Here is a 63,519-nt window from a genome sequence, read left to right as displayed (position 1 = left end):
AGTGACGCTACTTACCAGGAGGCAGGGTCGTAGCTAAGAATTTTTTACAAAGAGGAAGGGGGTGGGGTGTATTTTTTTAAAAAGTGAATTTTAAAAGCATTAAAAATTTAAAACTAAACACTTTAAAAATTTCAAGCAAATAATAAAATATAAAATAATAATAAGAACGAGTATTATAATTTATGCATATATGTTTAAAAAAATATTATATTTATATATTAATTGGTAAGTAAACCACAACAAAATATCAAAGAATTAAACATTATATAATGATTTTTAAAAAATCAAAATATCATTTTATCTACTTTGCGATTGAACCAATTTTTCAATAAATTTCTATATACTGTGAATCATATATCTAAATTTTAGGTTCCCGTTCTAAATCGCTAAAAATTGGGAACATGGCTTATATCTCCTAGAAAATTTTTAAAGTAAATTTAAAATTAATATTAATAGATACTAGGGGATTAAATACTTGTATTTAAATTGAAAATTTTAAAAAATCGCTAAAATGGAAGAAATATCATCCAAATTCCCAATTTGATTCCCAAAACTGGGATTTTGGATGATATTTCTTCCATTTTAGCGATTTTTTTTAAATTTCCAATTTAAATACAAGTGTTTAGTCCCCTAGTATCTATTAATATTGATTTCAAATTTACTTTAAAAATTTTCTAGGAGATATAAGCCATGTTCCCAATTTTTAGCGATTTTTGTTTTAGCGATTTAGAACCTATCCATCTGTATCTAGATACTATTTTATAGGTGTCTTACTTTTTTGGATACATTTTCATTAATTTTATTTTACGTTTTTTATATTAAAAAATAATAATATTTGAATTAAACTCATTAAATATTTTGTCCAAGTTTATTTCATTACAAAAACAAACTAGAAAATTTTTACTTTAAGCAATAGATGATGGCAAAATTTTTAAAATATTTTTATATTTAAAATCTAACAATTATTATTATACATATTTTGTATATGCATTGGTAAATGTAAGAATTATATTATTTAATATTTTGTATATGTTTATTAAAATTCAACAATTATTATTTATCATTTAATTATATATTCTGTATATAGATGAGATATCAATTCAATAAAAAAAATTTTTGCTCATTTTAATTTGAATATTTTAACAATAGAATTAGAAAATTAGAATAAAATTATATATTGCTGGAAATTCTATCTATACTTATATAACATTTGTAAAAAAAATGTATTTGTATGACGATCCAGCTTTAAGAATGTATATAAATAGAGTAACAATTGGACGATCATTAAAATAGATAATTTAAAACAAAAAAAGCAAGCACAGTAAATAAATAAGTTATATATAGTAATTATTATCAATCCAAAGTTTTTTGGTATATGGATATTCTCGGGCTCGTATTTACGAGGGAGAGGGATGTTGTATTTCTGAACTTTTTATTCAGTTTAATATTATTTTTGAATTTTAATTATCCTAATGGTTAATAGTTATAGAATTTTATTACAATACCACGCAAATGAGAGTCTTAATTCGTTCAACGCTCGTAAATACCCCCATCTTTGGATATGTAAAAGCAAACTGGTGTAGAAAAATATTTATTTTTATATTAATTACATGAATATATAAAGATTATATGTGGTAGAACTCGAGTGGAATTTAGGGTAATCAAAGATTGTCCGAGGACTTTAACAGGGCTGCGAAAGGACGTTTAAGCTAATATAAAAAAACGTATTTGTTGAAAGCTCTCGGTTTGCATCAGTACACTGTATATTACATTTATATTAAATAAAAATCATATTGGAGTCAGAGAGTAGTTTTACTCAACGTTATTAACGTTCCCTTTTAAAGGGAGCGCGTTCCTGTTCCAAATTTTAAAAAAAATGAGAGTCGCTTCTTTGCTTTTAATTTTTATAATATAAATTAAAATTACACAAAACTGTTATATGTTGAACTTTTGTTATATCAAGAACTTTATTATCATCAATATATATCAAATCAGCAATACATATTGTAAAAATTACATCATTTTCTTCCGATAATCATCCACTAACAAAAGAAACTTCAAAAGATCGCTTTTGATTGACATTTCATATATATCATTATGTATATATATAAATATAAATAAAAACACAAAACTATATACAACAAAAACGAAAACGAAATTATATTTCTTTGCAGTTTTTATCATGAGATTTTTTTTTAATTGTAGGAGATATAATTGTCTTTTATTTTATATTTGCCAGCTTTAGAGCACCTCTTTAGGAAGAGGAAAAATATTTCTTATAAGATGGTAATGTAAATTTTATTTCATCCATTTAAATATCTTCTGTACCTGTTAATAGATTGATATTGTCTTCAATAGTTTTTATGAAAAGTTGTATAATTTGAATTTAAAAAAATGGTGGGAAAAAAAAGTATAACTTACAACTTGGCTCAAGTATGAATATATTTAAAAAAATAGTTTAATAATTATTTTAAAAAAAATATTTATATTATATTCAACAAATACATTAATTACTTAAGATTTTATTTTATACAATTTTTGTAATAAAATCAAAGGAGCGGAGTAACGTAAAGGAGCTTGCTATAGCTCTCAAGTTTTGACAAATAGCGGTTCTCCGGCGTTTTTGTAAAAATGTAGTAACGCCTTCTAAAAACACTAGTTTTATACTTGTATAGGCCAAAATTATCTATACGCTTAAGACTAATTAGACTTGTGAGCCTCCCCGCTAAATCTTCCTTGCTTTGAACCACAGCACCACCAAAAAAATGCTCCGCGTTTCGCGCAACCAATTAATTTTCGTCGCGTCTTTCAGCAAAGGAGATTTTACTTTTCTGGACCTGTATCATTTTCCCGGAACCCAAAATAGAATGATCAATTCGGACCGGCTCAATTTATTCCCTACTGGTCAGGAATTTATTTTTCATTTATGAATGATTTTTCAAAAAATAATATTAAATAAAATATAAAAGTAAAACTAAAGCCAATCAATTATTTTGATTTTCCTAGAGAGCGCATAAAATATTTTTCTGACATTTAATATCAAAAATTTTGCTTACAAATTATTTGGAAAAAAAAATCAAAGGTTATAATATATATTACTTTTATTTTGTACAAATGATTAGAAGTCAATCCATTCTGACCCGAACAAAACTATTTTTGGACTTGTCAAAAATTTTGAATATTTTTAAGAGCCGGAATTTATTTTTTTTAAACCTGATAATTAGACATAAAAGATTATTACAAACCGGGCAACTTGTACTAAGTATATTTTAAGGGCCATGCAAAAATAATTAATGATCGTGATGGAAAATTTATACTGAACGGGTATAAGGGAAAATCAAAATTGGTATATATTGCAAGATAAATTTAGTTTAATTAGCTCCGGTTTTCTTATTTCTGACACCCCGAGGCGTCACCGGATAATGTATTCCGCGATAACTAAGTTTGATATCGTCCTTTATGGAAAATATTATTGTAAATGAACTTTAAACTAAAGATAATATTATTTGTTTTGAATATCAATAATGTATATTTTAGATAGAGTGTAATAAATTAATTATAGAAAGGAAGAGTTCCGATTAATTGTACGGTGATTCTATCAAGTGAAAGGTAATAAAAGTTAATTAGTAAAATTAAGTTAATTAAATTATATTTATGTCATGTTATTATAGGTTCTTTTTATAGTAAGCATTTATTAATTAATTTAGTCATAATAGTAATCTTCTGTTTAATTTATATAGATTTAATATATCTTTGATACTTGCTCTCCCACCAAGCAGTTGTTAGCTTCTGAGTATATACGGAATTGTAACAGTTAGTGCCGTATAATTAGGGCTTTTTAGATATTCACATTGGGAATCAAAGGTAAAAAATTATTTTATATATATGTTATACAGATTATTAATATTATTATTAATTGTAGTAGTTTTATATGTATGCAATTTTTTAAAATTATTTAAGATTTTGTTAATTAAGTGGTTATTAAGTATATTATAATGTACATTACGCAAATCAATTTATTAAGTTTAGTTCTTGAAAATATAGGTATAATTATAATTTTGTTACTAATTTTAAGTTTCTCATTAGGTTATAAGATTAGAAAATAAAGAATTAGAAAGAATTAAGAATATAAGAAATGAAAACAAGATAGGTCAACGTGTTACAGTTGTGGAAGATACGGACACATTTCGAGGCAATGTGAATTAACCGAACATTTGTGCGCGAGATGTATGTTTAAAATGCGGACAAAAAGGACATGCGCAGGAAGCATGTCACAAATGACTATATAAAGGTGAGAATGAACAGATAAATTATAATATTATTAGTATATCTGATTTTTATAATTTTAGTTGTAATTAATAGTATAAATGATTTAAATGAGAGGAATAAATATAAGGGAGATGATAAAAAATTTTTAAAAGAGAAAGTTGAAACAGAGAAATAAATTGATTTGGAAAAAATTATAAGGAAAAATAAATTGAAATTAGCTTTTTATTAGATACGGGAGCCGAGATTAGTTTAATGAGTGTAAAAGAATTTAATGAATATTTTTCAAAAGATAGATTCATTACAAAGAGAATAAAAGTGAGGCCATGATTAAAATTCTAGGTTTTTATATAATAAAATTGGTAGATATAAATAAGGAAATAAAGTTATGGATTATGACGCTAAAAATGGAACCGATTTTAGGTTGGAATGACATTAAGAAGATAGGTCCTGATTATAATTGGTGGTCTTTGTTTGAAAATATACATAAGAACAACAAAATTGTTAAAGAGATAACAAGAAGTGAGGATAAGGAGAAGACTGAGTTACCTTGTTAGAGTCAAACAGGATTCTCGATGAACTCAAAAATCGAACAGCGTCATAAGCCATAACTTTATTTCCTTATTTATATCTACCAATTTTATTATATAAAAACCTAGAATTTTAATCATGCTCCCATCTAACTGCCTCACTTTTATTCCCTTTGTAATGGAATCTATCTTTTGAAAAATATTCATTAAATTCTTTTACACTCATTAAACTAATATCGGCTCCCGTATCTAATAAAAAGCTAATTTCAATTTCACCTATCTTTATTTTAATCCTAGGGCATTTATTTTTCCTTATAATTTTTTCCAAATCAATTTTACATACGTTTTCTGTTTCAACTTTAAAAAATTTTTATCATCTCCCTTATATTTATTCCTAACATTTAAATCATTTATACTATTATCATTTATTCCTAAATTACAACTAAAATTATAAAAATCAGATAATTATAATTTATCTGCTCATTCTCACCTTTATATAGTCATTTGTTACATGCTTCCTGCGCATGTCCTTTTTGTCCGCATTTTAAACATATTAAATTATTGCCTATCAAACTTCTACAATTGGTTACTATAGTCCGCAATTCAAATGTTCGGTTAATTCACATTGCCTCGAAATGTGTCCGTATCTTCCACAACTGTAACACTTGCCTCCCGTTATCTAGTTGACCTATCTTGTTTTCATTTCTTATAGCGTTCTTAATTCTTTCTAATTCTTTATTTTCTAATCTTATAACCGATGTATTTGTACCTACAATTAATCCTAATGAGAAACTTAAAATTAGTAACAAAATTATAATTATACCTATATTTTCAAGAACTAAACTTAATAAATTGATTTGCGTAATGTACATTATAATGTACTTAATAACCACTTAATTAACAAAATCTTAAATAATTTTAAAAAATTGCATACATATAAAACTACTACAATTACTATTATGACTAAATTAATTAATAAATGCTTACTATAAAAAGAACCTATAATAACATGACATAATTATAATTTAATTAACTTAATTTTATTAATTAACTTTTATTACCTTTCACTTGAAAGAATCACCGTACAATTAATCGGAACTCTTCCTTTCTATAATTAATTTATTACACTCTATCTAAATCAAAACAAATATCCATTCTAATATTATTGAGCACGCTAGATTTAAATCAAACAATTCTCTGTTTTTATTTTAATTTTGGCCAACTATATATATACATTTTTGATATTCAAAACAAATAATATTATCTTTAGTTTAAAGTTCATTTACAATAATATTTTCCATAAAATAACATTCAAATTTATAAAATAAAATAAATATTTCATTTGAATACAACAAGTAATCATTGTTGTAAATCCTTTTAAAAATCAATAATTTAATATAATAATAAATAAATATTGGTAAATTGCATAAATTATAAAAGAAAGGAAACCATTAAAAAATAAGTTATTTATTTTATTAATATGTATTTAATTTAACAATTACAACTTAATTTAATTAAAACTTGCTTTCATTGTGGTATTTTTATGTATAATTTTAATGTAACTTAACAAAAAAAATAAATAAATATTAAAAAAACAAAACAGCAAACATTCAATTTTTTATTCTTCAAAAGCGAGCGCATCATCATAATAATTAATTATATTTTAAATAAAATTTATGAATTTTATTGTGTAAAAAAGTATTTTACTCATTCAAAAGTTCCTTTTGTTAATTATCAAACTTGTAAAGAGATAAAAATCCTGACTTAATATGACCTGAAGGATCTAATTTATGTTTTGTAATGTATAAACAAAATTAGATTTCGACCAGCAAATGTCTGGCAGGGCCGGGCAAAAAATTTAACGCACGAGGCAAATTCGTGTATAATAATATATAAATGCGTCGGGTTTTCTTTAAATTTTGATGAACCCGGATATTAAATTTTTGATATATTTTTTTAAATCTCAAAGCTAATATTTTGATAAATACCATTTGAAAAACAATTTCAGGCTTGCGTAATGTTTTTCTGGATAAAATATTGAGTATAAGCTGTTTTAAGAAACGGCTCAAATCAAGCCGTTTAACAACATAAGATATTTCATGGTAGTTATAAGCTAACCACCTCTGTGATAATCCATAAAGTATACATTTTTGATTATAAATAGTTGCTTAGTACTTTGGTTTAGTCCTTATATCAAAAAAAAAATTTGGCCGGGAATCAATTAAGTTACCACCTGGTCGGGCCTAAAAATTTTGCCATGCAGACCCCTGGTTAACATTATTACTTCTAAAAAGTTTAACAAAAACTAAAAATACCTCCAATATTTATATAATTGGCGATTTAAATCCACTCTGCATACCAACTGAATTCATTTACAAAATATGCTCCTATTTTCAGAGATGCCCCAATACCTTTACTTTTATTCAGGGACCAGAACCGTTATTTATAACGTTTCAGTTTGGTTACGGTTCAGTATGTAAAAAATTATAATGGTTGCGTTTTGGTTACGGTTCTTAAGAAGAAATTTATAAAGGTTCAGTTCGGTTCAGTTAATTATAAAGGTTTATAAAGGTTCATTACGGTTAGAAATTTTTTTTTATTGAAGCAACACCATCTTCTAATTTATTTTTATTATAAGCATCTGTGAATTATATATAAAAAAAATATATAAGATTCAAAATAACTCATTTTTATATATTATTTGAACGTATAAGTAATATATTTTCTAATATAAATGGATTCCTTTTTGTTAGTTGTGATGATAACACAAATTTTAGCACCGAAAAAGCCCTTTCTATAGAAATTTGTGTTTTGGGAACCGCCAGTATTATAAGAGCAAGTTTATATAATTCTGGATATTTGATTTATTTCCATTTTTAAAATAAAAAAACTAAACCGGTTTAAACCGGTTCAACCGTTTTTTATAAAGGTTCTTTTTACTCCTTCAAAAAATAATTATATCGGTTCGGTTACGTTTGTGGTTCAGACATTTATAACGGTTTATAATGGTTTAACGGTTCACTTTTATTCGATACTCATAAATAACAATTATTTTTATTTAAAAAATAAGGCATAGCCATGTGTAAGAAAAAAAAATAAAATAGATTTCATCATGATTTATTGATCTGTATTATTACGCATTTGTAATTGGATCCATGTCATAAATAAATTGTAAAAATGATGGCACAAAGGTTTTGGACATCTATTAGCAAAAGCTCGAGGCTTAGGAAATATTTTTCTGTCTAAAATATTGAGTTAGTCGTTCGTTTAACAATGCTATCAGGATACATTAAATATATATATACAAAAAAAAATTTTCACGGTCCGGCCCTGGGATTGAAGATCTTTAATGGTACCTCTAAGAGGTTATACAAAATAAAAATAATTATCTCTTTTCTTTTTTTTGCAAACTTTTCCCACTAAAATAAAATACAAATAATGTTGTAATTTTTTTAAATAAAATAATTACAAAAAAACATAACACGATAATAATATTTATTTTTGGTAAAATAAAAAAAGGAAGATTTAATAATGTTTTTGTTTGCACTGTTGGCGTTTTTAATAGATTAATATCATCTTTTACCTACATAAGTAAAACCTCCCTAACTTGATAAGCCCTCAAGCAATTGGCTGTTCATCTTGATGTACCATTTTTTCTAGTTTCTAAAATAAATTATATATAAAATGCGTTCTTTATAATGAATGACCAGTGCGCTTTTGATATAGCCCGATGCAGAATCTCCCTTGACTGCTGCTCATAATATGAAGGTTTTTCTCTCTCTCATTTTTCACATCAAGATAAAAGATGAGAGATAATAAATATGAGCGATTGATATAATTATTAAAATAAAATATAAAAGAAATTATAGTAAATTTGATAATTTTCTGTTTCGCGGAGATTGTTTATATCTTTTTAATATTTCAAGCTGTTTAAATTTAATTATTTGATGCTCTTTAAAAAAAATAAATTGATTTTCGAAAGATTATTTTTTTTTAAAAAATGATGAATTAAATTACAAATATTTTGAACATTATTTTTCTAAGTATAATATCGATTACATTAGAAAGTGGTCCAACTTTTAATAATGACACTAAAGTAATAGTATATTATTAAATTTTCATCTTCTATTTATCTCTGCTTGTTTATTATGTAAACTGTTGTAGGAAATCGGAATGCATAGAAATGACCTACATCAAGCCTAATTTTTCAAGCCCGGCCTGGCCCGAAATTTTTTGTAAACAGTTTTACCCTGTCCGGACCGAACCCGAATTTTTTTTAAAATGTTTTGCCGGCCCGGCCCGAATTTATTCAAATATAGAAATTAATTTTATAATTACTCAAAATAATCGATATATGTTATATGGGGTCTAGTTTCTATAAATAAAATCAAATATTTTTATTTCAAATAAAAAATTCAACATAAAATTGATAAATTTAGATATATTTAAAAAAAAAATTCTAAGGCCCGACTCGGCCCGAATTTTCTTAAAAAATTAGGCCCTACCTGCAGATCTCTAATAGAAATATTAGACCCAAGTGGACTGTGGTGGAAATAAAAAATAAAATGGTAGTCAGTGCTATGTTTACTTGATGTATTAGTAATCTTAAATCGAAAATTTAACCTTAAGGAATCTCCTGTCACCGCCAGAATATCCAAAGAGGAGATTATAATTTTTTTTTTCACTTATACTGGAAAGGTTATAAATAAAATTATTTAAATATTGGATTAATTCTATAACATACATTTTATAATTATAAAATGTCCCCAAATCTATATGAAACGTACAATTATATTAATTTTACGTCTTTTTGTCCGGGGGTATTTTCATAAAGGTTAAAAAAAGAGTAGATAAGAAAACCATCGAAGAAACGTGGGATATTATTCTAAATTTAGAAATATCGCCGCTGATGGCGATATCCTTTAAGTAATTTACTCTGATATTTTGTTTATTTTTAATTTTTAAAATATATTTAAAAAAGTTTTTTAGAATGATAACGTGATCTTTACAATTTCTTTTTAATGTAATAAATATAATCAATCCCCTATTTTTAAATTAATATATATGTTAAAATAAATCACTTTATCAAATAAAATATCTAGTAGAAAATGTAAACTACAACAGGTATGTTATCCAGTGTCTTTTTGTCCAGGGCAGTGGCCCCTATAACGTGGGAGAGAAGGGGGGTTCTAAGCAACTGCTTCTTAAAATTTGAATGGCGGAAGGGTATATAATTTAAAATATATTTTAATAAAATAAATTCCTGGTTTTTGGCTGTATTAATATTAAATATAGGGTTGTTAAAATGTTCAATTTAAGGTCAATTTTTAAAACCGACCCGATTTAGATTTTCGCTAAAATAATATTTTGTAAGCCTCGAGATTTGGTAAATAGAGGTCCAAACCTTTTAACCACCTGTGAGCAAAATCTTTAAGCTTACATAATATTATTTTGGAAAATAGATCCGAAACGGGCTTTTAAACAACTCCTATTATATGCGTGCATTAATGCATATTCGGACATTATAAATTTAGCGGAAGCATTTATCATTTATGTTAAACATTCACAAACTATTTTGAGCGTTGAATATAATATATTACTATCATCATAGGTATCATTTAATTGCTAATATATTGGGTTAGCCGGTTTAAAAATTGGAGCAGTCTAACATCATTGTACGGCAATTTTCTAAACAGAGACCAAATTTTAAAATGCAATAAAACTCATTTTATTTTACTATATATTAATGAAATCATATGGCCTCCGATCAACTATATACTAATCCAGGGCCACTAAACCATCTAGAATCAACCCTAGTTCTAGATTTTTAAAGTGATACCTCAATCAACATCTATGAAAACGTAACCACAGATGCTACTCGAAAGTATCATGCATATGAAGATGATTTACTTTATAAAATTATCAATAAAGTTTCAATGTATATTGTGCCAAATATCTTATTACCAACCGCACATCATATAGCAATAGTCAAGAAATGATCCAGATCAGCCAGTTGCACACTAAATTTACAAAACAATACAAGGGCGCCTAGGGACTTTATTCCAGAGGTAAATAAGAGTATCATATAATATTTGTTTATTGCTAGAAAACATTTAATGTGCTAGGTTAATGGTAGAGCAAATAAGTTAAGCGATTTTGCCTAAAGCCAGTTATTTTTGTTTTGCCACAAATAAAATCAAATATTTGCGTTTTCTATAAAATTGGTAATTATATCGTTTTAATATGAAAATTATTTAGAAAGCATTTTTACACTTTTTCTGAAAAATTTCGATTTTACTCATTTTAAAAAAATTAACTTATTCGATAAGTGCCCTACTCATTTTCCGCTAAGGTTGTAGGGGGTCTGACAGGAAGATACATAAATTTTATCCCATCATAGTGATATTTTATTTAGAAAAAAATCTCTTTAATTTGCAAGAATGTGCTATTTGAAATTGTGCCATTTTATTTAGTTAAGCATCCAAAAAATAGCGAATATATATTTTTAGTATTAAGTAGATGTTGAGTATAACTTTCATTTTTTTCCCCTAAAAAAATAGAAATCGTTTGATATGAAAAAAATATAACTAAAAATAATCCTCAACATAATTATTTTCGAGCTTAATTGCGAAATTTTCGTCGATATAAACCATTTTTTTTTAAAAATTTACTTTCACTAATTTTATAAAAAGTGATAAGAGTTCATTCAAAATACTTAAAAAAGGATTTGAGCTATATCACAGGCTACCCAAGCCTAAAAAATTCACTGATAAAGGACAGGCTACATATTCTTATTGTTAAATGCCTGTCGATTTTTAAAAACGACAACTCAATATTTTATCCATAAAAATATTGACCAAGATTCGAGATTTCGCGAATAGATGTCTAATTTGTGCTAGGCTATTTATGAGCGAAATCTTCAGGCTTATTTTTAAATAAAATATTGAGTTAGCCGTTTTTAAAAATCATCTCAAATCGAGCAGTTTAACAACACTACTCTGGACCGAATCACGACCTAGTGTCTATAAAATGAACCTTTACTGGCCTCAATAAATTAAGAAATTTTAAAAAAATATTTTAAACAAATTGTGAATAAATTATGCAAAATATAATTCTTTTTTTTGACAAATTATAAAAATTTTAGACAAAATAAAAATATTATCTTCTCATCATTTATTAATTTTGTTTTATATGAAATGAAGGAAACCTTCATTTAATTTTCAAATATTTTCGCGTTCGCGCTATAAATTGTTTTTCTAGATTTCATTTTCAAATTAATTATTTTTTTCCTCTCATTTAATTTTAAATATTTTTCCGATATCATAAAATATAAATTTTTTAAAATATGTAATCAAAAAAAGAAAATTTATCAATATTCATTTTCATTTTTTTAACAATAATCAGAAATTTACCGCTCTTAAAACTGAAATTATTTTCCTGGCGAGAAATAAACAAATATTTGCATTAAATTTAAACCTTTGCTCACATCAGAAAAGTAAGTAAATAGACAAGTTTATAATACAAGTTTATAATACAAGTAAAATTTGTTTACTGTTTACCTTTTATTTATAATAATTATTTTACAAATAAATAAAAATAAAAAATATTTTTTTTTATCAATATTTAATTTGTAATTAGTAATTGCTTTTTCTTTATTTTCTTATTAAAAAAATTACAAATGTTTGTAAATTTTCTGTGAAAAAAAAAATATAGTGTTAATTTTATTTTAATAACTATATCTATATTTTTCAAGTATTCTTTATATTTTATTTATCTTAAAATCAATTTTGTAAAATTTTAAGTGAAAATTTAGGATTATTATTTATATATTCTATTTATCGTGCTCATTAGATAAACATATTCGGAACCAATAAATTAGATAATGCAATTCATTTATTGATTGATTTATAATATTTAAGGATATCTCCAGAAATATTCAGTTTCTGAATTATTCAAATTAGGACTTCTCAAATAATAAAAACATCCGGTAAATTATAATATGCTAATAAAAAAAATAAAGTTATTTGAATAATTTATATAAATCTATTTTTTAAGAAAATATTTTGATAGCTTTAGGGATAATAAAATTATTATATACAGTTAAAACTTTATAGTTTGAACATGCAGAGAAAGTAAAAATAGATGATAGAAGACATTTTGTAACTTCAAATTATAATTTGTTTCTTTTATCCGAGATCAAATCAGATGGATTTTAATTTATCTTCCATCAATATTTAATAAAATAGTTTATATTGACACTTTTTAACCCATCCCATACCTATATTTTTATATATTATATTAATAACAAATCATTAAACAATCTATTTTATAATAAGAAAATTATTATTTTATAATCTTTAAAATTTTGTTTAAATTTCACCAGGCTTACAATTACAACCCCCAAAATTTATTATCATCCATCCATATTATATAAAATAGACGATCCCATATTGAAAAACAACAAAAATTCCTATCATTTATTTTTTTATATCACGGATTCTGGAAATAAATGCGCAATTTTTTTAAAAAGAAATATTTTCCACAAAAAAGTGTAATAATTCGAATGGTATTATTCTAAATCATTCTCGGAATGGGTAAGATTTCTCACCCACAACCTGGCCAGCCGTTTAAATTCTCTATCACGGAATCATGTGATAGGATTAAAGAGGAATTCAATTTTTTACAAGCTCAATATCACAGGTTTAAAAAAGGATAATTTTTCTTATATTATATCTTTTATTTTCCTTTATTGCTGATAAAACTTTCAAACTGCACCTAAATCACATGAGCATGTGCAAATCTATAAAGCTCTCGATTTTAATATATTTTTTTTAGCAATCCCAAGGTAAGAAAGTTTGATTTTATAATGCGCAAACGTAAAAATAGCTCGATAAATTTTGGCAAATCTTATAGCTATGAGAGCGATATCGCCAATTTTCTATAACTATCTCCTTAATTTGACTAAAAAATAAAGCCTCTTTTGATCAAAATTTTCTTTTTTTAAAAAAAATAAACTCTTAGTCTGAAGATAGAATGTGAAAAGCTAGCTTCCGAAAAGACGGAGATGCAAAGGCACTACGTCATGGTAAATTTTATATTTTATAACCGGAAACAGTATAACATATAATTCGCAAGCCCCGATTTAACCTTTTTCGCTTGACCATAAAATATTAAATAGCGGAGGAAGTGTGTAAAGTCGAGCAAAAAAGTGGGAATATTTTTTATAGATCCTCCAAAATCTTGATAATAATATTATTTAATTGCTTAAAAATGGGTCAGAATATTTAAAAAAAAATACTCCATGTTAAGTTTTTATTTAAAACAATTAAAACAAAATATATGGGTTACCATTAGGCCAGGCAATAATACCAATATTTTCTTGGTTTTAAATATAAATGCATAGTGTTAAATGGCTCCATTTGAGCCGATTTTTACTGCTAACCCAATATTTTCACCAGAAAGAATATTGCCTAAGCTTCGAAATTTCGTCAATAGATCGAAACCTTTATATCATCTATGAGCAAAATCTTTAGACTTATATAATATTTTCCTGGATAAAATATAGTGTTAGCCTTGTTAAAAATCGGATCAAATTGAGCCGTTTAATAAAGCTACAAATATAAGCTAATTAAGCCAATATTACATTCAATATTAATTATATATTGGTTTAATACTAATACTGATATTTAAAAATTAATTATTCAAACATCTTGTATTTTTAGATTCATTAACTTAATTTTCATCTTAATTTCTTAGATAACAAAAATATTTTCATATATGTCTAATTTACCGATTGATATATTTTGTTTACTGCAAAATTTAATTGTGCAATAATTATTAATATATATCGATCTTTTGTCTGCATCTATTATATAAGTATAAGTTTAGCATTTGTGATAACAATATTTTTGCGTTCATGAAAATACAGGATATCTTATTTTTGTAAAATAATGATTTATCATCTCTAAATTTTATGGATAAATAATTAATACCAATATTAACCAGTAGGAATACAATATAAATGAAATTTGTTAAAACCAATACAGTCATTTGAATTTAATTAGCGAGCCCTAGTTTCCTAGCACTAGCATATATAATATTATTTTTTTTTTCGCGCCTTCGAACCGGAACTACGGAACATTAATTGGGACTCTAAATAAAAATTTACTTAAAGTCCTCTGCAAAAAAGTTATTGGAAACACATGTAAATTAATTTGGAGACTTAAAAAAAGAGAATGTGCCTAAGAATTACGATATAGATGATTGAAAAGAGGTATTTTAAGCGTTGTAATTAAAGAAACATACATATTATTTAAAAACAAATGAAATATAACTGAGCATACATCTTATTTATGTATAATAAATAATTTCCGAGAAAAATGGACACAATTTCCCGGAAATGAAAAAAGGACCGAAAATTTTTCTTTTTTTAAAAAATGTTTTAAATATATCTGAGTTGAATGTTAATTTATACAAGACTCGCAAGAAAATAAGTTCAGAAGATAAATTATCACATTTTTTTCTATTAAAGAAAGAGGGGAGAGTAAAGTGTAAGCACAATATTCGTTAACATTTTGAGCATTATAATTTCAGAAAATATTTGAAAAAAAATCATTTGAAAAAAGAAGTCATCGATGATGTTGCATCTATATATCTTTCTGTAGAGTGGTCTTTTCATTAGCTATAGGACATATTTAAATGATGAACATAACGACTCGATTTGAATCGATTTTTAAAAACGTCATGAGCAAAATCTTCAGTCTTGCGTAATATTTTTCGATAACCTTGTATTTAGCAGAAGAAAAACATTCTTAAGGCTAGATCCACCCGGCCAATAAATTATATTTTAAAAAATTTATGTAATATAATTTGAATAATCAATAAATATCAGAGATCTATAGACCCGGAATGGGTCGGAAAGTGGTATGATTTTAAGTTTTTAAGGATACATTTAAATTATAACAATTCATTTAATCAGTTGGGAAATCATATAGAGCATTTAATATTGACTTTCTGCTTATATTTTTAACCCTCTTTGGAACAATTTGCAAAACACTAGGGTTTTGCCGATCCACAAAATTTTAACCGATCCGATATCTTCCGATATTACTAAAAACTCATCTGATACGATATTTATATATCTATATTTATATCAATGCCATAAAAATATCAATATTTTCTATTTTAAAAAATTAAGTGTATTTTTTCCTAAAGTTAATAATGTAATTTAAAATATTTACAATATTTATGAGTGAATGTATTGCTGTTAAACAGTTTCCCCAATTTTTAAAAAGGGCTAAATCAAGATTTTCGCCAAAATATTATTACCCAAGCCTCGAAATTTCGACAATAGAACTCCAAACCTTTCTGCCATCTGTGGGCAAAATCAACGAGCTTGATTAATTTATTATTAGCTAAAATCTTGAGTAAACCTAAAAATTGGCTAAATCGAGTTGAACTGAATGTGACTAGTTAGATATTTTAAAACCCTTCTTGTTGCAGATAATGATAAAATACTGTAAAATTTATATATTTTTTAAAAAATATTACATCAAATAAATTGTATTTTAGTTCCTTTCCTTAATATTATTATGAATTATTTATAAAATATAAAAATTATATGATTATATTATAATCATGAAACACCCAAAACAATAAGAATTATTGGATCGGGTCGGATTTATAGAAAAATATCGACCCGATCCTTTAAAACGCTAAATATCGATGCCGAGATATTTAATATCGGCACAGCCCTACAAAATTCATACAAAATTATTTAAAATAACGAAATTTAAGACATAAAAAAAATTTCGCCATAAAAAATCCTGGACTGGGTCATGCGCAATAATGAATTTTTTTCAAATCGGGGCTAGGCCTAAAATTTAGACTTGGGATATTTATAAAAAATATTATAACTATATATAAAAAAATATAAAAATTTTGGATAATTCTCTTTATTATTTCCATTTTGGAAGAATTTTGCTTACTTTTATTATTTTTATACCTAAAGTTTTTTTTATTTGTGCATAATTTTTGTCAAATGCACTTTGTGTGTAGCTATAAAATATTATACAATAAAATGCTTTTGACAAGATAAAATAAAAAATAATTTTTTGAATAAATTATAGATATAAAAAAAGATAACGTTTATACATATGATATATTATTAAATATACATATACATAAATTTATATCATGTGTATAATATTAATGCACATTTTTAAGTAGATAATTTTATATGTAAATTAAAATTACATGTGTATTACTACATCTAATATAAACATACAAAATATCAAATAATATATTTATTGCCTTTGAGGCTTGTTAATAATATAAAAATAAGTATGCATGAGGAAATAAGATAAAATTCAATTTTTTTAAAATATTCTTTGAAAATTTACATAATTTTGAGATAAATTTATTTATGAGTAATTTTTTGACCTAATAATGGAAGATCAACCAACACAACTATTATATCCATAAGATTGGAATTGATTATATTAAGTTTGAAAGTTTATATATTATATAATCAAATGTTGGATATCAATTAAATTATTTGGATAAAACTAATTGAGCTTTATTAATAATTTTACCTTATGCAAAATATTAATTTTCTTTTTTAAAAATGTTTTTTATTACAGTATTATGAAATGTCCTATGGCTTGAATGTGGAAATGCATAAACAGGTACACATATTTAATGTTTATGATTACATATAAATATAATACATTATATTCCATAAGTCAAATATAAGCTGATCTAAAAATTTTATATCATATTTTAAAGATATAATAGCCAACCATATTCATTGATTTAATAAATAATATTAAAAGATTTTATTTTATACAAAAATATTATAAGCTTCTATAAATTAAATTATTTTTTTAATGTGCCTTAGGTTCAAAAAAGCAAAAATTATATAATTAAAGGGAAAGAGGATAAAAAGGATTATTAATTTATATAAATAAATGATTATAATAATTTAATACATGTATGTAAGTTATTATTTAGCAATATTTCTTTTCAGATTATGGAAAATGATTGTTTACTAATCCTTATTTAATCTTTTTAATATGGTATTAACTATGAATTATATAAACAATTTTATTTTTACTTTTTACAAATTTAAGTATTAATAATTTCTTATTCTTATCACAAAATATATTATAAAAATCTTTTAATCTTGGTCTTACTTGCAACTAAATTCATAAAAAATGTCAAATTTTTAGAGAAAAAAAACTAAACTTTTAGATTTATAAATATATATCACAATATTCATTATATAAATAATAATAAGTGATAGTTAAGCTTTATTACATATATTTTATTTTATTTATATTTTTTTCCCACTTTTGTGTTAAATGTTTCTCCCTGATGTTAATTCTATACAATATAACACGAACAAAGCAGCTTTATTTTACATATAACAGATAGATGTCATAAAATATCTCATATACATAAATTGATTTGATACATTGTTGTCAAAATTAAATTAATTATTTTTTTAAAAAAATTATGACACCACAATGTCATTTTTTTTTATGTATAAACTCAAATTATATATAAATTACTATAAACAAACACTTTAGTAACTCAAAAAGAACTTCCTTTCCTTTTTATAATATAATATATTTAATTTATTATACAGTTCATTAATATTTAAAATTTATATTGCGATTTATATTAAAAATTTATGAAACCTTATAATTTTCAATCATCATAAAAGCTAGTTATTTCTATTTCCTTAATTGTTTTCTTGCTTTCAATATCATTTCCGATAAAATGGATTTCTCTAAAACCACCTAAAGTTATTATAATAATAGAATCCCTACAAATCAGAATTAAAAAATATTTTGACTAATCACAACCTCAGCAGTTTTTATTTTATAAAATTAAATAATAGATATATTTTTTAGTATGGCAATGGCTGTTAGGTATAGAAGTCTATAATAAAATTAATTTTAATATTTTTAATATGATTAAAAACTCGTTTTTCCCTTTAAACTATTAGAATTTAATTATTTATACAAACTATTTAATAAATATTTGTATTACTTTATTATTACTTAGCTAAGAAATAATTATTTTTTGTTAATCTACAAGTGATTTTTGGGATATCTATACGAAACCCTGGAACCTTGCCCTTTTACTCTACAAAGTTTAAAATTATGTTTTCAAGTTTTTAATTTATTTTTAAGCCCGAGCTTAGTCCGGTCCACATTTTTCCTAAAAAATTTGGCCTAGTATCAAAATTTTTAGGCACACGTCCTACTTTCTAGGCTCTACGTTATAGAATCAAGAAGAACAAATAAGTCTTACTGTTAATTATTGCATCCTACTCTTTAATAAACTTCTGGATTTGAAGGCTAAATTAGAATTAAGATGAATAAGTTTTGTATAAACTCTTTTGAAAAAGGGACATTTTTCCAAATTTAAATTAGCGTAATGAAGATATAATTTGCATGTAATCAAAAGTGGCCTTTCGTAAAAGGTACCGTATAGGCGAAAATGGGACAATTGACAACATTACCTTATATTATAATATAATAAATTTAGATAACCAACTCATTATATTATTTTTGAAGTAACTGCTATTTATGATAATTAATCATGCTTTTATTATTATTTTAAATATATAAAAAAATAACGAATATAGCCAAAATATTAAAATTTGACAACAGTCTTTTTTTGAAATATTATAAATAGTATAACTCTAAATAAATTTAAAACGATGTGTTTGTTGCCAAATTCGTATAAGAAATGCATTTTATTTAAAATAATTTGTTGCTGCTACTCAAGGTATGGCGTAAAATGAAGATCTAATTCCATTAATTTTATTTTTTTCGCTAAATCCATAATTTTTTAAAAAAATACTTTTGGTAATATATATAAAATCGACAACCAAAATTTTCTAATAGAGATCTTGTATTATCTTATTCTTAATATATTAAATTAGATGTATTACCATACAATTTTTTTATCTTTTATATTTGGTTAATGAATTATAGAAAAAGTTATATACAAAAGATAAAGTATAAATTTCTGGGCCTATATTTGTAATAAAACAGTTACTATTGGATTTCACACTTAAATATTTGGGAATAGTTATATTTCCACTCGATAATAAGTTATCACTATTGCCCATTTTAATGATAAATCCTGTCTTACAGGCGCGTACGTAGGAATTTGGTCTGGGGGGGATAATAAATTTTTTTGAGAAATATTATTGTTTTTTAAAAATATCAAGCATAAATTTATTAGGACTAATAACTATTCCTAATACACAATTTTAATGTAAATTATAAAAAAATTATATGTAAAGAATCACTTAAATGACCCAAAATAGAAATTTGAATTTTTTGAGCCTTTACACAAAAAGTTTCTTAGGAATAATTGTATTTTATATGTTATATATTTACAATGTAAAATCCAATCTTCGTTGGAATTGAGCTAATTTTTCAATTATCTCATCCTTGCTTGTCGTCAAATGCCTATGAATATTCAAAAAATCCAAACCTTTCAATCTACTTTCACATGTTGTACTTCTTGGTATGTTTTTCAGAGACCTGCAGGCCCGGCCCCTGGGCCGGACAGTATTTTAATTTTTTTAAATATACCCGGACCGAGCCCGAAATTATTTTAAAAATTCACCCCGGCCGGACCTGAATTTTTAAAAAAAAACACTCAAGCCGGGCTGTATTTTTTAAAACAGTCTATATTTGAAATCGTTATTATTAGCTATAAAAATCAAAAATAAATATAATTTATTTTTAAAAAAAGCGTAAAAAATCTTAAAAAAAATCCGGGTCGTGCCCTGCAAATGGTACTTCTGCAGGCCTCTGTTATTCTACTTAAAAAAAGAGAGTGTTCTCTCATTAGTTTACTAATGGGAAGAGTTTATAAACCCTTTTAATACATTGGGAATTTAATCTAAAATGTGTTTGAAATAATGGAGAGCATCCATAGCATTTTTGGGGACTAAATCAACTATAGTTAATCTTATAAACATAGTTATTCCTAGTAAGGCATCATAAGATACTTTAACATCTTCATAATAAAAATCTAACAAATATTTTTTTTTCTATCACCATCTGAAAAAGGTTGGGAAGTCTTTTGTGGAAGTAATATTTGCAGATGTAAGTGCTGCATGATATATTAAAAATTCATTTATTTGGGTTATAAATGTATCTGCATCTAAGATATACTCTTCTACTGATCCTATATTAATGTTTAAACGATGAGCTTGCCTTGCTACAAGTCGAGGGAGACTAATATTAAACACGTATAGTTCTGCTTTTGACTCAACAATAAAATATTCTTCATCAACATTAGCCCTAATTTCCTTGAGTTCTGATAAAATGCTCTCCGCTATTCTCATCTTCTTAATCAAATCAATGTCATGTTTTTGAAAAGTAATACTTAAAATAGTTGTTAATTAAATAATACATTCTAATGAGAAATAAAATTTGGATTAAGCATTGAATCCAATAATTTTCTTGCTTCTGAGGAAATATTTCTTTCAGGTCATTGTAATATTTCAGTAATAGCAAATAATTGGCTCTTCTAACTCCTTAATGGCTGTTAGTGCTTGATGGAAGAGGCTCTATCTAGTTGGACAAGGTTGCAATTTCTTTTTCCCTGTTGGACCAGAAGTTTCAGAAATAATTAGAAATTTGAAAATGGTAGATAAATATTACGACACTATAAATTTGAAAATAATAAGTAAATATTACGCCGGAAAACTTGAAATCGAAATTAATTGATAAAATAACTTATGAATGTGATAATAAATGTAATAAAATATATATTTAATATGAGATACGAATAAATATTAACAAATATAAATAATAATATTTTTGAAAAATATATCCGGCATCTGCATTTTTTGGCTTTGGGGGGGGGGGGAAGGTTTGTCCCCCTGTCCCCTCCCGCTGCGTACGCCAATGCTGTTTTATAAATATTTGTGGTCTAGTTAGCAACGAGCTAGATCACCAATCGCATAGATCAGAGCTTGACTAGACCCAGATTTTTTCTGAAGCCAACTGTGTGGTTCTATGATACGGGGTGGTATGTTATATAGAATATCGGAAGCGACCGCATGATTATGCATTATATCGTAAAAATGATAAAATTTTGGTTGTAATTTAGCAAAATATTGGTCGTTGTTTAGTATTCAAAAAATGGTCGAATGAGCATATAGTTTTACGGGATTTATCTTCACTAGCCACACATTTTTTTATTTCTAAAATTATATAAAATCTTTCTCTATTTGATATGCGGTAGAATTTTTTTTGTCCAAATTCTAGAATTGACTAGGGCAATGGCGATTGCTGGTTAAGCTCGTTTAATTGTAATATAATTATATTTAAAAACTTAATTTTTTGTTAAAAAGAATTCCCTGACTTTGTTTGTATATTATTTTATGGTTTTTTGTTGATATTACTATAGATCTAAAATTAAAATTACGTTTTTTTTACAAAATGATAAGAGTTAAGTTGATATTTGATGGGATGATTATAAATACATATAATCCCAGATTGAAGATCTCCCTGTCTCCCGGGGGATCGTACTAAGACAGTCTTCAGGAGAGCTTGGGTGGTTTTATGATTGGGTTATTTGTTAAGTGCATTTATTAAATGGCTAACCGTTCTATGTCATTGATAATTTTCTGTAAAAGGCAATTGAGAATGTCTTACTTGAAAAATGAGCTTTTAGCTAAGTATTTGTTGAACCTACATATTTAACCGATCCTGAGATCATCTACCCCCATAAACTAAATTTTTGAAAAATCTAGGCCACAAAATTAAACGCCCTACAAACGAGACCAATATAATTTTTAGTATCAAAGAATTTAAATTATTTTTTTTGATAATTATGTAAACCATTGCATTATTTTTCTTTTATCTTCAAATTTTATTGTTATAATTAATTATAACATTGAAATTTTTAATAGGCGGTTCAAAACATTTTGAAATATTCAATTATGATTTTAATTTAGGGTTCAATCCACAAAAATAGTGTTGCTAAACGGCTCGATTTGAGCCGATTTTTAAAAACGGCTAACTCAACATTTTAGCCAGGAAAATATTCCTAAGCATCGAGATTTCGTCAATAGATGTTCAATCCTATGTGTCATCTATGAGCAAAATCTTTAGGCTTGCTAAATAAAATATTGAGTTAGCCGTTTTTAAAAATCGGCTCAAAACGAACCTTTAACAACATTACCCCAAAATGAAAATTAAACGTCGATAGAATAAATAATAAAAAGTGGCTACGATTTAATCTAACAGTGCATTGCAATACCATCTAGTGGTATATTGCAGCATGATCAGAAGGGGTACTAGGATGTGGAAGAAACAAGATTGCCTCTGTTAATGATAATTCTAAAATCAATTTTTTAAATATCTTCCTATAGTGTTGTACCGATTTAATGGAAAATAATTCCATATTTTTTATATATTATTTGTTAAAATAACAAAATTTATATTGAAAGGTTTTTCGTCAAATCTGCTATATTTATCAGTTTCATTCTAAAAATGAAATTTACTGTCCATGTGATTAATCGCTTTAAAGTTTAACATCTAAAAAATGATTAAGCATTTTTTTTAATATCATAAATTCCCAGAATTTAATTTCAAGATCCCGCTTGCAACAATCAAATAGATGCGGTATAAACAATAGAATAATTCCAAAAATACATTTTATTTTATAAAACTAATCAATAAAATCAACAGTCCTTTAGTCTATGAATAAAACCAATATCTCACAAATGAAAACGGATAAAATAACGATAAATATCTGATTTTATAAAATAATCTTAAAACATGATACTTGAGGAAAAAATAGATGTAGGAGATTTTGAAATTTCAAAAATGTGGTAGCCGAGTTGAATGCGACAGTAAAATAAATTGTGACACTGCGGATACAATATTTAGCGATTAATATAGAATTTCATCTATGCTTGAGTGCAATGTTGTATCGGCATTTATCGTTTAGGGCGAAGCACCACGTTCTTTGTATTGATCTGCCCTTTGTTGTTGCTCTTATATATGTTTCTCTTTTTCCCAAACTAACCCAACGTTTTGACACTGACTGTAAAGGCGATTATGTTCCCTTATGAGAGCAGGTCATAATATTTAAATGTCCCTCAGATTTTTGAATTGAAGTTCATTCTTTATGCCGGAAGTAGCTAAACAAATTTAATATATATATAATTTATAAAAATAAAAGAGAATGTCTAACGCGGGCCAACTATGCACCCGCCTTATCTCTTTCTGCCCTCGTGATACTAATAGACCACCCCCCCATCTCTTATCTTTGACATTTTAAAAAATATATATAATTGCTTATATAATTTATTTTATTGCTTTTTTGAAAAAATAATATTTCATTTGGTTTTTTTTATAATAGTAATTTACCGTGTTACCTTCATGAATATTTATAAGTTTTTTACCATTAGATTTTTTATTTTCTTTGAGCTCCATTTTCAAATAATGCATCAATAAAAAGAATTTTGTTTTTTTGTTTCAATTTGCAAATAAAATTGCAAATTTTAAGTGAAACTGTTTCTATTAATCATAAAACCTGTTTAATTTGAGCTGTCAATAACTAATGAATAAATTAATCATAATTCTTAGCGTGTATGGTATTTTTATTTTGTTCAATTTACCTCCCAGCCCGGAATTTTCAAAACATCGTTATTTAAATTTATTTTAAAGGAAAATTGAAAATATGAGCAGTAAATAATTATTAAACGCGTAATTATATGATTATCAAACTAATTAACTGCGGTTCGCTCATATTTCCTCGGGCATGCAGTCTCTTATACTTATCTATAAATCCATTAATATTATTAATAATACCTTAAACAAATTATATTATTTTATAAATCTTCTAAAGATGTCTATGTATAGAATATTTTATAAGATTTTATTAATGATGTCAATGGAAACCCATCAACTATATTAATTACTCTACATATATCACTTTATTAGTAATAAAGGAACGCATCTTATAACTACGTAGTATTTATTAGAATTTTCCTAATTTTAGCTAGTTACATAATTTGATCAAGAAATGGTTTTTAGATAGATGACCGGCCTTCGCCAAAATAGAGATGACGCTTAAAAGCACTTCTTTATTTTGGCTCCGATATTTTTATTTATTGGTTGTTAAAAAAAAATCAATTTTAAATCATTTTCTGGGAACGTGTACCATTTTATCATATTTAACATTATATATTGCTATATTATACTTAAATAATTTATGAAACATAAAATATCATTTTAAACTAATGTTTTTTTTCTCTAAAAAATCGATATTTTTTTATATTATGAAAAGGAGAGTAGTACTTCAAAAGTAAGGCAACACATTTTCAAGAGTTTTCTATAAGGTGATAACTAATCAAGCTTAATTATTCAAGATATTTGCATAAATAATGAACATTGATTTTTTTTATAACTCCTCAGCACTTTCCTTGAATCAATGAATATTTTTTTGCTTTATGGAAAAATTTCTTTGGCAGTTTTTTCTTTATTTATATTACCATTAAATTTGACTTGTTGACACCTTTAAGACGCAATAATCTCATTAACATTCACAAGATATTAAGAAATTATTAGCCTCTAATGTAGGTTTAAAAAGAGAAAATAAAATAACTACGAGGCTATGAAATTTAAATAACACATGATGTAAATATTGAAATACTCCTATATGAAGTTAATTGTCCATGGTTACGATTTTTTAAAGCAAATCCCTCATATTTATATTTAATTGCAAACTATTTAATCGATCCATATATATACAAAAATGTAGAATGTTTTAAGGGTAACATTATCGAAGCATCAAATTACATTCTCTAAGGCACTTTAGTTATAAGTCATTAGCCGTCATTGCGAGATAATTCTATCCCTTTTTAGAGATTAAGCCTTCTTCGTTTTTGCCCTAAAATATCCCGAAGTTTCCCTTGCACAACCTTTTCCGCCATAATATCAAAGATGAAATTAGTGAAACGAAAGGTCTTCTATAATGTTACCCACTAATAAGTTAACCCTAATCCACACTAGTCCATATTTAACTTAAAAAAATCAAGCAAAAATAATTCAAGCCATGCTAAAGGAATATATATATTAGATGATTAATCTATACAATATAGAAGAGGTTCCGATTCTTTCTTTATGGCCTACCTGGGTAAACCATGAAATTGTCAAATGTTCTGATATTTAAATTTGCCAATTCTAAATTTTTAGCAATGGATTTTTTAAAATACTAAATATTAATCTTCTAAAATCACAAGAAATTAATTGGAGCAATATACATATAAATTAGCTATACTTTTGTTACGTTCCTAAAAATTTAAATTTCGCTGCTATTCATTTTTTAAGAGTTTTCAGGTTCCTTTCTTTTGACCTGGTTTTTATTCCAAGCTCCTTTTTTAAACGCTATTCCCTGTTAAAAATTTATTGTTTATAATTAAATTAAAGATAGGGTTTTAAAAAAATGTAAATTGCTAGGGTAGATTTCCTTCCCCTTTTTCCTGCTCCCAAGTCCATATTTTATACTAAGATTAGATAGAATCAAGAAAATGATTGTATCAAATTAGACAAGTATACATAAAATTTTCGATTTTCAAATGAATAAATTGCTAAAATTATATATATTTTTATGTATTATCTCTTGAAGTTTATATGTTTAAACTTTTTAATTGGTCCCGCGGACTTGACTAAAAGAAACATTTTATCTAAATTTAAAAATATTTGCCCATATATCATATGATTCTTTACTCAGATTTTCAATTCGATATTTTCTGTTTAGTCTACACGTTTTTTTTACCTCCCATAGGAAGATTAATATTTGATATTAATTTACTTAACCTTTCCTAGATAAATTCCTATAAGCACCCCCTGCTCGGCTCTTAAAATAAAAGAAATTAATTGAAAATTTAATTTACATTTATTAGATGTTAAGTTAAAAAATATATAAATTAGTAAACAAACAGTATGAATCTTAAATTTATTTTTCCCCTTTTTTAGATGTCATAAATATTATATTTAATTATAAATTTAATTTAATTGAATTAATTTTTTTTCCTTCTTTTATAAATTAATTTCTCTAAAAATTAATTAATAAAAACGATTTACTACTATAAAAATTTTTAACTAGCTTGTAAAAAAGATCTTTCATTTATAATGTATAATATTACAGACTAATTAAATTAATATGTTGTCTTATTTTGTAAGGTTTATAAAATTTAAGTAGAACAAAAAAATTAATTATATTATATAAACTTCTTGTTATAATGTGGCCACTTTAGGAAGGGTTTTTATATTACATTTTACTTACTAAGAAAATAAAACTCAACATTATTTATATAATATATTAAGATATAAAAAAAAATCATTAATTTTAATTGTTATCCTTATCTTACACTTTATATTAGACTTGTATATACTCTCTTTCTCTCACTTTTTCTTTACTAAAAATTTAACGCTTGCTTTAATAGATAGTAAGTAGAACATAAATATTAATTATGGATGGTATGATGCTTTTTATATTATATATAAAGAATGATAGTAATAAAGGTTATTAATGGAATATATAATACAATATTAACAAAAAAAATTATATATATATATGATAATTTGTATTAGTACTTAGAGTTTTATAAAAATCCTCATTTCTACGTAAAATTTATCTCAAAACCTACGTGTAATCTTGAAATGACTGATTTAATACTCATTGTAACCAATACAAGGTTGTAGCATAGGGGGAGAAAGGCATTTAGACTGAAGTGGTGTTGTTAAATGGCCCCGGGGCCGATTTTTAAAAACGACCCGGCAAATCTTTCTGCTACCTATTATCAAAATCGATAGGCTTTGGTTAATAATCAGCCCATTTTTTAAAATCTAGACAAAGTTAAGGGTGTTAGTTTAGGTCCTAAGAAAAATGGCGATCCCAACTAATAATAACTAAAATTGTTCAATATCGCCGTTTTACAAAAAATAATAAATAATGCCAATGTGATACACTAAATTCATAAAATTATACTTATCATGTATAAAAATTATTTTATTTAAATTGGAAGGACATTCACGGCTCGACCCACCTCTAGTGGGTATCATCTTGTTTAGGCTAGCTCAGCTACAGAAAATACACGCTCAATGGGAGTGTTTGGACACAATATTTCTTGGGTAAAACGGGAAGCTTCAATCTTCTCAAAAGGATAAAACATTATCCATTTGGTGAAGATAAAGAAGAAAATGATAAATAACATTCTTGTTTCAAATCATTCATGATATGGTTTTGCGGGGAACAATTAGATGATTGTTTATTCGCTAATTTTTTAATGTAATATTATTCACAATAAACATCCTTTATTACATATTCTACTATTTGGGCCATTCCAAGGCAATAATGCGGAATTGCATAAAATTGAACGAGTAAAAGATATTTCTTTGATAAGTGTTCACTATATTCATATTTTGAAATCTGGGAAAAATGCGATAACAAGAAATATTTATACAAAAATAGTTAACCTGAAGATCAGTGATTGGAAATCTATGATCCAATTTATTGAATATATTTTATTTAAGGAATGCCAATATTATCATTCTCATTAACGATTAAATAATTGGCTATTACCGTTAAGGTCTTATTTCTCTTAATATAATATTGATTTTGCTAGAACCACACTTTTGAGCATTTTCAAAATGCAATGCCATCATATAGATATAATTAATTTTCAAGGTTTATGAAGGTATTTGTCAATATTAATAATATAAGAATGATAGCATAAATGCTTTATGCTGGGCCGCCGATATCTTTTCCATCGGCGGCATGGCAGACTAAAATAACCCAGTGACGCGACAGCGATAGAAAAATGTAGAAACATTTTATTATTCGTATAAGCGTTATTTTTTATAGCAATGGGATGATTCCAAAGTAATATCGAAACAACTATTTTTGAGTTGCTCTTTATGCCACTTAAATAATCTGGAGGGGTGGGATCTTAAATCTTAATTAAAAAATTCGATTTATATAATTTAAATATAACTTTTTTTTTTTTGATATATAAAAAATATTGTTAACTAACGATTCTTAAAATTTTATATAATTAATAATTACTTTTTGTTTATTATTTTTTTTATTTTGGCATTCAAACATTATTTTTCCAAAAACTATAATATAAAATAATATTGATTGATTTTTTAATACACGCACACATATTTATAATTTTGATTAATTACCAAAAAAAATTGAGAATTTATGTATTTAATTTATTATTGCAAAAACCTATCTATTTTTGAGCAATAATTTTAATCGATAATAATAGTTAATTAGTTCTCCAAGGAAGATTAAAAAAGATATATTTGTATTAACATGTTAATTTTTAGTAATAAGTGAAGATATTTTGTTAAAATCACTTAAATATAAAATTACGTAGCATCTGTTTAGGAGCTCAATTAACTAATGTTTTTTTTGGGGGAAATGTTAAAATTTCATGATTTTTTTGGAAAAAATAATTTAATAACATTTGCGCTTCAAAATAAAATGACAAAGAAAAGAATTTTTGTCATTCTTTTTAAAAATGTCGAGAGTTTTATTTAAGATCTTCAAAAATAAATCGAATAATGAATTATTCATATTCAATTCTAAACGAATGAATAATTTACTAATTGTAATTACATCAATCAAGTAAAAATTATTTAAAGAATATTACGAATAATTCATTATTATTATTCTAATATCAATCAAATATATTTAAAGAATAACGAATTATTAATTACAGAGTTGTTAAGGAGCGGCGCTCCTTTTTTAAAAAACACCTCTTTTTTTTTAATTGAGGAGCGGCTCCTTTTAGGGCTGGAATGGAGGAGCGCCGCTCCACCGCTCCTTTAAATTTAATGTATAAATTAAATTATTTTATAAATATTAGTAATAATTATTAATTAAAATTCAATAAAAATGAAATTTTATTTAAATTTATCCATTATTAAATGTTTGGCCGAGTTTTATATTATCATTTTAAATATTAAACATCTAGTTTTTCCTTTTTATATTGAAAATTTTTTGGAAAATCTTGTAAGTCATATTAATATTCATTTTATAGATATATAACAAAAAATAATTTTAGATATTATGGATTTAGAGATCATAGATGAAGAAATCGAATTTCCATTTCCATCATACCAAAAATATTTTAAACTTCTAAAAGATGTTGATCCAAATGATCAAACAAAATTTAAGGGCAAAATGCCTTTTGGGTTTAAATAAAACTATTTAATTTTCAAAAGTGTGCAGCCTCAATCTAAAAAAGCATCTAAAAGTAAAAAATCCTTCTTTTAAATACAAAATGATCTGGAAGATTTTTTTTTGGTTCCATGAAGATCATCAGGAAGATAATATATTAGACAAATATTTTTTAAATAATGATACCAAAATTACTATTTGAATAATTCCCTGAATTAAAAAATATCTTTATAAAATACAATACCCCGCTTCCCTCTAGTCCTCCTGTAGAGCGCCTATTTAGTATTGCAAAAGAGGTCTTAGGGTCTTAGGGGAGAGGCGTGGATGTTTGTTAGATTCTAATTTAGAAAATTTATTACTTTAAGGTTATAAATATTTTGATAGATCATTTAATATAAATATGGCTTTGATAAAAAAATATGATTTTGTTTCGTATACATTCTAAAAAAAATGAAAATCAAAGGAGTGGTTATTGAGTGCCATTCTATTACTTGGAGCGGGAGCTAGCTTCTTTTGAGAAGGTAGGAGCGGTAGCTACTTTTAAAAAGTAGCATTAACAACTCTAATTCATTATTATTCTAGATTGCATTATTTAAAGGCTGCAAATGAACCAAATAAAAATCCTTCCAAATCTGAGATTTCCGTCAAGTTCCCCCCTCCCCAACAGGATTTCGATGTCTTGGCTCATAACGAGCTAAACAAAATTGTTTATTTTGAACAATTTTTTATAGTTCTAAAAATGAAATAAAAAATTTATGTATTTTTGCTTAAATATTTCAAAGATGACGACATCATTATCTTAACCTATTTAGTTCAATATCTTCCTGCCAATTAAGAATTCTTATCAATTTTTCTATTAAAAGGATTGATTTCACTGTTTAATTAGAAGTTCTTGATTTTTTTAAAATAATTAGGGATATCGATTCTTTTTTTCGATAATCCATACGTTTTTAAAAGAATATTATGCTATATTTTATTTCCTTATAGACATATTTTCCTTGTAGGTTTCAAAATGCAATTTTTCTGGTTTGAACAAAAAAAAATTTCACTCCCCTTCTCATGCAATGCAGAACTTAAACCATCTACATTAACAAATTCTCCAAAAATTGCTCTCAGGAAAAAAACTTTAGAAATTTTTTTATAAAACTTTTTTTTCTTTAATTTTTCGTTTTATTGAGATGTGTATTGGTTTTATAATTTTTTTGATTTTTTCTAAACCTTTTCATTAGCAAAAAATTCTGTTTTTTATTGCAGATTAAAATACAAATATGTTAATTTTATTTTTATAATATAATTTTTTCGGCATTCACATTTAAGCAATAAAAATTTATTTTATAGTTATAGGTTTATTAAATTATATTTCAATATGGTCGGCTTTGTAATTTTTATTTTATTATTTATCTTTTGTGGCTACTAGGCTTCGAACGGATAATAAATTATTCTCAAATTTTCATTTTGGCAATAAAAATTACATTTAAAATTTTTAATACCATTTTTTATTTTTTTTTTACAATTTACTGAATATTTTGTATAAATATTATAATTTTAATGTATGCCTAAACTAATAATTGCCTTTATATATTTTAAATTATTAGGATAATTAGAGATAATTGCTATTAAGGATGGGGTAGTTTATAAAGTTGTTTATAAATACTTTTATATATCAATGAATACAATATAGTTTTTTCATAATGAAATTTATTTACAAAAAAATAAAAATAATTATGGATATCTTAGACGGAGATAGCTAAAAGGCTGAATTCAATATGCGCGCAAATAATACCCTTCTTATCTCAAGAGGTAAAATCTCACTTTAAATTGCATTGTTATTAAATATATTTATCTTATTTTTACTAACATATATGTATATGAAAGGCTTGTTTTATTTAACGCAATTTATATGAAATGAAGTACAATCCCTAAAAATGATTATAATGGTTTTAAAAAAAATTAATAGGCATTATATATAAAACAATGTAAATTTAAAAATTACAACAAAAATAGAAGTTATTTATGTGTTATTTCTTGAGAGGTCATAAATGTATTTTTCATAAATATGTGCACACTAGTCTTTTTTAACAAAAAGTTAGTGATTATAATTAAATTACTCCATTTTAATGGTCAATTTTTAGAACATCAAAATAACGCAATCTTTTGTCTGATTACACAAAATTTCTATATAATTCTCTTATTTTTAAAAAAAATAATAATCAGAAATATTGCCACCTGTTCAAATATTTAATGACTAATACCTGTTTTTTAGATCTAAAATTGTAATTTATTTTTAAAATGGCGTTTATAAGTCTTCTACTTCTTTCATAATTGAGTTCTTTTTCCACCCAAAACGAAGGTGTTTTTCATTTTTACAATATAATTTTTGATTCTTCCAAGTCTATTTTATGATACTTAAATTATTAATATATTTTTTTTTTAAAAATTGTGCATCATTAATAATTTATTAGATATTAAATAAATAATTAGGGTATATTATTTTCAATTTCAAATGATTACATTTTTTTTATTGATTTAAATTTTTAATTGTCTACATTTTATCTTGATTAATTAATATTTAATAAACGCTTCAAGACAATGAAAAAAAATATAAAATCCTTATATTAGTCATTATTTTCTTTTAAATCCAAATATATAATTTATATTTAAAAAAAACTAATTAATTAAATTCCTTAGTTTAGGAAAGGAAATTATAAATCATATTGAAAAACTGACGATGTTTTTACAATAGAATTTTTTTAAATAAAAAAATATCAAATTACTTATTCTTTTTTTTAAAAAAAAGATTAATTAAATGTGTTATATAATTTATTTTTTAAATGGCAATTGCTTTCTTTATCCCTAAAGGATATCATTTTTATAAAAAAAAATATATAGTTTAAGAGTAGAAATTATTTTTTTTATAAAGAAAAACTAAATTATATTTCAATAAAAATTTACTATCTGGTCCAGCGCCCTTATAAGATGAATACTGATATATGGTCAATTTACATAATAGAATATCGGGGACATTTCATTATTATTATACATATGATTATTTTCTAGAAAAGATGAATTAACAACAAACCCATAAATTAAAATCTATATCAGTAATGATAATAACACTATAAAAGAAATTAGATGGAAAAAGAATATAAATATTTATAAACCTATTTTTTTGATTTTTTTTTGGCAAGAAATAATTTAATTTTAATGCAAAAAAAATACTATTTTAAGTTATAAATAAATATAAAAAAGGAATTCTTATTTCTGAATAATTTATTAGTCATCTAAGCCTCTTCAAACTTCTTTTTTAATATCATTTTCTTCTCTTCTTTTTATAATAAATAAATAATAAAAATGAATTATATCTTCTTCGTGAACTAAGGAATATTTATCATTATTTGTCAAGATTCAATAATATATTTTATATAGACTTAGAATACTTAATTACTTTCCGTTTTTATTCTGAAAAAAAAGTATATAATATAATCTTTTAAAATATTAACTAACAGTATAAAAGTAATTTGAAGAAGATATGGCCATTTTTATTGATTTTCCCGCAGATTGCTCGAGTCAGAATTCCCTCAAAACGGGGACTACATTTTTAAATGATTATGATAATTTTTTTTTGGCCAACGACTAGGGACCCCTTTGATATCTAATAAAAATATAAAATGAGTACTGCTAATGTTTATTAACTTAAAGCCCCCTCCCCGAGATTTTAATTCCATACGACATTGATTCATACACTAGACACCGATTCAATATTGTCTATAAAAATGGGGAATATTTAGTTTTCTTCTTAAATTTACAAATTATGTTTTAGATAACATAATTCCTCTTTGCGGTATAATAAAAGTTTAACCCTGTATTCATAAGTTTAAGGTTAAATATTGCATGATGTGATATTGAATCAAATAAAATTCGATTGGTTCGAATCCAACAGAACTGTGTTTTTTCTAAAGGCAATTTGGTTGTCCCTTCCGGGGGGGGGGGTGATAGTTCAAATCTTATTATTTTTATCACTTCTAAACTTACCCCTCATTTGCAGTTATCGCGAATTCGCCGCCCTTACTGAATGCAAGGCTAGCCTGTTTTTTTTAAATTTTGTCCGACTCACGCTTTTTAAAATAATAATTGTAAATGAGAGCAGCTAATTAATTAAAGGTGAGCACAGACCGTGAAAATCCCCTTGGCAGTGTAAATAAATTTTAAATTTCGAACGGTGAATGGACGTGACGGGTATTTCCAAAATAAAAAGGCGTGATTAGAAATTTTGCGTGAATTATGTAAATCTTTAAAATCACTCCTTTCCTTACATATTTTAAAGAAACTAAGGAGTCTATATCATTTTAGATAAAAATTTTGATCTATAAACTCAATTATTGAATTCTTAATTAATGAAAAGGTGGCTAAAATTTTTTAAAATACATGAATGGGCCTAGATTTGTTTTAGTTAAGCATGAGTGGGCGGGTCTTTATTCTGGATTTAAAAAATCATGCCTCCAGAGGGGCCGGGTCCATCAGTCTCTTATCTAGGTTTATTACATTAATATAATTTAATTGGATAAATATGAAAATACCATATAGTAATACACAAATATTAGATAGATATAATATAGATTATTATTATTATAAAGTTTTTTTTTGACACTCTAAAATTTTTTTTTAATGATATTTAATAAATTTATTTTGGTATATATTTATTTTTTTCAAATTTGTTAAAGATACACATCTTTTATTCATTAAAATATGACAAAAATTCTTTCTTCTTTTTATTGTTATATGCTCAACTTAGCGTGTAATGCAAATAATTTCTGGTTTAAACAAACTTATTATTTTTATGATATATGTCAAAATTATGGAAAAATAAAGGATTACTTGCTACTACACAAATTCCTGAGTTTTTTTAATAAGTAGATTTTATTTTATTTAAGCCATTATAATCGTATTAAATTCAGATATCAATTAACTATTAATTATTATGCTTTGCTCATGACAGTTATTATTCTAAAGTATCTAACAGAACTGCCATACCTTAATATGCTGTCATAATTTTTCGAATCTGTTCAAAACTATTTTAAAATTTATTAGCATTCATTTATGCTGTTAAGTTGCCTAATTTCATATTCATTCTGTTATAAAATAACGAAATTCAACTTAATTCTTTAATCTTTAATAAATCATTTTGGGCCAATTAATTTAAAAAAATGTCGGAACGAACCGAAAAGAACCGCCAGCATTCTAAACCAAAACGAATCAAGATAAAACTGTTTAAAGAATCTGAATGGAACTAAAACTAAACTAAGAACTCCAATGGGACTTAACCATTACACATCACAGTTCGACTCTCTGTTCTGCACTGGTAAATAAAGTCTATAGCTGGGGAGTAACATGAATATTTGTAACCAAGGTATTTAAATATTTTAAAAAACCTGTTACAAGAAATTTTTTTATAAGACGTCAAATGTCGATATTTTATCAACTCCTGAACAAATATTTACAATTTTTATTTTTCTCACATTAGTAAGAAGAATTTCCAACTTTTATTCCTTCTTCATCTTCAATCATTCATTACACAATGACTTAAAATAATGACAAAACAAAATTTTCTCTTTGTGTTTTGTGTATGTATTACTTCACTCACATTTTTTACAAAATTTTATGATGCATATAATTGTTGCATATAAAAAATTATCATAAATAATAATCTATATAAAAATAAATTATTCATACATATTATACTTACATTTACATGTATAACATTAAATATGTATCAAATAGCATTTTATAAATTTATACAAAATAATAACTATTATAGAAAATTTATGCAAAATTACTCATCAAACTCATTACGTATTCATGATTATTACAATTATTTCACATTGTAAAAAAATATACATAATATTTTAATTTTATCCCCAACATTATAAAATAAAAACATCAATGTTACTTTATATTAATGTTTTTAATCACTTTTCTTTCCCTTTTCCTTTCAAACTTTTTTTTCTTCTATTCTTTATTTTTACTAACTTATTTTAAACATTGTATAATGCATTTTATTATTTATATTGAAATGTTGGTAAAGCATCTTCATTTTAATATTCATAATTATATATTCACAAAAATAATTCATGATCCATTTTTTTTATATAAATTATAAATGAGCAATTGAAAATTATTATAATATGTAAATATTGTGTTTTGGAATTAATTATAAATTTTAAATATTTAAATGTAATGTTTGATTGTATCTCATTAATATAAATATAAATTTTTTTTACATATTAATAAGGGGAGTTAAATTAGAAATTTGATAGGAATTTTTTTTTAAAAAAAGAATAAACTTTTTATGACTTAAAAATATCAAAAAAATATATTTTATTACTTACTTTATCATAAATATGCTAATTTTATATTTATATGATTTCATTTTACTTTTAAAAGTTAAATATAAATAATTTATTCATTAGTTGAAAGATGAAATTTTTTAATATACATTATATTATATTCTAACATTTAAAAACATTTTAAGGCATTATATGAGTTGCAGACTAAAAGAAAACCAATTATAACTTTTTATAGGTGGTTTTGGTTGGCCTTTTTTGTCATTTTTTAAAATAGTTTAGGCCCACTCCTTGAAGGCTTTTGACAGTATTATATTTTAAAAAAATTTTTTTACACTCAATTTTTTTTATTATAGACATTATTTTTAAATTAACAATATTCAATGTTGGGGAGTGGGGGTGTAATGGGAATTTTTTTGGTTTAAAATAATATATGGAAACTGCTAAAAGAGGAGATTCCATCCCATTATTGGTTGCGCTTAGTGTTGTCAAACAGCTCGATTTGAGCCGATTTTTAAAAACAGCTAACTCAATATTTTAGTCTGAAAAATATTGTTCAAACCTAAAGATTTCGCTAATAGATGTCCACCTATGAGCAAAATTTTCAGACTTGCGTAATATATTTCTGGCGAATATATTGCGTTTTTAACAGTAGGCTCAAATCTAGCTGTTTAACGAGACTAGTTGCGATAATGGAGCAACACATTTTTTTCATGGGTTTTATTATTTTATGGCTAGAAACATAAAGTGGTTAATTCTATAAACACAATTTTAAAACCTGTATTTTTTATTATATATGATGTATTTTATTCATGTAGATGATTTGTTATGTAATCTTAAAGACATTTTTATACGAATTTTCTTTTTTTATCGATTAGTGGGAATTTATCAGGTTTACCCGAGTCGGTCGACTAATGATATAATTATAAATGTTTTATATTCATTCATATCTTTATTTTATAAAAATTAACACAATTTAAATAAAATAAAAAACTTTATCAATAAAATTGAGAAATCACCTAAACATAAATCAGGTTCATGTTAATAATTAATAACTATTCTTTTATTCATTAGTTTAATTATAAAATGACTTATATAAATAATTTATACCCAAAAATAGTGTATACACTCTATTACAATATACGCCAAACGAAAAAATATTATTTATTAATATTATACGACTAAGAATTTTTAAATGAGTGTTGAATGGCCCGATTTATACTATTTTAAATTTAGATCTTAGCCAATATTACTCAAGCCTCGAGATTTCATTAACAGATGTCCAAACCTTTCTGTCATCTGTGAGCAAAATCTTTAGTCGTTTTTGAAAATCGAGCCATTTAACAAAACTACTAAATAATAATAAAAATTAATAGACGAATAATATGTCCACCCCTGCCCGTGTCTAGGCCTACGGTATTATATTTTATATTCATACCCATACTTTATCTTAAATTCAAATATTGATTTTATCTTATTTTTTTATCAAATGCTTTAAGCCCGAAAGTCGATAGTGATATAAAATATCAATTTGTTTTTTTTACCCCACCTTGTTTGTTTAATATGGTATGAATTTAATTAATTTACTACTAGGCTTTGTAGTGTAGTATAACTATGTTGCCAATTGCAATATTACCGGAAATTTTCCTTTTGAAAGATTTTTAGAAAAATGTAATATACTATCCCCCCACCCCCAATTTTTCTTAAAACATAATTCAATTAAAATATTTATTGTATAGTAATATAAAATACAAATCAATAGAAAATAAGGTTGAATTATTAAAGGTTATAAACCAGAGGTCGGCACACCGGGAAAAGGAATATAGGGTCGGGTTGTAAAGTTCAAAACATTTTTACGGGCCAATGCTGGATAAGATATCAAAATTTATAGTAAATGATTAGGAAAAAATTTAATAGTAAGACTCATCGGTCACCACAGCATCAAAAAATGATGTGTATACCTTGACAACCATTTTGATTATCTCATTAAGTTTTTGTGATATATTTTTGATCTAATTATACATTACATGGTATATTTTATAATTGCATATTTATACACAAATTTAAAAGCATCAACAACAGGTGGCATCGGCTGTCGAAAGGGCTAAACAAGTCACCATGTCGGAGCTAAATGTGATAATAGGGGTATATTTCGAAATTCGTGATTTATATATTATATTAAATGTTTAGGCTAAATTATAATATTAAAGATGTGACCTGTTCTGCTTATAAAATTCCCGTTTGTAATGTTTTTTTGACTCCATTAAAAAATATATTTTAAAGCTGTTAACATTTTATTCCATGAGAAATGTTATAAAACAAACTATTGAGTGAATTTTTTTTAGATATCCTTTGAAAATAGGAGTAGTATTTATGCACACGCATTGTGAAAAATAGAATGTAATTAAAGTAAATTTTTAAAATAATTTTTTTAGTAAATAAAATTAAAACTATTCCCTTCTAGTTTTATTCAAATGACGATAGCGTCGTCACAACTACCGACCCCCCCCCCCCCTTCAATTTCAAAGACTATCTTGTGTTAACCCCCACCTTGGAATTGAAATACATTTGATTAATTTTTTTGAAGAAAAGCATAATATTTTGTAAATAATTTAAGCTTAAAAAAATATGTTTAATCTTGTGGCATTAAGAAAATAATAATTAAATCGTTAAATATTTCACAATGCTTGTTTGTTTAATTTATACCTTTTGATTTCTTATAAATTATTTGAAATAAAAGATCAATAAAAACATATTGAATTTTTATAGCACAATAAAAGGCACCCAATAATATAAAAATAGGGCTATAGTGTCGTCATGTATATTTGGTAAAGTAGTTTGTAAATTTTACTCAAATCTAACTTTCATAGTTCTAGCTCACCTATACTCGGAGTTATGGACCTTATATCATTTTAAGCTATAAAAAATTTTCCCTACCACTTCACCCCCTCTCTCTCAAAACTCTCTAAAGTAATTAGTAAAAGTTAATTACTTTAAGATAACGACTATAATTTAAACTTTTTAGAAATAAAGCATTTTTATTTTTTAAAAAGTGAAAACCCAAAATGAATTTTTGTAAAAATCGAATATAGCCAAAGGTCTACATAAAGACGTATAAATTGATGGAGAAATTCATAATGCTGCCCGTCCCACCTCATAGGAAAATCATGGATATATACCTATGTCAAGGTCGATCTTAATTAAATCAAAAAAAATTTGTTGAAAAAGTTACGAATAATGTATCATTTTGTTGTCTATAAAATTCTCCTTCGGAAAATACAATTTAGAAAATTAATCTATTTTCAATGCTGAAGTATTTCAGCGAAATGCGAATTTATTTTATTGATCATGCGAAAACGCACTCAAGCCTGTTTATTACCTTTATAACCAAATATTTATGCGGAAAAAAATTGTAAAAGATGCGTTTTAAATTTTATTGAGCTTTTTCACATTTTTAAAAACAACATTAATATAAATTAAAAATATTAAGGGCCCCTGTTTATTTTAGTGTTACTTTTCAGAAACCTAAAAGTAAACCTTATTTTTAAGTTATATATACTTCATTTTGTGGATATAATGTTAAATTCTCAATTTGGGTAAATTATATGTTCACCTGGATCTGCCTTTACGGGTTCTGACCTGGGCTTTTTGATTTTTTTAAAGAATCGGAATGATTTAATTTGACTTTGGGTGACCAGATTCATTAACGCCTGTCTTAAATTTTTTTACTTCTGTAAGCAAGAATTTTGATAAAGTTTCAAGATGTATATTCACTAAACATGCGGATAGAATATTGGATTGTCACTAAACATTCGGATAGAATATTGGATTGTTCCATCTCCAGATAAGGTCATAAATTGGGATTTTAATTAAATATCCATAACTATTGTTCTTATTATACATAATTAAAATTTTTAAACCATTTATTCACTAAAGCAACAAATGCACGCCGTTGTAGCTCAACAACAGCAACCCTTGTTGTCTGCTAATGCGAACCTAAATAATCCCAACCCACTTAACCTGAACAACCCTAACCTCATTAATCCCGGCAATCACCCTGCCAACAACCTAGCAAACTTGGGCGCTCTAAATATGCCTTCCATGCACCCCCATAATATGGGTGGGTTACCTTTCCCCCCACCCCATCCAGGCCTCCTTATGCCTCCTCCTCCAGGCCTGCTCGCTGCTTTCGAAGAAAATGCTAAAAAACATCTCATGAGTAAAAAAAACATTTATTGTTTAATTTAGTTATTTCAGTCATTGCCATGATATATGACTTATTTTTATATAAACCTTTACATTTTTTATCAATATTGTGTAAATTTTTAGTTTAATACATTTTTGGCAAAAAGGTTCAAACAATGAGAGTTGTTTTCATTCTTAAATTTATAGTTTAGTTTTTTAAAAAATATTATATAATTTTATTTTTTTTAGTGAACGAAGATCGTCAAGTAACAAATAAAAACTTTATTTTGTTTTATATATAAACTTGACAAGAACCCATTTAGCAATTTTTTTATTTGCTTTTAATTAGCTTTTTTCTTAAAATTCAAAATCATTTATTTGTCACGTCAGACCAATATGTTCGAAAAGATATGAATAAGTTATTCGTCACCCTTATTAAAAAAACCTAGAATGTTGGTTAACTAAATTTCCGTTTTTATAAGAAATAGGTCAACTAACCATTTAAAATATAAATATTGCATAGAGAAACGACGATTCTCCTCAGCCACCCTCCAATCATTTTCTCCCGTCCTCCTTATCCATCCCTAATGGGCCCACTAATTCTGGCAACCCGATTACTAATAAAATCGGTGGTGGCGATAATGCCACTTCGCATTCACACACGAACAGTAATCCTCTCTCAAAACGTAATAGTACTCCCTCTCTATCATCTTCATCATATAACCTAATTCAAAATAACGGCTCTAATTCAAATTCCGAAAATCACAATGTAAAGAGCCTGCCTGCTCCTCACCCTTCCCTTCTTATTCCTCCTATGATACCACCCCATTTGCTAGCAGGAACGGGTTCTTTTCACCCTTTACATGGGGTTCATCCTGGAGCCTACCCTCCTATTCCTCCTCCTCCTCCCTCACTTCTTCATACACACCACCCTACTCATCCTCATCACCCTCATATGTTGAATCATCACCATGTTCAACTTGGACATAGTTCTCAAAATATCGGTCAAAACATACAAAATCACAATGTATTGTTACATGGTAATAATTCGTCATATGGACGCTCTTCGCCTGTGCAACATGCTGCACCCAACAATAATACTGGATCTGGACCAACCAAGAAGAGAAAAGATAAACACGGTAATGTATTTGAGTAATTAGTTGTATTATTTAAGAATTTTTTGTTAATGGATTTTTATTTTTCTAAAATTTTATTATAGTTCTTAACTCGACCAAAGATTCAGCTTCTCATAATTCTAACACAGCTCAGTGTAATAATAATAGCCGGGCATCTTCTTGTACCCCCCTGCAATCAAGGGAAAGGAGAGATAGCACACCTTCATCTTTCAATGCCCCTTCTTCCAAACGCAATGGAAACGGTTTTTAATATTCTCATAAATAACGTTATAAAATATCTCAATTGTAGGTTAATTATATTATAACTTTTAATTTTTTTAATATAAGGTTATACATATTCGGAAAATACTTTTATTCATTCAAAAATAGCTTTCGTTTGAAAATAAGAAGTATATAAATTACTCCCCCCCCCCCTTTGTTTGTTCAAATTTAAACTTGGACCTGAATAATTTCAATACAAAAATTATGCATTTTAAATGAGTCTGTTTCAGCGATGCGATATATTTACTACAGTTCAGTCTTTTTTTAACATATAGACATAGTAAGCAAATCCTCCCCAGCTTCGCACCAAATTTCTAGCGTCATTGACAATTCAAATATCAATGGGGCAGAAACTAATCTTACATCCACAACAGCTAAGGATGAATTTTATAACATTAATGAAGGCGATTTAGATAATATTAATAACAATAATAACTTTGATGAAGACACTTTGCCACGTATTAAATCGGTTATATATTTTTATAACCATGCATTCTAAAAATAAAATGTAGAAAACCTTTTTCCCCACTTTTTCTCTACTATTCAAAATTGGAAGACGTTTCTTATTAAAAATGGAAGTCTCGGTTAATTTGTTAAGATCACAGGTCGCTTTTATTTAAACCAAACCACGGTTACAAATATTTTAACCAATTCTTTTACATTAAGCTCTTGCCTAACACTTAGTCTTCACTACTTATAACGGTTTATTACTTATTCTCATTCATGAATACGATTATAAATGTATATTCGAATCAATTTTCTTAATAATGGCTAATCTTTGGAGATAATAACAACTGACTTCAAAAAAATATGATTCAGGAAGCCTCTGACATAGACGACAAGAGTGATCAGGAATTGGTAGTCGACGTTTCCAACGATATCGTAATTATTCGATAATATTATATTATATTTGATTGATGTTTAAGTATAACAAATTTCCTCCTTTTTCTTTTACCAAATATTTATTTATTTTTTAACATCGCGTTTTAAAATTAGTTATATGCACAGTAAATACCTAATCCAATTTAATGTTACCATTTTTGTGCAGATTTAATTTAAAACGATATTTTTAAATTTATTTATAGATAAAATTATTTAACTTGTAAAAATTGATAAGAATATATAAACATTTTATTTTAACAATTTTATATAGTGTTGTTAAACGCTCGTTTTGAGCCTATTTTTAAAAATGGCTAACTCAATATTTCATCCTGAAAAATATTACGCAAGCCTGAAGATTTTGCTCATAGAAAGAACAAAGGTCTAGACATATATTATCGAAATCTCGAGACTTGTTCACTATTTTTCTGGCTAAAATACTGGTTAGCCTTTTAAAAAATCGGCTCAAAATGAGCCGTTTAACCACTAATTTTATGTAAGTCAAATAATTTTATTTTCAAATAAATTAATATGAAAATGTTATGCACGACACTGTAATATCTCTTATTTTAAATGTTGATATTAAAAGGCATGTTATTAGGTAAAATTAGATGTAAATAGTCTCAGTACATTTACATACATATTTATAAATTTATAGGATAACGAAGACTCTATCAACGCTGCCATAACCTTGGCAAATCATTTATCTTGTCAAAATCAAAAAGAAGAGCCAATGAAACTCGATTCATTTACAACCTCCTCTCCAAAAATCGAAAATATTAGCAACGAACTAGCTCAAAATAAAGATGGTGAAGATAATTACGAAGGAAATTACAAAGGCATGATAAATGGGGATGAAAATATGGGAGCTTTCGCTAATAAACGTAAAATTAAATTATAGAATATTTTTACAATAAGCTATGATATCTGAAAAAAATATTATTGCTATTTATATGAACATTATTCAACACACTCGATTTTCCGTGACTTAATTGGGTCACTTGGATCATACTTAATTATATTAAACAGATACTAATATTTGGAAAAGTTTTGTAAATAAAAGACAGGAAATATAGTAAAGTCATAGGCCCAAAAGATATTCAAATTACATGAGTTAAAAGTTTTCCCAAAATATGGTTTATTATTAAACAACTCTTTACTCTAAAATACCTACATTTTTAATTTTAAATTTAAAAATAATTATATTAAGACAACAAACACTACCATAGCAGTTCGCATAAGAGATTTAGAAACTGTGAATCCGCTAATGAGTCATATAAAGATAAAGAAGCCCATTCTGGCAAGAAAAAGAGCAACAATATGACGGTAGGAGGATCATTCAAAACTTCGCCTTCTCTTAGCGAGGTTTATTTATTACGGGAAATATTTTTTAGGCGCAATATATTAAGGTTATTTTGTATATTTTATTTGCATATGAATCAAGTGTGCCATTAAAATCGCAGGGGGTACCATCTTAGTCAAGACACAATCAGTATCAGATCTTTTTCTATTTTACTTGTCTGAGGGGGAAGAACTTCGTTGAATATTTATATCCATTTAGGCGGTTTTTACTAACTAACCTTAAGTATATTACAATTTGAATTGGGCTTGTACCTAAATGTAAAAATTTTGTTCTGGATCAGGCCTAAAATATAGAAATAATCTTCGAGCTTGGGGTAAAAAAAGTTGGAAATACAGAATTTTCATAACGTTTCAAATTCAAACCACCAAATTTATCACAAAGCTTTTCTCCATTAACGACATGATTATCCAATATATCACTATTCATTTCTGGAGTTTTACTATCTCTAAAAAAAATTGGACAGATAAAATAAACATAAAAAGTATAACATTATTTTTATTTCTAAAAGGGCGGAGCACAGATACATCCTGATACAGAAGATAGCCACAACTACAACCTATCTTCTCCAGCTTCAAACAACGGAGCCAGAAAAGGCACTTCTATTCATCATACTAATCAAATCAAAAATAACAATATTGCTATTAACGGTAATTAATGCCTTCTATTTTATATAGAAATTTGCCTTTTATAGACTATAAGCTAAGTAACCACCTCAATTTAAGCAAACATTTAGTAAATATTTAATTTTATAATCACATTAAAAATAGCATTTTTTTACTCTAGGAATAAAAAGGGCATGTTACTAAGATGGCTAAAATAAGACAAACTACTCTGTAGATTTATTTAAATACTATAAATTGTCTCAGTGTTAACTTATATTAATGGTTAAAATTGAATAATAAACAAATATCTCTTTTTTAAATGTTAAAGGTAATAGTAATTCACCCTCCCATTCACCAAACGTTAATAACAATACAAATTCAGAAAATGGTGGTGGAGGACGAAGTAGTTCTTTGGGAAAAATAAAATCCTTTTCCGCCAATATTTCAGGTTTGATTTTTTTTCTTCTTATAAAAAATCAAAAGTTTGATTAATATATAAACTATTTTAACAATTATATATGTTAGCTCAATGTGTTTTTTCCAGTAATGTTTTATTTTTTCAACTTTAAATCATTTTTTGAGCGAGTCTTTAAAAATTTTAAAATCTGATTTTACCGGAAGTGTATTCCATTATGTTTGAAATACCTACTCTATGAATTTCAGACAAATTTTTCATAAACTTTTAAACTTAATATAATTTATATTAGAGATCTGCAAAGTTAGGCCCGGCCCGAATGGGCTTCTTGCCAGGCTTAATATTTTTTAAAAAATTTCGGGCCAGGTCGGGTCGGACCTTGGAAATTTTATTAAATATATCTAAATTTATCAATTTTATCAGAGACCTGCAGGCCCGGCCCTAAACCCGGGCAGGGCCGGGCCGTATTTTAAATTTTTTAAATATACCCGGGCCTGGCCTAAAAAATTTTTTTTTAAACATATCCGGGCCGGGCCTAAAAATTTTTTTTTAAATATATCCGGGCCAGGCCTAAGATTGTTAAACCCGGGCCGGGCCTTAATATTTTTTATAAAAATTTTTACATTATGAGTTAATAGTTTTAAGATTATATTATATTATAGTTATGATTAATATAATATTGGGTGATGGTTAACACTACCTAACAACCCACAGATCGATCTAATTATTAATTTCCTGCAAATTTATTCAAAGTATTAATATATTTTTTTTATAATTCATATCTAAATTTTTACAACATATTTTACCAAAACAATCAAATAAAGGAATTAAGCCCCAATATTCAAGTATTATTAATATATTTTTTTATAATTCATATCTAAAATTTTAGAATATGTTTTACCAAAACAATCAAATAAAGCAAAATCACTTCTTAAAGTTTGTAATACCTTTCAAAGCGAAAAGGAGAAATAAAATTGATTTTACTTAATATAAAGCATTTTTTAATTGAAAAATTTGTTTTACACAAGTATCATTTTATTTCTCTTTTTCTGTCCCAAATTCAAGCAATTACGTATGTAGTCAGGGACAGATCGCAAAATGACGGAAAACTATATAAAAGATTATATTAAATTACAAGAGGCTCAGGAAGTAAATGAAATACCATTGACCAGTCAAATTACGACTGTTGTTAAACAAACTGAATCGTTTTATGACAAATGGGGCGATGGTAATTATGGTAATATGTCAATACCCGATGATGAATATTATAATTACATGAATAATAGATAAAACATTTAAGGTGGATAATTTGTTAGAGTGGTGGGCGGCTCATCAAAGCGAATTTCCAATTTTAGCAAAATTGGCAATTCCTGCTTCAAGTGCAAGCTGTGAGCGGAATTTTTCCACTACGAGAATTCTTGAAGAAAGAAGAAGTAATCTTCAACCTGAAAAGGTAGATATGCTTCTCTTTCTTCATGATAATTTGTGAATTTTTAATATCTTTCTTGAGTATAGGGTTTCGTCAATCATGCTGGTTTTTTAGTTTGCAAACTGTCAAATATTTTTTGCATTTATTATATTTACCTTGAGTCATGAAAGTTTTTAATCCAACATTTTTCATTATTTTTTTTTACAATATTATATAATACAATTATTTTCTTTTGTTAAAAATTTATATTATAAAATAAATTATATTAATATTGTGCAATTAGATTATATTTTCAAAATACTATTTATTATACATGCTTTTTTTTAAATAGTGATTTATTTTTTTTTTATAAATTAAATAGTAAATTAAATACAATATATTATATTCTCAAAATATTTTCCATTTTTATAAATTAAATATTAGTATTATTATTTTTAAATGCAATATAAAATATAGTATATGCTCAAAATATTATTACCATTTTTATGAATATTAGTTTTATTTTTATAAATGCAATATAAAATATAGTATATGCTCAAAATATCCATTTTTATAAATAACAATTTTATAATTTTTATAAATTCAATATAATATTCTCAAAATATTAGCTTTTTACATGTATTTTTTAAATAATAAGCGATAATACTTGCTGAAAAATATGGTAAAATACCTCATAGGTGAATTTTTGTATATACCAGGTCGAATATAATTTTAAAAAATTCCGAGCTGAGCCTGAAATTTTTTTTTTAAAAAATATCCGGGCCGGGCCTTAAATTTTTAAATCCGGGCCGGGCCGTAAAAAAAATACCCGGGCCGGGCCTAAAAAATTTAAAACCGGGCCGGGCCGTGCAAATCGTACCTCTGCAGGTCTCTGAATTTTATATTGAATTTTTTATATAAAATAAAAATTTTTGATTTAATTTATTGAAACTAAACGCTATATAACATATGTCTTTTATTTTAAGTAATAATAAATATTAATTTCTATATTTAAATAAATTTGGGCTGGCAAAACTTTTTTAAAAAAAATTTCGGGCCGGGCCGGGCTTGAAAAATTAGGCCCGATGCAGATCACTAATTATATTCGATTTTACATAAATTTTTTATATAAATATAAATAACTCGGTTAACAGCAAAATTGTCTACAATTCATAAGATAGGACAAACTTGATAGAATATATTTCTGGTAAAATCCGATTTTTTATTAAAATGAGCTCAAATTAAAAAAAAATAACTCATTGACGCTAACATATACATTAGTAAAATAATTTTTATCCCTCATAAATAAAATAATCCTAGCCACTCCTTCACCTATTCCAAAAGCTCTCAGTAACAATCAATCAGCCATTGTTTCTCCACCTAATCACCCTTATCATCACGCATTGCATTCACACCCTTCCCATCCTCATAATATTCTTCCTCCTCCTTCGTCCCCTTATTTTTTCCAACCCTACCCTCCCCACCACCCCGATTTTCCTTCATTACTCCTTCATCATCAACAACACCAAAACAACTTGCAAAATTTACAAAACTTACAGAACTTGCAAGGCCCACCTCACATGATTCACCCCTTGCAAAACCACCCCATGAACTCTATACATCCTATGATGAATCCTAACGCCTCTCTACATCATAACCATTTATCACATGGGCCTCACTTTTCGTCGCTGCAAGCTCCCCATATTATCCCCCCTTCGTCCACTCTAAATATCCAGCAACATCATCAAAACGAATTATCCACATCGTCTCATTCACAGGGCGTTATAGTCAAACAAATACCACCAACCCCGCCGTACGCCTTTCACTCCTTGACCCTTACCCCACCACTTGATAATGAAGAACCAGGTGGCAATAATAATATATTGGCCACTGTACCTAGGCCTGTTTCTTTTCCTCAAGATTTTAATCTCCCTCCCACAAATTCATCTACCACTAATTGTCAAAATGGACCAAATAATAACAGTAATGGATTGCCGAAATCACCTTTCATAAAACAATTGCACACACTGAATCATGGCGAGGTGGTGTGTGCAGTAGCAATGAACCATACAAAGCCCGTTAGGTTTTTGTATACTGGGGGAAAGGTAAAAAAATTGACAAATTTATATGTAATTAATATATCATTTAAAGCCTTTTTATCTAAAAAAAAGCAACTAATCACTAAAAATTATTTATAATAGGAATTTTTAAGATAAAAGTGGTGGCTTTTAGAAAAATCAAATAATTTCCTACTTATTTTAATATTTTTTATAATTTCACTTATTTATAATTTTTTTTCAAAAAATATTAGGGATCTGTTAAAATTTGGGACATGAAAGACACAACCATGAAAACACCCATACACGAATTACAATGCTTGGTAAGATTTAAAATATTCTCATTAATTATATCTCTACCAGGTCTAATTTAAAATAAAATTTACCAGATCTATTCAAACGAATAATTTTTTTTTTTTGAATACGAATAAACGATTATTTAATAATTTATCTTAAAATATTAATAAAATCGAATCATTTAAAGTATAAATCTTAACGAAATTTTATTATTAAATTATTTTCGAAGTTATATGAAATAGTGGAGCATATTTCTTTATTTTCAGCTTCTTTACATTATTTTAAAACTTTTTGCTTTTTTGAATCTTATTGCAAATTTTATCCCAAAAGAAATATTTCATTTTTTTTTCTCTAAATATATTTTGTGGTATATTATTACATTGGCATAACTATGGATAATATGACTAGGATATATTAAATTGAAGTTTTTTTGCTATATTAAATTTAATAATTTTATGTTAAAATAAAATTAGAATAGAGAAAATTACATAAGATCTTGCAAACTGTTATCAGATGGACGAACTTTGATAGTGGGTGGAGAGGCCAGCACTATTACTATATGGGATATTGGATCGGTAAAATTTAAACATTAATCTTTCATTTTTTAATTATTTTGTGTTAGTGGTAAACATTTTTTTAAAAACGAATTCTTTTGTGTTCGTCGTTCAAAAAATCGAAGGCGCTCGCTCTAAATGCTTTGCTAAAAAAGGAACGCGTTGAAATTTGTTAACGCGCACGTTCATTCATATCTAAATATATTTTTTTATATGCACTTAATATTTGATATAAAAAAATTGATAATATAATAATACTAAGCTAGGCACGTTGATTGTAATATTTTAATTTTGTAATAGAATAAATATAAAATGTGAAAATATGAAACAATAAAATAAGACTTAAAAATATATGATTTGTCAATTTTTTTTCTATTTTTACTAAGAATTTTTTTATAAAAATTAATTCAATAAGCAGATAAATCTTGTAGCTATAACTGAATTTTGTAGGTTAAAAGCGCGTTCCACGATAGCTGAGGGTGACATCGCTGTGTTATATATCGTGATGGAAATTTTTTTGAAAATATAATTAATGTTTTATATCTTTGTTTCAAAAGATTTCGATAGATAATAATCGGCCTAATTTTTGTCCAAAAAAGAGATTTTCGAATACCCTTTTCTGAGGCTTTCACACATTTTTTAATTAACTTTTCAACATAGACTTATATTAGTCAATGCTTTTCAATCTATTAACGCTGACAATAAGTTATACATGTAATTTAAAGTTTGAATAATTTTATCTAGGGCTGTGCCGATATTAAATATCTGATTGGCACCGATATTTAGCGTTTTCCAAAAATATTGGATCGGACCGATACATGTAAAAAACCGATCCGATCTTTTTATTTCTTTTTGTTATTTTATGTATATTTATTTTACATTAATAATATTTTCTAAATAATTTTTTTTTAAACAATGCAAATGCACAAAACTCCTTAAATTTTATTTATTTTTTAAAATTGATTTATAGTATTTTAAAAGTTTTTTTTATAAAAATAGAAAGGGAACCCCCAAAGTTTTATTTATTTTAAATCTTTTTAAATAATAACGCAAATTTTATTATTTATACTTTAAATGAAAGAATTTTTCTAAATATGGTATCTGAATTATGGAAATATTTTACAAAAGACAAATTATTTTGTAAAATACGTTATCTGCGGAATTCTAATTTCACGGGGAGGAATAATGAAAAATTCATTTAATTACTACCAATATCCGTAAACTTTTTAATAGAAAAATTAAATAAAATGCATAATTCGATTTTTTGAATAAAAAATATTGATTTCTTAATTACTTTTGGTTCAAATGGGGGTGGGGAAAAATCAATATAAATATCAGATCGGACGGTGAAAAATATGTGGATCGGCACAGCCCTAATTTTATCGTTATTATAGGCGTCAACTAGCCCAATTTTATCTTTTTTTCACTTTCTTAAATGAGATGTGCATACTATTGGCTCATGCTCTATTCCAATATTTAGATAACATTAATTTTAATATTTGTTTTAAAGAATTAAAATCGAATTACCATTAATTAAGTCAGCAATGATATTTATTAAGTCCTAACTATCAGACATGTCTATCAATAAAATAATTTATAAACTTAAACCTAAAATAATTTATAATCTTAAAACTAATAAAATGTAAACCATATTTGAGTAAAATAGATACTAGTCAGAAAGGAAAACGTGCTTAAAAATATTTAAAGGAAACAAGGAGTTAGAAAATATAGCTTTTGTTTAAAAAATTTTTAGAAAAATTTTTAAATTAATTTTTTTTTGAATGAACTTAAAAAACGAAAGTCCTCGTCAAAATAATGAATCGTTCATGTTCAAAATTCGTTTTAAATAAAATGTCCAAAAAAACTATTTTATTCGCTATGCGTTATAGTTTAAATTGTGTAATGTTTGTTAATATAATTGTGTCCATCATTTCAAAATAACGTCAATTAAATATATTTAGAGTTGTGCACTGCATCTTGCAGATTGGCAGAATTTTTATTACCACATGATATATTAAAAAATTGACTGGTTAAATACCTCCATCAGCAAATTCCAGCACCGCTCTAACTATATGCAAGATTTAATAATAAATCACTATTATTTTATTAACAATATTTTTTTTTGAATTAATGGATTGGTCATACTAAACCAAATCAAATATATTAAATTATGCAAATTTGTAATTTTTTTAAGCCCACACCAAGAATAAAAGGAGAATTAAATAGCCTTGCCCCAGCATGCTACGCCTTAGCTATTAGCCCTGATAACAAACTATGTCTGAGCTGTTGTTCTGATGGGAATATAGCAGTTTGGGATCTTCATAACAATTCTCTAATTAGGTTTTTAATTATTTGTTTAATTTGGATAAAAGATTTCAGTGACTCTTGACACAAACCTACCAAATTAATTTTTTCCACCGAGGCCTCTTGAAGCCCAGTGGTTGTAAAAATTAGTTCTAGACCCAGCCACGCTCCGACCTTATAAATTAATTGGCGTAACCAAAAAGGGAGGAAATTTCACCCGACTTGGCATATTTGCCAGTTTTTTAAATATCATTTTAAGGTATAAAAATACCTCCATACACTGTCTCATCTCCCCTCTCCCAAAAATGAATACAATGCGAACATGGCATCGGGTTTTTTGAAAAAATTAACTGTAAAACCAATTTTTAAAAAATCAAATCGGGCCAAATCCCTCAAAAAGCAGGTTTAAAGTATTATAATAAAAAAGCCACACCCCCCCCCCCTCTACCCCACTAGAATCTCTTGGATGCACATAAACTTTATTTTTTTTAAGATTATTCGGCAATTACTCTGGTAGTTTAATGATGTTTATCTATTTTATTCTATTACAGAATGATAAAATGGGAAATAAATTTATTTTAGAATCATGATGCTCAAACTAGTAAAAGTATAATTGGGTGGAGATTAGTAAAAATAATTTTAAAATGACTAGAGCTCATTTTTTGTTTTTAATTTAAATGGATTGTTTTTTATTTTTTAAATATGCTTATTTAGGCTTTAATTTTTTAAAAATAATCTATTAAGTGAAACAAATTTAAATTAAATGTAAGGGAGGCATGTGCTACTTTTTATTTCTTCAAATAATTCTTTTTCATTATCACATGATTTATAATACTTAACATATTAATTCTAAATATTAAATTACTTTTTTCAATAGTTTTTTATCAATAATTTGTTTACAGGCAATTTCAAGGACATACCGACGGAGCAAGTTGCATAGACACATCATTGGACGGAAACAAATTATGGACTGGAGGACTCGACAATACAGTTAGATCATGGGATTTAAGAGAAATTACGCTAAAAGTAATAACAGTAAACTCAAAAAAAAATAATTAAACTTTTAAATGCGAGAAAATGTTAAAAGGGGAATGTTTTAATTGTTTATGCTTAAGTGAAAGAGGGAATAAAATCAGAATTCTAGATAGTAAACGCGGGAGAACATTTAAACAGAGATTTAATACATAAAAATAACGATGTTAAATAATTATCATTATTTTTATTATTATTAGGGGAAACAATTGCAGCAATACGATTTTAATAGTCAAATATTTTCTTTGGGATGCTGTCCGACAGGAGAATGGGTGGCAGTTGGGTAAAACTAATATTTTTTTATTGCATAAAACGTGTTACAATATTTTTTTACACTTACCAAAGCCTATTATTTACATAGATAAAACATGGTTTTTTTTTAGAATGGAAAATAGTGTGGTGGAAGTGATACACCATACAAAACCCGACAAATATCAATTGCATTTGCACGAAAGTTGTGTTTTGTCATTAAAATTTTCAAATAACGGTAAATGGTTTTTGAGCACGGGAAAGGACAATCTACTCAACGCCTGGAGAACACCTTACGGAGCTAACCTATTTCAAGTAACAAATATGGTATTCGTTATAAAAAAATTTTAATCTCAATTTTAGCAGGAAATTTGCAATCATAATTTTTTTTAATGTATAATATTTTAAAGATGCTCTATTAATTTTCGTTATAGCATTTTTTATAATGTAGATATAAATGATTGTTCTTTTTGCCTTTAGGCCAAAGAAACATCCTCAATATTAAGCTGCGATATATCTTTTGATGACAAATACTTACTAACAGGATCTGGCGACAAAAAAGCCACTCTTTATGAAATCCAATACTAATTAATATTTATAAATATCACGATATAAAAATTATTTTTTTATAAAACACATGTAAGCAAATAGGATCATGAATTTTATGTAGTTTTTTTAAAATGACATTTAAAAAAATATTAAAATAGTATGCTCATTATAAATATTTTTTTGTTAAAAGCCATTATTATAATACTAATTTAATAAAAACAAAATCTTAAAATTATTTTCTATCCCCCCCACCTCCCCCCTTTAGTCAAGCCCAGTGTTTCACGATTACTTTTATAATAACTTTTTTTTATTTATTGTGCAATTTTTTTAATTCCCAATATTTATCTCGCAATCATGATTACTTATCAAGAAAAAAAGAAGCTAATTGGAAACGGTTGAATGGAATCTACTTCTTTGAGAACAAACAAATATTATTTTTTTAGAAACAGTAAATTTGAGAAATAAAATTTGTATTATACAATTATTTTTTAAGATTTTACAAATAAAATTTTTTTTTAAAAAAAAAAGAATTTTATTATAATCATATATAATATATTGTTAATAAAAGATTAAAACACAACATGTACGATATTATTAATATTCCATAATTTTTATTATTTTCATTTTATTATAATATATTTATGTAATAAAAAAAATGAATTTTTTTAGATAAAATCTTCTATGCAAAAGTATCGCTGTGTCTCCTGGGTATTATTTCTAGTAAACACTCTTAAAATTTTTCAATATAATATTAGAGCATGATGCATTATCGATTAGTGTAATAAATTACTTTTGGACTTTATAATTTATATTTACAACCATATTAAATTTGGATTACATTGAACATAAATACATGTAGGTTATACCTAACCAGATCATATTTATGAAAAAGATTGATGTAATAAATTTATTGGTAGAAATTAAATAAATTTTTTTTTAGTTTTATAAAATATGTACCAGAGATGCATCGATACCACTTTTTTTGCTGATACACGGAACCGATTAATTATTTTTGTGTATAAAATAGTTAAATATGTTCGATATATTGCCATGATAGATGCAAATAATGATTGTTGATATTGAGAAAGTAATATGTATTGCATTTGAAAACTATTTTCGAAAGATATGTTAAAATAAAATAAAACATTTCCATATTTAGTGAAGAAATCTTTATTTTAAAATGACTGATTTCTCTCTATTGGATTTATTCGATATTTAGCAATATATGTATATTGTAATAAGTTTAATATTGCATTATTAAATAAATTTTTATAGCAATAGTCTTGCCCTATTTCGCCAAAAATGTAATAGGTAATACCCCAATAAATACTTATCACTATATCCTTTCGAAAATTTGTTTAGGACAAATGCCCCCAGCTCTTGTAAGTGTTATTATTTTTGCCTCCACAGTTAGAATTATTCTTACGAAATAAGCAATTATTGATTGATTTTTTAAATAAATTTTGAAATATTGATAACGCATAAATATTACTTTATAAAAATTATTTCTAATGAATATTTTTATCTTTTTTTTGTTCCTAATTTTTACCCTTTTGAAATTTTTTTAATCTTTAATTTTCATTAAATTTATTGCAGATTTTATTAGATTTTTTAAAAAGTAATAAGGAATTTGGTTATAAATTTTTTTTTAAAGAAATCAAAAATTTGAAATTTTATTTACCCATTCATTATGGTTTATTTTAGAAGGGCACGAGTCAAACGGAAAATTTAAAATATAATCAAATATTAATTTCTTAGAACGGAACAAAAAGTAATAGTATTTTAAAAATAATTAAATTTCAAGAAAATAGAATTTTTTCTTTACTTGTAAAATTTATTGAAAAGTTATTCAATAAACCTTTAGAGTTGAATAATTTTGTATAGATAAAAATTAAAACTCAGCCAACACAGATACTCAAGGTCCATAGAAATCGGCTTTCACTTATTAGATTTTTCTATTAAACAAACAAAAACTTAAAAAATTAATTATAACTGAAATAAACTGATGCCACATTTTCAAATCCTAGTAAAGATTTTGACAAATCATGTTAATATACAGCAGAAATACACTGATACTGTTGTAATCGGTCTATATTTTTTAGAAAAAATATATTGATAGCACAAATTGAGCGTTACAATACAACGCTCCATTTTAAAAGCTAATAATGCATTTTAGATGGTAGAGCGCAAATTTTTTTAAGGCAAGCGTTAATAAAAAAGCAATTGCTCTAAAATTTGAAAATGGATACAAAATTGTAAGTATAATTTATTTCATATATTAATTAATATTATATCATTTAGAATATATTAATTGATATTTATATAATCTTAGAATATATTAAATGATATTTTATATAATTTTAGAATATATTTTATATTTAGGATATAATTGATATTATTATAATCTTAGAATATGGGATGATAAGGTTATTAAAAAAATTTGTACATTACTACTCAAATTAGTATTATAATAGCTTTGGGATGGAATTTCCACTGCATGATAGAACTGTATCATGCATAAAGAAGTTGAAAAACTCTAAAGACCATAGATAAAATTGGGCAAGGCTTCGGGAGCTTTTGGCTCAACTCTCATACAGATGGTATGCAACTCTCATACAGATGGTATGATTACATTAAATTCATGGAGACAACAATAAAGGACAGAAACACTACTGATAGTTTTAATCCCAAAAAAATTATACCAAAGGCAAGTGGGTTAAAATTAAATGCATTGTTGGGTGAAAGAATGAAGGTTACCTTCTGAGAGCCAGTAAAATATATATTTATCCATAAATTTAACTTTATTAAAGTTTGTATCTCCACACAATAGCAAAGGATTAGGAAAGTATGAGCAATTCAAACAAATATTTCTTCAAAAATGAAGTGTCTCAATTGAATCATCACCTCCAAATTTAGCAGATATACCTGCATATCAAATCATTAGATTTATTTAATGAAATTAATTGATTTGTTTTTTTTCTGAAACCATTTATATATAATAAAGTTATATTATTCCATATTTCTAATGTCCATTTCTGAAAAATATAATCAAAATTATTTTAATAAATAACACAGTGTACATTTTTATTTTATTATTAAAGATTAAAAAATGTAATTAAAATTATTTTATTAAAAATTAGTATTAAAGTTTAAAAAACGATAATGAATTTTATTTGTAATTCTTTTGTATATATACATTTATATAATTATCCAATTTAACTTCTAATAATATGCAATTTGATTAACCTCGATAATATAATCATGTCGGTAAGTTAATATACAAATAACGTCCTTTTAAAATATATAACGTGACCTTTTAAAATATATCTTACAATAATAAATATTCAAATGTAACATATCTTCTTTCTTACCAAGTTAAGATCCCAATCTTTTTATTTACCAAGTTCAAGTTCACCTATTAATCTTTTTGCCTTGTTGGATAACCCGTTTGCCCTTTTTGACTTGGTTCAATTGTTATTATTGATTTGATTACGTATGGTCCTTATTCGAAGTTGGTCGGGATGTTTTAATACGGTTTTGATATATTTTTTTTCCTTTTCTTCTTCCCTTTTCCAGGATTGTGATGGCGATTCCAGTTTTTCGACATCTTTATCTAATTGTTCTATTTTTGCTTGTTATCCCTGTAGATCTATTTTTTGCGATTAATTCTTCAAACGTTGGTAGAATTATTCTCCACATAATCGTAGTTCACCTGAAGTTTTACGTACCACTACCATTGGAGTCCTCCAGGTTACTCTATATAGTTTGTCAATATTCACGTTACCATTATCATTATATTGTTGATCATGTTAATTTCTACATCAAATTCTATAATCCCTGAAAATCCAAATAGGATGTGTCAAATTCTATAATCCCCGGAAATCCTAATAGGCTGTATCAATCATTTTGATAGTGGTTTTTATATCATAAATTCTATAATCCATGGAAATCTAAATAGGTTGCATCAATCATTTTGATAGTGCCCTTTATCATTATCATAAATTCTTTAATCCATGGAAATCTAAATAGGCTGCATCAATCATTTTGATAGTGCCCTATTATTATAAATTCTATAATCCATGGAATCCAAATAGGCTGCATCAATCATTTTGATAGTGCCCTTTATATCATAAATTCTATAATCCATGGAATCCAAATAGGCTGCATCAATCATTTTGATAGTGCCCTTTATATCATAAATTCCAGGGATTCGAACCGAACCCGAACCCGGAGAAGTGAACCCGGGTTTTTAAAAAAAAACTCTGAACCCGAACCGAACCTGAACCCCATTTATAAAATTTTCAAAACCCCGAACCGAACCCAAGAATTTTATTTGAACCCGGGTTCAACCGGGTTCAGTGTATTATTTAAAATCATATATTAATATATGTAAATACAAATATTATATTTTCAAATTTCCAATTAAATGAAGTGTTAATAAATTTTAAACAACTTAATTCATTTATGCCATTTTTTAATTTATTCTCGATTCCTATTGGAGTGTTAAAAAATTAAACAATTGAATTAATTTACGCCATTTATTTTTAAATTTTTATCTTATTATTCTTAAAGATTATTAATTAGAAAAAAATGGTTAACAAATCAAAGTAAAAATTATTATATTGTTAATTTAAAAAATTCTAAACATCTAACTTAAAAATTGTTAAATGTAGGGCAGTTTTTGTGAACTTATTAAAATGATTTTAAAATTTATATATGCTAATCATTTATTTTTGGTTCAGATTAATTTTTACAAGATATTAATGAAGTGCATATTATAAATGAAATTAAATTTATAAATATCTCTTTTTTAATTCTGAAATCATTGCTATTTAAAAAAATTGTTCTCTTTTTATAGATTTAAGATTAAAGATAAAGTCATATTTGATAAACATTTTACCCTTAATACAATAGAAAAAAAATAATATGTTCATATTGCAAAGTAAAAATGTCTGGTAATCACTTGTCAAATTTAGAAAGACACCTGGAAAGAAATCACAACAATGAATATTTAAATTATTTAAATGAAAAAACCAAATATCAGGAATTTTTATTGGCAAAAAAACCTAAAATTAATATAGAAACCTTTTTTCCAAAAAAGCATATAAGTATAAATATATCATCTAATGATTTGATGAGTTCTATACTAGAACTTGTTACTGTAAATGGCCGGCCTTTATCAATTATTGAAGATTCGGGATTTCAAAGAATTATAAATCCACTCCTATCTGGGCTCAATTTGGTTATAAACAAAGAAAATTTATCCAGAACTATTAATAAAACAGCCCACAGCAGATGAGGAAAATATGAATGTAAATGTATATAAATATGATATTGATGATATACAAAATACTTTTTTATCAACTATTATATCCTATCCGATTTATAGTGTACGGTGTGCAGCTCACACACTTCAGCTGGCACTTCAAGATGCTATAAAATTATCACCAAAGCTAGGAGCCTAAATTTAAAATTAAGACATCCCACTTACCAAAAGTTATTAAAAAATATGAAACTCCCTAAGCCTGTGTTAGATTGCCACAGATGGCATTCAACCCATGATATGTTAGAAAGGCTGATTTTACTAAAACCCAATATCGAAGATTTTTTTTCAGAGCAATCTGATTATTTATTGACTGAAGATTGGAAAGAGATAATAACGATTGTTGAAATTTTAAAACCGCTAAAAATCACAACCAAACAATTCCAATCTGAACAGTTAACACTGACAGATTTTTATGCAGCATGGTTAAGATGCTGCATCGAACTGGAAAAAAATCCATACCATTTTGCTCAATTACTATATTCTTGTCTTAAGAACAGAGAAGAAAGGTTTATAAAGAACGAAATTCTCTTAGGTGCCATATACCTGGACCCAAGATACAAGGTTAATTAAAAGCTTAGTAAATTAATTATTTTAGATTTATATTAAAATTGTTATTTTATGGAATATTTAAATATAAACAATATAAATCCTTACAATAATTACTGGATTTAGCGATTATAAAAGATTAGATAAAAAAGAAAATATTTTGCATTTTTGGGAGTCTGCTAAGCTGGAACACCCTGAATTATATATTTTATCTAAAATCTTATTTGCTGTTCCTGCAACCCAAGTTAATTTATCATATTTTCACATATAAATATACATTTAACATAGGTTAGCGTTGAAAGATCTTTTTCACATTTGAAATTCATTCTTTCACCACATAGATCGAGGATGAGTGAACAACTCTCGGAAGATATTATGCTAATACGTCTAAATAAAATTTTTAAAATTGATACATGACTATATGCTTTGTATTTTTAACTATATTTGCCTATAAATAAAATAAAAAATTTATTTTTTATATCAAATTTATGTCTAGTTTTTTATTATGATTTAAATATAGAATTTTTTTTATCAACTCAAAAATTCTTGAACCCGAACCGAACCCGAACCAAACCCGGGTTCAAAAATATTTCCCTGAACCGAACCTGAACCGAACCCACCTTTTTTTTTATACCCCGAACCGAACCCGGGCAAAAATTTTGTCGGGTTCGCATCCCTGATAAATTCTATAATCCATGGAAATCTAAATAGGCTGCATCAATCATTTTGATAGTGCCCTTTATCATTATCATAAATTCTATAATCCATGGAAATCTATTGATAGTGCCCTATTATTATAAATTCTATAATCCATGGAATCCAAATAGGCTGCATCAATCATTTTGATAGTGCCTTTATATCATAAATTCTATAATCCATGGAAATCTAAATAGGCTACATCAATCATTTTGATAGTGCCCTTTATCATTATTATAAATTCTATAATCCATGGAAATCTAAATAGGCTGCATCAATCCTTTATCATAAATTCTATAATCCATAAATAAGCTGCATCGTGTCTTTATCATAAATTCTATAATTTTGTTTAAGTTTTAACGGTTGGTCTTCGTCTTTAGTATCTGGGTAGTAAACATAGTTCTCCGGCGATTAATTGATCGCGAATTCTTAATTCTTTATTATGGATTCAGTAGGGCCGCGACTTAATCTAATGAAATCAATTGCTCCTCTATCAATAGAAAATTTTAAGGATATTCTATATGTCTAGTCGTCAGTAGCCTATTTATCTCATTCATCTTTTATCCATAATTGCTAAATCAATTTATTTATTTTTTTTAACAAAAAAAAATATTATAATTCTATATAATATTTAACTTGACCAAAGACCGAAAACCGCGCGACCTTTTACCTCGTCGCCAAATATTAAATCGATTAAAGTTTAAAAAACGATAATGAATTTTATTTATAATTCTTTTGTATATATACATTTATATAATTATCCAATTTAACTTCTAATAATATGCAATTTGATTAACCTCGATAATATAATCATGTCGGAAAGTTAATATACAAATAACGCCCTTTTAAAATATATAACGTGACCTTTTAAAATATATCTTACTTACAATAATAAATATTTAAATGTAACAATTAGACAATTTAAAATTATTTTGTAAAATATATATATAAGTAACTATTCAAAATTTATTTAGCGCTGACCTGTGCGCCGACGAAACTATCGGCGGCTGGCGCAATTTTCAAAAAAAAATCTAATCGACGGACAGCGGCGTGCCGATTTTTAGCCGCCGTCAACAAAATCGGCGCAGTTATAAATTTTTATAACATAAATTTTTAATATTTATTTATTAGAAAACTCAAATCTAAAATCGATTTTCTTAATTTTATACATGTATAAAAATTATTTTATTTAAATTTTCGGGACATAATGGTAATCTCATTGAATTTAACGTCAATCCAGCGGTAGAGAAAACTCTTTCACTAGGTGTGCTGGTCACCGGAATGCAAAGAATTTTTTTGGCGAGCTTGGAAAGATTGGGAAGTTAACTCTTCTTTTTTCTCCAAAATTTTAGAACGTGTGAATAACGTTTTCCAAGAAAACTGTGGCATTCTTGTTCTAAATTACCTAACTTGGAATCATAATTTATATTTGTTGAATGTTTATTTGCTAGTTTTGTCAAATAACGTGAATTTAATAATTCCTCTTGATCGTCATTAGCTATATATACTACCTGATTATCATCATTCTCTATAAGTTAAAGATGTTTTATTATAAATTCTGAAGCTGATCAATATTGCTCTATTAAATACTTTGACACAATTGTCAATTTTTGAAATCTTGGATTTAAAAGAGAAGCCAATACCTAGATAATTTTAAATAAAAAATATACTTATATATTATTACTTGCAGATTACAAACCGGAAATCGTAGCGCAAGTTTTTTTAGCATATTTTCTTTAAGTGAAATGATTTCAGAACTATCATTTACTATTAAATGTGTTTCAATTTCACTTCTAAAAAGTAACGCCAAATTTAAAGTATGCCCCTTTTGTACTGAAAGAAATTCGACAGTTTCTTTAAATTTTGAAAGAAATGCTAATAGTTCTTCTACCAGATCAGATTCATAGTTTGATAATTTGAGAAAGTGCTTCCCAATTCTCTTCAAAACATTATTAATTAAATTCTTATTTAATCCAGATATGCTTTCTAGCATAATTAATATACTATGCCAACGTGTTGGGACATTTAATTTAAAGGTATTCATATGCGTGGAATTATTGTTATTATCAATGGAATTGCCCATATGAAAACGGGTATCCGGGTATGGATCAATGCTGTCAAGATCTAACATGTCTGATGTTAAATCTATTGTACTTAGGCATTTTCTTTGATATTCCTCGAATTCAAATTCAACCTCTGCAGTTTTATATCTTAGAGCAGTATAATTTCTCTAATTCTTTTGATGAGATTTTCAACAAAGGGTACCTTTTTAATACCATCCACTGCAACCAGATTGTGTAAACCATGACCCAAACATAAGTGGTGTTCATATTCACCTAATCGAACACCTTTTCTAACATTAGGCCCAGCAGTGACCATTTGTATTTTTTTCTTTTTTAAATTAAATCCTCTTCTATTTTATCAATTTAGAATAGTCTCAACTGTGTGTTTTTGGGTTATATAATGAGTTGCTAAAGTAAAGTAAATCATTTCAAAATTATCATTTATTATATGTATGAAGTGTAAATGTAATAAAGTTTCTTCTTCTGTATAGATCTGTCCACATATCAAATGTAATTGAGCAATATTTTGGCCCATAGTTAATTTGATCTTGTACATATGCTTTCATTGATAGGTAAACATCATAAGAGCAATACGGATTAGTGTTGTCCTGTCTGGCAAATCAGAATTAAAATTGATAACTTGATATTTCTAAAATAAGTATTTTGAAATTTATAATAAAAAATCATATATCTTTAATATATTAGACAACAAATTAGGGAGAATTTTTCAAAAAATAAATTTGTTAAAATTTATTCTGGGTTGCAAAGCTCAAAAACAGAAATGATTAAAACAAATGAATATGCAATTATCCAATATTATTTAAATCATATATGTTTATATGTAATAATATTGTTAGCATGGCTATAAAATTCAACTATTATAAATCTTCCTCAATAACCAATGCTATCTCAATAGAACAAAAAATACATAAAGGTAGATCTATTATTATTATAAATAATATATCTATAAATTTGATACCTTCAAAATTCATTCCTATATTATCAATTGATTAGAAAGGTAAAAAGTCAGCACAACATAATAACACATAATTTCTTGCTTGAAGCCATTTTTTGGAGGTTTTAGAATTTATCTGGAATTTTGGTTTGGATATAAAATATTTTTTTAAATCTTGCTATTTTGATGAAGTATCTGCTTTAATATTATGTTCAGAAGTCAAGTGTTTTAACAAATTTCCTGTGCTAGTTTTGAAT

At 25.9% G+C, this 63,519-nt stretch overlaps 1 protein-coding gene across 3 annotated transcripts; it reads left to right on the top strand.

Moving 5' to 3' along the window:
• The first annotated feature begins 12,633 nt into the window (after positions 1-12,633).
• LOC135931815 (transducin-like enhancer protein 4) lies at positions 12,634-54,453 on the top strand. 3 transcript variants are annotated; one of them, XM_065469119.1, is made up of 25 exons: positions 12,634-12,783; positions 13,180-13,496; positions 13,818-13,881; positions 17,438-17,482; positions 31,782-31,844; positions 38,456-38,530; positions 40,322-40,604; positions 40,820-40,836; positions 41,094-41,709; positions 41,790-41,948; positions 42,243-42,436; positions 42,787-42,849; positions 43,505-43,730; positions 44,057-44,211; positions 44,718-44,856; positions 45,140-45,259; positions 47,955-48,739; positions 48,946-49,014; positions 49,462-49,563; positions 51,737-51,882; positions 52,749-52,872; positions 53,079-53,161; positions 53,262-53,442; positions 53,608-53,700; positions 54,346-54,453. In XM_065469119.1, exons 2-25 carry the CDS (start codon positions 13,387-13,389, stop codon positions 54,436-54,438), a joined length of 4,005 nt encoding a protein of 1,334 aa, XP_065325191.1. In that variant the 5' UTR covers positions 12,634-12,783; positions 13,180-13,386; the 3' UTR covers positions 54,439-54,453. The 3 variants fall into 3 exon arrangements, with proteins under 3 accessions (XP_065325191.1, XP_065325192.1, XP_065325193.1); XM_065469120.1 differs by lacking the exon at positions 17,438-17,482; XM_065469121.1 differs by lacking the exons at positions 12,634-12,783; positions 13,180-13,496; positions 13,818-13,881 and adding an exon at positions 17,235-17,300.
• The last annotated feature ends 9,066 nt before the right edge of the window (positions 54,454-63,519 follow it).

The sequence above is a fragment of the Gordionus sp. m RMFG-2023 genome, chromosome 1, assembly GCF_954871325.1.
Source record: "Gordionus sp. m RMFG-2023 chromosome 1, tfGorSpeb1-WG-v2, whole genome shotgun sequence".
Taxonomy (NCBI): domain Eukaryota; kingdom Metazoa; phylum Nematomorpha; class Gordioida; order Chordodea; family Parachordodidae; genus Gordionus; species Gordionus sp. m RMFG-2023.
Note: the sequence above shows the minus strand (reverse complement) of the source record. Positions and strands in the feature narration are given on the sequence as shown.

Bases quoted from the DNA above. Each gene is read 5' to 3' on its own strand.
- LOC135931815 (XM_065469119.1), top strand. From the start codon at position 13,387: ATGGGTAAGATTTCTCACCCACAACCTGGCCAGCCGTTTAAATTCTCT. The intron at 13,497-13,817 runs GTTTAAAAAAGG...ATAAACTCTTAG, and splicing joins TTACAAGCTCAATATCACAG to TCTGAAGATAGAATGTGAAA. The intron at 38,531-40,321 runs GTATATTTCGAA...TATTCACTAAAG, and splicing joins AGCTAAATGTGATAATAGGG to CAACAAATGCACGCCGTTGT.